The sequence below is a fragment of the Rousettus aegyptiacus genome, unplaced genomic scaffold (assembly GCF_014176215.1).
Source record: "Rousettus aegyptiacus isolate mRouAeg1 unplaced genomic scaffold, mRouAeg1.p scaffold_m13_p_2, whole genome shotgun sequence".
In the NCBI taxonomy this organism is placed as follows: Eukaryota; Metazoa; Chordata; class Mammalia; order Chiroptera; family Pteropodidae; genus Rousettus; species Rousettus aegyptiacus.
Window position 1 is genome coordinate 15,732,730 of NW_023416295.1, and position 72,089 is coordinate 15,804,818.

Here is a 72,089-nt window from a genome sequence, read left to right on the forward strand (position 1 = left end):
AACAGAGGACAGAGCCAAAACTGTAAAAGAGATCTTTTGTTTTGATTCAATATGCCCATACGAGGATGTATACTCAGGAATAGGACTGTTTTTCTTTAATATTTGTGTCAGTTTATTCTGAGAGACAATAAAGAAGGTCTCTATTTAAGATACTTGAACATGGAAACTATAGAACATCTCAAACAGAGAGGACCCCAGCGATTGGCTAGTACAATCTCACTCTCTCCTTTCACTCCCTAGCGCCCATTTGCAGCTGAGGAAACAGAATCCCAGAAGGACCAAGTGGTCAGAGAGCATTAGGACTAGTCCTGGAATTGACGTCATTTTTTCATTCAACAAGTATTTACTGAGCATCTACTGTTCCAGCTCCAGGTCTGGTCCTTGAGAAATATCAATGAATGAAACATTCCAGGAACTGGGAGACATGAAATGTAAGCAATGCTGAGGCAGGGATGTTTCTATCTGAACCTCTTCTCTCCCAGGTGCTCTCTATTACTTTAAGGAGACTTCATTTTTCACTTATTTTATCTGCAGACTTCAGCATGAATCAAAACACAGTGTGTCTTTGAGGTTAAAGGGGAAAGTTTGGGGAGGCCACAGAACACAGATGTGATGGAAACCCTAGGACCCTCCCAATTTCAAACATCCTGCTCTCTGCGACTAGTATATCCTACGTACCTTGAGTCTTGATGGTTTGGCTATCATGTTTCTACCCACAGTCTGTTTGGAAGGGTTTTGGTGCTGGGGACTAGGCAGCCTAACAGCTCCCCTGGTGTTCTGGAGGAATAGCCTGTCTTAAACACTAGTAGTGGAGGACTGACAAGGGTTGGAAATTAGTTGTTTACCCAATTACTTCATGAAACTAACAAACTATCTCACTATCGAGAACTTTTAAAAGATCGAGTGGGAAAATTCAGAGAAAATGAAGAAGTCAGATTTTGTTTAGAGGGTGAGAATTCTTAGGTTCTGTTCTCCTTGTTTACAATAACACCTAGGCCCATTTTTGTTGGTGACAAAAAAAAAAAAAAAGCTTGAGTTTATAAGACAAGAAGCAAGGAGGTCAAACAGAAAGAGAGGAGGCAGTGGAAAATACAGATATGGCTATAATTCATTCTCCACCTGAGTTCTAATCAAGAAATATGGCCCAAGGGGTTGAACCAAAATTTGGATTATCTTAAACGTCGCTTTTTCTTTCTTTATCTTGATCTTATTTTTTGTCATTTTCTTTAATTATTCATTCAGTTCTTGGAAAACAGAAGAAACAGAAGAAAATCGAGTGCCTTCCTATTCTATTAATAGCTCAAGCCTTTCCTTTGTCGGACTTTCTTCAAAGCCATTGGTAATGTATATTTAAATTCCAAGAATCTTAACATTGATCTAGCTTATCCTTTTCCATGTAGTCATGGAAATTTGAACACAGAACCCTTGGTAATTCATGTATCATACGTATAAACAGAAAAAAAAAAAAAAGAGTGAACAAGTGATGGTAAATTCAGAACCTTTGAAAATGTAATTAAATATCTCTAGTTTGGAACTCTTTTCTAAGAATCTGCTCTATGTGTGTTATGCGTGCATACATGTGCACATGGGTGGGTATGTGCCCTTTATAGCTGATACTATAAAGAAGCATTTTCAGAATAGGAGACAAGGAATCATAATGAATGTCATTTACCCCTTATTTATTTAAATAGAAACCCCCCACACACACACACCTATTCTAAATAAATAGAAGCCTCCACTGTGCTAAAAGTCCTCTAAGCAATAAGATTTTACATCTCTTAGTCACCCACCCCCAGATCATTGCCAAAATTCACCCTGAATGCTCTCACACTGCACATAGGATGATAGGTCAATAAAACCTCTCTGAAAAACAATTTGGGGAAAGATGTATTAAGAGCGTTAAGGATGCCAAACTCTTTGATACTATAATTTCAATTCTATAGTTGTTGAATCCTAAGAATATATTAAAAAATTCTAACAATACTGTATAAATATATAGATCTTTATATATATTTGAATGAAAGCAAATAAGTGCAAATGCACTAAACATAAGATTTTGGTTAAATCGATTATGTAAATCCAAATAATAGAATAGTATGCAGATATTATCATGTAGACATATACAATGCAGAGATATATAGATCACATACACACAATGTTACATGTTAAAAAGGTAACATTTTCTGTCTTGTTTTTGGATGAGGTCCTAAAGAGCAGAGAGGAAAATAACAGGGAACAAGTATTTCCCAATACCTAGGCAACCCAAGAAGGGGGCAGTTAATATTCTCAAGGGAAACTTCCAAAGTAGTAGGGGATGGATATCAATGGATAAATATCCCAGCCTCCTAGCATCTAGAGGGACAGTTCTGAGGTGCATTACAACTCCTCTGGGGGTCTCCAGTGGGATTGAACTCTAGTTACCCACGGCAGTCATCAGCTCAGTAACACTCTCTTCGTACTCTTCTTCCCCTGTTTGCATACCCTCTCCCCTCACTCCTGCTACTTAGAATCAACTTCCCAATATAAAACCAGTACTCAGAGCCTTATCTCAGGCTCTATTGGTGGGCGAGTAAAATTAAGTCCCCTCCAAAATATAATACCCTCTTAAGCTCAAGTGTTTGGATATCGAAACTCAGAAAGTTATTTTCCAAGAGCTTCTGTTTCAGCCCGCACCTGAAGCAAAGGAACAGAATGAAAATGTGGACCTTGCTTCAAATGGGGCAGGAAAATGCTGAGGATACACACGAATCGATGATTCGGCAAATTGTTCTGTCACAACATTATCACCATCACTGACATTGTTGTCAAACACCAAAGACACAGAAATCAGAGTCCTGGCAGGTCAGGGATTTACAACAAGGAGAAAAGACTTGTGGGGCTTGGACTTGTATAAGGCAGTTCCACCGCCTAACACAATTATCTTGACACTCCAGAAGGGGACCATGTTTTAGAGACCACAGTGTGATAGCCACCAAAATATGCTGAGTTCCAGGGGTGAGAGGACGGTGATTTATCTTGAGTCTCTCATTCCCAATATGACACCTAAGTCTCATCTAGACAGCTGACTGACTCTCTTCTCCTGTTTTCTCATGGATTTTAAACCATGCTTTAGGAAAAAGAAAGGATTCTGAGGCTAGGAATCCTGGCCTATCAGTGGTCCTGGTAGTACGTGGTCCTAGGAATCTGAAACAAAATTTTAAAGAAAGAAGGCTGTTCTGCACACAATCTCAGATTCCTACCCTTGGCTTCCCTGTCTAGAACATCAGACTGGTGTCTAAAATGTTTGATAAATGTGGGCAAGAGAGTAGAACCAGCAGCATCAGTAGTGGTAGATCTCAAAGGTTTAGGACAGAAGTTACAAAGTCGATGTCTTCAGGATTTAGATTGATAATATAAGTGATACAAGCAATGATTATGGAGATGATGCAAATTGAAGAGTGCATGCTCCATCTGAAAGGTACTTCTGAACCCTAGTTAGTTGGGATCTAGTGTTACCAAATTTTTAAGAGCAACCAAGAAATCAAAATCTAGCAATTGCACTTCTGGGTATTTATCCAAAGAAAACCAAAACAATAATTCATAACAATCTTCGTGGCAGCACAGTTTACAATAGCCAAGATATGGAAGCAACCTAAATGTCCATCAACAGACGACTGGATAAAGAAGTTATGGTTCATACATACAATGGAATATTACTCAGCCATTAAAAAAATAAAATAAAATCCTGCCATTTGCGACAACATGAATGGACCTAGAGGTTATTATGCTGAATGAATTAAGTCAGACAGAGAAAGATAAATACCATATGATTTCGCTTATATGTAGAATCTAAGGAACAAAAAGTACAAACTAATCAAAAACAGACTCACAAATATAGTAGACAGTTTGGTGACAGATCAGGGGAGAGGGATGGGGGACTGGGAGAATGGGGTGAAGGGTTAAAGAAGTACAAATTAGTTGTTTGCTAGATGGTCACGGGGATGGGGAGCGCAAGCATAGGGAATGCAGTCAGCATTAATATGTTGGCTTGGTGGAAAACCAGACGAGAGAAGGAGCAATTAGGGGGCTCGTTTTATAAACTATGTAAATGTCTAACCAATGTATTGTATACTTGAAACTAATTAAAATAAACAAATTTTTTTTAAAAACCTAGACTTTTAATAAAAGCTGCTGACTTTAATCATGATAACTAGTTCAACTGTTTTTTGCCCACCTCACGTTGGCCTGCATAGTATGCCAAAGAAAACACATTTGTGGGCCATAGTCGGCTCCCGGACATCAAATATACCTGTACTAATGGAATAAAATAACCTACTATAATTGGATGATATAGTGAAACCCCATAGTAATGAGCAACTAAAATTTTGAAAAGCAGAAAGAATGGAGAAAGACTTTAGAGAATGAGTTGTAAAAGGAAAAGGGGACTGCACTCAAATTTATAAGTTTATGAACTTTAGTTTGGGGCCAGTTTTAATACTTGCTCTTATGAGATATAAGGATAACGGTGATTGCGGTATTACCGTCACACTGTATCACAGAAGGCCTTGACTTGATGCATAACCAGTTCGCTGCCTTCTTCCTGTTACTGGCTTAACTCCCTGAGGAACATCTGGTTTAAGACTAGTGTCCCAGCGCCAATTCCCTACTTTCACCTCCCCCCACATGACCCTTTTACAAGAAGTCTAAGACTTCAATCAAGACACATAGAAAGATGGACTACTTATTAGATATCTAGAAAGAGACAAAGGTCTTTGAATGGAAGGAACAGACTACCACAAGGGTTAGTGAACCTCTTCTTCAGAAGAGTAAGATTAACATTTAGACTAAACCCAAAGGTAGATCTTAGAACAGGAAGAGCCAGGACAATCTCTGCCCTGAGACTAGAAAGAACACTACAGAAAGAACATACTATTAACTCTATTTTTTTGTGATTTTTCGTTAGTCATTCAGCCTGTTTCAATTGTCAAACTGCGATAATGGTTACTTCAATGGTGCAATTGAGATAAATGAAATAATGGTTATCATAAGCTCCAGACATCTTTGTAGAGTCTTGCTGGAACATGGCCATGACCATTCACTTACTTTGGCTGCTTTCTCCTGCAAAGACTAAAACATGTACTATGCAGCCTTTCACTTCTAAGTGGCCCTCTCAAACAACCCTTTTACCTGACATAACTCACAAAGGCTGCTGTGAGGTACAACTTGGGTCAGGCTTTCCTACTTCTTACAGGGCTTTCATCAATAAAAACTGAATGGCTTACACATGACAACTCAAAGATCTCCATGCTTAATTTCAAGTTTTGGGCACCTGGTATGCAGGTTTACCTGTGTTTTAACTTTGACACTAGACTCTAAGCTCTCAGTATGCACATGTGAACAGAGCTGAGGTCTATGTAAATTGGGCAAAAATGGTGAATGTGGTATAGATAACTGGTGCCAGAATGAAGCAGAGAAGGCTACTGACCTTCTTTGCTATTGCCTTTTTCTCAAGGCTGTACCAGTATATGCCCAACATATTATTACAACACAAGATACAGTATAACATGTTACTACAATGTACTACTAGATATACTTGTTATATCTAGTGGTATAACTGTAACATACCACTATAATGTACTGCAAGATAAACATCTAATGATGTAACTAAATCTATTATTGCAAGATTCTTCTGCTCCTGAGCCCAGGGAAACCAGCCATAACATCTTCAAACTACCATCTCTCTCCAGCCCCACAGTAAGAAAACGTGACCACCCAAGAGCAAAAACGATCATCAAAGAAACCCATGTTCCATCAGGAACAAGAAGCTCATAGACATTTATGAAATATAACAAAACACTGAGGCCTACTTAAGTAGGCTGAACAATAAATAGGCATTCCATGTCTCTTTTCCAATATCTGCATCTTTCATGTCCCAAAGAAGACTGGAGAATTGAGTTTTGAAATCTCAACCTTATAGATTAGTTTTGGCTTTGCCGACCCATGATCATTAAAGATTACATGTATGATCCCAAGGGGGGGAGGCAGATTGTGCTTAGCAGAATTTTTGCAGCTTAATGATAATAATAATGGGTTGAGGGTACCAGATGACCTGGTAACTTTATGTGAATTATACAAGCTTCACGTTCAATGATACAAGGAGTTCCACACAACTATCAGAATTATTTGACCCCTAAGAGACCTAACACTGCACTATATCTTGAGTACTCTATCAGGAGAAGATTGAGGATGTTGTCCTTTAAAAAGTTCCAGATATTTTTATAGCTATACAGACTGGGTCCTCAGTGTTTCCCACTGTGTACAGTAAATGGGTTTGAATTAAAGATCTTTAATGTGTTATGATATCTCTATTATCAGAGTTAGAATGGTTACCTGGTCTGTTTTCTAATGTCTTTTTTATAATTTTTTTCAAAAATTAAATATTTTTTAAAATTTTTAATTAATTAATTAATTAACTAAAAGTTTCAAATACACAAATGCCATTCTAAGCCTATATTATGTTTTTGCCCTTATTTGTGTTTAAAATCCGTGGGCTTCATATTGACATGATCAAGGTTTGTTGCTAGAAATATAAGCATCTTTATTATTAATTATCAACAAATGAAGCCACAAGTGTGAGCTGATGATGATCTGACTATACGTTTTCTGACTGTTGTACCATAGAAAGTCTATCAAACCAGGTGAGCTCTTTTCATATCCAGAAAGCATCTCGACTTATCCTAAACCAAAACTCAACCATACATTTCATTAGCAAATCTACTAAATGGGAACAAAGGCGGAAACTACGTATTTCCCATGCCTCGCTTGATTATCCCCTCTACCTATTGCACCCCACTTATTTTATTACATGAAGAACGGCCGGGGTGCTCCAGGGTAACACAAGTCAATCTCCAGTTAAATAAAAACACCCATAGCATCATTTGTCAGTGAAAGGAGAGAAATTTTACTTAAAGACCTGGAGCCAAGGGAGAAAAATCGATGATGACTATGGTGGACTTGGGCTTCTCCTCAAAAAGGCTTTTCTTTTCGTTGGTCATGGGAGAAAACACGACACGGACAACTGTGGATTCAAGCAGTTTCTTCAGCCAGAGCAACGGCGTGTTCTCCTGACTAAGGAGACAAGAATGAGAAAATATAAGATTTACACTCAAGAAACCCATATACTTTTTTGCATAGACATCTCCCCAGCTCAGTTTCCCAGAGACTCCAGTAGACATAAGGTTTCAGAAGAAGGGAGGTCCAGGGGTTATGTCAACCTCTCTACTGAATGGGAAAGTTAGAGGAAGGCTGTATAGCATAAAGAAGGCAAACGATTAACACAGTGAGTCTGGTTCTTTGCAGGATTCATGGGGACATGGGGGAAATAATTGGTTTTGGGAGCGGAAGGGCAAGTGCTAAGAAAGAGCTGGAGACAGTCTCTGGGAAGTGAATGGAGCACTATGCTTCGACAGAGATAAGACATTTTAGAACACCTGCCAGGCTAGGGTGACCATTCCTCAGGCCCGAGAGTTCCCTTTTGTAATCAGAAAAATGTCGTCAATACCTTGTCTTCTTGATTTTTTCCTGGCACAACTTCTTTGCTTTTGGTCGCTGTGGTACCTCCTTCAGATGGCATGCCGAGCACTTACATCTACGCGATTGCACCATCTTCTTACGTTCCCTAAATTTGGCCATCAGTGGGGTTCTTGTTGAAAGAGCAGCCCCTGTTTTTATCCCTCCCCCACCCCAAGTCTATTTGTCCAAAGCAGCCTATTCATCAATTCCTTTATATATGGGGAGTGGCCATGACATAGACCCTGTTGGTGAAAGGACCATCATGATGATGGATGATGCCTTGTCACAATGGCTGAAAGTCAACATGAGAGTTGGGTTGGGTGGTTGGAAAGCACTGAGACATTTGGATAAAATTTGAGATATTTGGTTATAACTAATAAAGTCCCTATTAGGACTGCTAGAATCTGCTGGCTGCCCCTTGGTAGAGCCTATAAGAACCACACTAAATGACACAAACCAAGTAAAATTCTCCTGGCCTTTCAGACACAAGTTCAGCCTCTTTAAAGCCTTTATCTGCTGGAATATTTAGGTACACATTCCTGGTTCTATCATCTTATTTCTAGAAAAAGCTCTTTAGGAAGGACTTGAACAATACAGAATTTTTAAAATGAATTTATTGAGATATAATTTACATACAATAAATTGCAGATATTTTAAATGTACAATTTGATGTTTTGACATAAATATGCACCCATGACCTTATTACCACAAATAAAGATAATAAGCATATCTTCTCCACTCCCAAAGTTTCCCTATTACCCCTTTGTAATCTCTTCCTCCTGGCCCTTCCCAGTCCTCACTCCAATTCCCAAAAATGTGGACTTCAAAGCTCTGACACATCTTTTTAATCGTCCAGCCCGCCCACCAGAACCTCACAGAGCTAGAGCTTCAACCTCAAGAAGCTCAAGGTCTGGGAAGAGAAAACATGAATACAAATAAAAAATACTGGATGAAATCTGGTAAATGATATAAAATGTGCCCAAAAGATGAATAATGGAAGTTCATTGAAGAAGTAGTCATAAGACTTGAGGCCTTTGTTTTGAGTTTTGAATAACATATAAGAATTTATTAGGTAAAAGTGCTAAAAATAAATAACTACAAGTAAGAATGAACTTTCTATGAATGTTTGTACTTTTTCTGCCTTTAAATAACTCAGTTTGACTAAAATATCATACGTTGCCTGAGGGAGAGAATAAAGGACAAGACTAGAAAGTGAGTTTGGGGTTGGGAGAATGAGTATGAAAAGTGAAATGTTATGGAAAAACGAACTACCTCTTGTAGACAGTGTGAAGTTTCCCAAATTTTTGAACCAAGCTTGGAGAGGATGGTTGCTAGAGAGAGACTTCCTTCCCATCCTCTGGTCAAAACCACCTCCACCCTCCACTACTTCAACTCTCGTCTCTCTTTACCCACTATACTTCTGACCACACCCCGTACTCTGTCTCTGTAGAGCATAATCATCAAGTATTCTACCAGGTCAAGTAAGATAAAGAATGAAAGTCAAGGTGAGGTTCCCAAAGTGTTCTGCACAATCCTGGACATTTAGTAGGTCCCCCAATAAGTGTTACAACTACCCCAAGTTTGGCAGCTTCTGTCTTTAAACTCCATACTGTTAATTTGCAACCCTACTCTTCCTGAGTTTTCTCTGTGTTCTCAGTTTTCGTTGGTTTTCTCTGAGAAAAAAAAAAAAAAAACAAAGGCTGATAAATCTAATAATTTTGTCTCTAGACCCTCTCATCTACTCCCATAGATTCGCCTGCACAAAATTCTGCTTTGTCAATGATCAAACTTACATCACCAGTGCCAACTGATCTTCTCAGCTACATTTACTTATATCCAGTTTGTCCACTGGGCATCTAAGTGAACATTGGATCTGCCCAGTAGACATCTCAACTGGTACAAATCTGAAACTAATACTTTCTGTCCAAATGTAGTTCTTGCTCCGGTATCCACCTAGTAGTCATTTACTCAGCGTGGAAGTCTAGGTTTCAAACTTCCCTTTTTCAGCTCTTATAAATCATCCCAATGTTTTATAATCCTCCCCCTCTTCTCCATCCCCATCACTAACTTGGATCAGTTTCCTCTGGGTTTTGATACTCAAGTCTTTTATTCATATCTCTCTTCACAGAAAATAGTAAGTGAAAGATGTCACCCCCTAGGTGATTAACCATCTCCATCTCCCTCCCTCCATGTCAGCAAATGCATTGGGAGACACTGTGTGCAAGCACTAAAATTAAGTAGATGCAGATTTATATCCCAGTTTTTTCGTGTCCTTGAGCAATTTCCTGAAGCCTGTAAAAAAAAACAATCTCCAACTGGGCATCTAGTTTCCTCATTAGTAAAATAATAGGGTTGCCATTAAGTTCATGTCCTTCTGGCTTCAACTAAAAGAAGAGTTTTAAGACTGAGAGAAATAAAATAATTTGTCCAAGTTTAGTAGGTTAAGAGGTTTGGATCCAGAAAATCAGTCTTACTAAATGTTGAAGAAAATCATTGCGGGTCCCACTGTTCAGCCCTTCTCCTGTAGATTTTGTTGCTGACCTCACATGGACTTTGTGACATCCCAGAATAGTAACGTCTAAGTCACAGTGGCCCAGTTTCTTTACAGATGCCCCCCTACCTGCCCCCATCTAAAGGCTCAGACCATCTTTAGGCAAATGGCTAGAAAGCCCACATCAGGATTCTAACATCTACCATGACTAAGTGCAACCACCTAGCATGCAGCAGCACTGCACATTCTCCTAGGACTCGGCGGACTTCCTGTGGGAGCATTAGAAGAAAGCAACACCAAGGAGGGCATGGGGGAGGAGGAAGAAGAGGGCAGCGATGGCAAGGCTCTTGAATAAGTGGTCCTGAGGTGGTGCAGGGGGGGTGTAGAGAATGGTAGGATAATGTGTGCGAGGAGGGAAAAGAGGAAGTGATGATGGAACTATCATTGAAGAGACTTCCTCCATCCTCAGGCACACAACATGGACTCAGTCAGATGCAAGCCATTCGTAAGTACTCATCAAGCCCCCATAATGAATCAGTCATTGACCAGCTTCCCTGGATTATAAGAATGAGAACGAGATAGAGATCTTTCAATGTAGTTATCTAGATGTTTACCATAAGAAATACCTGAAGTCAGGAGGGACAGGGCGGGCTTCAAAGGCACAGGACCTGTGAAGTCACAAATGGCCCTGTGCTCAGGGAACCTCAGGCTTGGTCTATGCTCTGACGGTATTTTTTTTTTTTTTTTTTTTACAAGAGTCCAGCTTATTCATCTTTCCCTGGGACCTACAATAATGTTGCTGGTTCTGGGGATACATGACTTTTCTGAAGCAGGCAATGCAGGACGTTCCAAGTAAACCAGGCCAAACCACAGCTAAAAAGGTAACAAAATCATAAGGGAAAACCTGGAAAATGTCAAGTTGGCCTCGTGTGCTCACGTAAAGAACCTTTTTAGATTTTCACCCTAACCGGGGACCTTTATAACTTCAATTTTGTCTTTGCTTTTTCGCAGCATGAAGAAAGGGCCACTCTGTTGCAGGACAGCGGTGTACTAAGGAAACCCATATTTCTGCATGGCAACACAGTCTTCGTGAGAACACCAAAGCATTTTGGAGGTATTAACTTTCACATTTCATCCCAGAACAACAATAAGCCCGCTCAGCATTGGGAAACTCTTGACCAATAAAATCTGATGATTTTGACACTCAAAGAATCTGGGTCTTTCTTTGGTCCTTACTGAAAATGAAGGCTTTGTTTTGAAAATTTCATTAGATAACTCATCCGTGCTGTCCCAGCATAGGGTGTGTAAAGGGCAAAGTGTCACTAAACCTTTGTGCTTTGGATCACAGAATTCTAGGATGAGAAAGAACGGTGAAGGAGTTCCTTTGTTCCTTTTCTTTAATATAAATACAACTATATCTTCTTTTCCAAATATGAGAACTCTGCCCAAGAGAAAAATGAGGAAACCAAATAGGCAGTGGTATTGTCAAGTAAGCCTTCTTTGTCATTTCCATTTTTCTAGATCTTCAAGAGGCAAAGTGAAATTATGTTTCTAACCTATCTCCTCCTCTTCTTCAAACTTCATCGATCACCACTAAGAGTAGGGAGTAGAGTTTCATCCAGTCAAGTCAGAGAGATATGACTGAATTGTGATGTTTTCTCTTGACCCGACGTTGATCAGTAGAGTTGTAACAGACACTTATGTTTGAAATACTCTGGCAGTATTAAGTGTCTCCTCTGGCCACTGTACCCTACCAGCATGTTGATAACAATGCTCTGAAAGCTTCAATTATGCAGAGATTGAACTTCATGTGTAGTGATTTCAGTCCGTCTCTCAGGTCCTTTTCCTCTTTTGGTGGCAATTCATCCCACTTTCACAAGGCCAGATGTTCTCAAACTCAGTGACATGATAGCCATCGGTGAGAGGGGTGATTTCAAGTGGGCAAGGGTCCCTAGCATGTGGCATGTGGCTCTTAGAACATGAAGGGAGATGACTGAAGCAGAGAAAAGAAAAACGGAAATCTCAACAGTAGTGCCTGGTGGCACAGTTACAAGAAGCCAGGACTGAGGATTAGGAGCTCTGGGCTTGAGATCCAACTTTGCCTATAATTTGTGACTTTGGCCAAGTTACCCTTCATCTCCAGACATATTTATTATGAAATTGTTCTCTAGCAACCCCTCACAACTCAAACTTCCTTATTGCAGTTGGGAGATGGATTAAAGCACATTTTTCCTAAAGACCATATGAGGCTAAATGATTGAATATGTGTGGTATTTTCATGCCATAATACTCCCTTTCTAATACCCTAAGGTGCAGCCCTATTTTTGTCTTATGGCTGAAGGGCCCTTTATTCCCAGTGTATTTTGGGAAGGGAAAGCTTCTTCATTAAGTTATAGATGGGGATTAAGGTCAGGGGAAGCAGGGGAGTGTCAATGTTGAAAACATTATTTGGATCCTTCTGAAGCATAAATTTTGGATTTTCTTTGTGTACTACCATTCCATGTGACCTTATCATTAGTGGTGACAAAAGAAATGGAAATAGTCAAATAAATTACCATAAGTCCAAAACTAACAACAACAACAAAGAAAACTAATGAAAGTTTGAATTCTCTCTAAATGAGATTTGTTAATTTGTCCAGAGGACCTCTAGGTTCACATCCTGCCTCTAAGAATTCATGAGTTTTATAGTTCTGTCCATTTCTTCAACATTAAATGTCTTTACTCCAATCCTAGTAGCATATGTAAGAGAAGAGTGAAGAGTCAAGGCCAGATCTATTTTTAAGTCAAGTAGGAAAGGCAGTATGGAGAGGTGGGCAGTCTTTGGCCTGGGGATCAACAATTCTGGGTCTGATCAGGGCCCTTGAGCTGTGTGGGTGCAGCCCTCAGACAAGCCTCTTGGCCTCCCAAAGGAGGGGATCCAATGGGCTCCCGAGGAACCTCCCAGGGCCACTGCTCTTGTGATGAGTCTCCCACCTTTGATCAGCCCCATCTCTCTATTTCTGGAAAACAGAAATTGGTTATGGAAAGACAGTTTGGAAATGCAGTCGAAAAGAATGTGAAAGAAGCCTGGAGGGAAAATCGGAAAGAACTCTTACAAGTCTTCAGGCAGAACCCAGGCTGTTCTCAGAACCGAAATGCTCTTTTGTTTCCCAGAAGTGGAGGGGAAGAGGCAAATTGAGTTCTGCCTTCCTTTTTCTCTAAAAACTACCCTTTGGCCTTGGGCTCTGGTTCTTTGTATTTCCAACTAGAGACACCAGATGAGTCCTGAGCTCAGAGAACTCTGTCTCTTGAGGGACCCCTCTCTAGGCAGCTTTCCCCTCCTCCAGTCTGCCCTTGAGCCCCCTTTTCCTGCCTCAATAGCAGCGGCAAGAGCAAAGAAGATGGAGTGTGCATGTGAACAGGGTAGAAGGTCCCCATTTCCTAGCTGAGGTCAACATCTGGAGAGACTTAGGTTTCAGAGGCTCCAGACTGAGTCATCGACATACGTAAGGACTGTCAGCAACTCTTCCATGTTCACTCTTAATGAACTTCAATTCCTGGCCTGCAGGGAGGATCCAACCCCAGGAAGAAGACATCCATTTGACTCCCCAGAAAAATTAATGGAGTGAGCTTAAATTGGAGAGGTGAGATGGCACCCAACTAGAGATCCAAAACAGTGACGCCCAAAGTCTGCCCCTTTCTAACCTAAGGGACAAGGGATTTAGTTCTCTCCCCATGTCTCAATAGCTATTTCTATTAAAATAGAAAAATATCCATTTCCTTTCATCAAGAGAAACAAAAACTAAGACCCACCAGAAAGTCAAAGTATGGAAGGAAGGAAGGAAGGAAGGAAGGAAGGAAGGAAGGAAGGAAGGAAGGAAGGAAGGAAGGAAGGAAGGGGGAAGTGAGGAGAGAGAGAGAGAGAGAGGAGGGAGGGAGGGGGAGAGAGAGAGAGAGAGGAAGGAAGGAAGGAAGGAAGGAAGGAAGGAAGGAAGGAAGGAAGGAAGGAAGGAAGGAAGGAAAGGAAAGAAAGAAGAGAAACAGAGAGCAGAAGAAAAGGGGAAGATACAGTCAGCAGACTGGATTAATAAGAGGTTCGCTAAAAGAGGTGCACTCTGGGCCCAGGAGGGTCAGGCGTGACGTTGCTGTGCTCTATCTAAACTACCATCGGCTTAAGCAACACTGGGGCAGAAATGGAAAGAGAAACAGACAGACAGACAGAGGTGCCCAATGCTCAACCCTGTTCTGTCCTCACTCCAGGAGGTCTGACGCAGAAGCCAACCCAAACACCCCACAGACCCACCCCCAACTGGCCAGCAAATTGCCTCCCCCAAAGTTGGACTTTCTGTTGCTGGAGTTTCTCAACATGGGTGTCCAAAACAGGAACTACTTCTTAACCCTATGTAAGGGGCTTTTTGTTTGTTTCTTCATCAGTTCTCAAGTCTGGCTGCCTTCTTTTCTGTGATCTCAGCTTCTCCTTGGCAGAGTGGGTCTTTTGAGGATGGGAAAGACTGGAGGAGAGAGAGATTACCCAGTCTTTAAAACCATCCTGAAAATGCCTCTCAGACTAAAGAGGCCAGCAGAACCAGGCATGAGAGACCAGCATGGAGCACCAGAGGGTCTGTTACGGAGACAATGTCTTTTTCCCATCCTTGTTTAGAAATGATCCCACTTGGTATACAATGTCACTCTGTGTTGTACCATCTGTCCTCATAACACCAAAGTGGCTAGAACGAGCAAATATTTATTGACCACCTACTGTGGACTGTGTCATTACCTGTGAGAAATGCAGAAGAAACATAAAAACAATACAGTCCCTAACTACAAGAAGCCTGCCACAAAAGTCATATCATCTCAGAGATTATCTAACCCAGAGATTATTTTACAAAATAAGAGAGCTGAAGCGAGAGAAGTGATATTTGTGGCCAGTCAGGACCAAAACCAAGACGCACTGCCTCCTGTTGAGATCAGACTCACACACGTGACATGGCAATATGGCACAAAATATGGGCACAAAACAGGGTTTTACACAATTAGCATTGGTTGTTCAGACTTGAAAGACAATGTTACAGGATCATGGATGGACTTGGAACAAATTTCAAAGGACAATGAAAATTGAAGTCAAGGAAAACTTCCTTGGAGAGATGGGACAAAATGGGGAGAAATAGGGTAGTCAGAAACAGGAGTATTTTTTATTTATTCAACAAATATTCCATAAACACTTATTGGGCTCCTACTCTATGGCAGGACTACACCATGCCTGGGACTATATAGCAGTAAACACAATTTTTTAATTCCTGCTTTCATTAAACTTGCTTGTAGGAGGAATGTTTAGTCTGGAATACACAAAAAAGTTTCCAAGATACAAAGACATAGGCAGCAGCCTGTTTCGTGTAGCAGTTCGCTCTTTGGGTGAAAAAAATACTCTAACAGAAGGGCCCCAGAAACACCTGCCTGGACACAGGAATATGGAAAATGTCACTCAAGATGGCTCTTCCAGGAATCTGGGTTTCAAAGCATGACTTGTCATCTTATCTATAGACATCAAAAATACAGGGAGTGGTGCTTAAACTACATTCTCGCTCTTTGATTCAACCAATTTTTGCTAAGAACCTACTGCATGCAAGGCACTTGGTTCTTGAATAAGGATAATGGCAGAGGAGAGAAAAGGAGGGACAGAAAAAAGAAATAGTTATCAAGTTCCACTGAAATTTTTTTCAATAGGACATAACATGAAATACAAAGGAGGAAGAAGAAAAAATTGGATGATGAGTCCATTATTAGGGAAGTTGGAGATGGTGGCTATCTCAGGCCCAGGCTTCTACTCTGAGCTCCAGGCCCATATATCCAACAAGCATTTAGTATCTCTATTTGGAAATCTCAAGAACACCACAAACCCAAAATGTCTTAGACTACAGTACATGATCCTCACTGCCCCTATGCCCGGCCTTTATCTCAGCGAGTAGCACCAGCATCTAGATAGCTGCATTAGAAACAAAAGATACATCTATGACACCCTCTGCCCTTAATTCAAGCCATAACCAAATTTCTGTCTCTTGTCTATATCTCTTCATCTAATCAATACCCTCCCTAGCTTGGCCTAAACCATTACAAAATATTTCTCTCTACTGAACCTCTCCCTTTATTCCCCATTAGTTCATCCCCTGCCCAGCAACCTCTAATCTCCTCCTGTCATTATCTAAATTATTATTTTCCCTTCGCTTCCCAATGTACTTGAGCCTGGTCTGGTACCTGCCTGGCTCTCCAATCCCATCCTACACCATGCCGCAAAAGTAATTATTCATAATTTGTGTTAAGTGTCAGATTAACAGCTGTCTCTCCTACCAGGTTGAAAGCTCCATGAACACAGAGTCTCCGTCTGCTTTTGTCTATTTTCTTAACATCTATGTACATGGCCCATACTACATGATCAATAAATATTTGTTGATTGAATTTTTTTGGAAGGGTTAAACCAATGGTTCTCAGCCTGGGTGATCTTACTCCTCCCCCCAAGGTAATGTTTGGGAACATTTTGGTTGTCACAGCTGTGGAGACTTCGCTGACATCTGATGGGTAGAGTCCGGGGATGCCGCCAAACATCCTACAAAGCACAAGACAGCCCCGCAAAATTACTCAGCCCATAATGTCAGCAGAGCTGACACCAAGAAATCTTGATTTAGATGAAAAAGAAGAAATATGTTTTGATCATACTGACTTGGATTCCTAGAGTCAAGTCCATATAGAAACATATTTATCTCTCAATGCTGTAGAGAGACTTAAACACTCGTGCATACGGGCAGTCAACAACAGTTAAATTTCCTACAGGCAAGAGATACCTATTTTAATGGCTCTCGGACTCCCCAGAAGCCCAGCACAGGACTGGAATTGAGTTGCTCGGTAACACCTGTCTGGAAAGCCTCATTTAACATAAAAAGGACCTCAAACCTGAGCCGCCTTAGAGGGGCCACCTCATTTCACATATATGACCAAAGTGCAACAAAGGCTAGTGACAGCACAATGGAGCCCCACCCTCCGGCTAAGCCACACCCCTTCACAGTCACAATGGCTAAGGCCTTAAATACCCAGACTCGTGGCCTCCGGGCCCTGCAAAGCCCCTCATTTTTGCAGAAATTACGATGTCGACCAGCCGCAAACTAAAGAGTCATGGCATGAGGAGGGGCAAGAACCGATCTCCTCACAAGGGAGTCAAGAGAAGTGGCACCAAAAGAAAATACCGAAAGGGTAGCCTGAAGAGTAGAAAACGGAGCGATGATGGTGAGTGAGGGACCAGTAGGACCACAGTCAGACATGGGGAGATCTGTTGCCCCGGGGGCCCTCCCTCTTGGAGTCAGGAGTTAGCTCTCCTAGGACCTGAAATCTCAGCCTGAGGATTTCATTTCCATTTAAATCCACATGTGGGTAGGAAGAATATGAAAGGATATATTCTAACTGGTGTCCCTGTCGCACACATGTCCTTCCCCCACAGCCAATCGCAATTATCGCTCCCACTTGTGACCCCATCAGCGGGCTCTGCCCTGGTGGACTTCAAACACCACCAGGCAGCAACGAGAGGACTACCGAAGGGGGAATGCTAAGGAGACCTGAAGTTAGATCAAAGCCAGAGAAGAGCCTATCGTGTGGGTAAAATGCCAACCGTGATGAAATGAGGAATGTATATGTTGGCTGTTTCTCCCCAACGTCTCAATAAAATTTTGAAAACTGAAAAGCATGTTTATTTTGATCTTTTGGTTGAAACAGGGGTCCCTGAACTAGGCAGACTTGGAAAAGTTGGCATGTATGAAACCATTAAACGTGACTTGGAAAACAGCCTGACTCTACCCTCCCCATGTCCCCCAACTCTGGCCGTGCACCATCACCATATCTGGGTCTTGGTCAATAGACAACATAGAGAGGAGCTAAACAAGGAAGAAATGGGAGAAATGCCATTTATCAGTGTCAATGAGCCAAAAGATTTAAGCTGGTTTAGCCAAAGGTCACATGTTAACACTTAAGAGGTGCTCCTGATTCATTTAGGCAGGTTTAGCGGGCTGTTAGAGATGGGATTCGATACTATTATGGACGTGGTAAGTGTAGCTATGTTGAGTTTCAGATGGACAAGGCTCGAGGCAGAGATATTGCCTTGAGGGGTTCAATTTAAGCCAGATGGTGTGACGCCATCATAAATTAAATAGGAATCACTGTCCTCAGCTGTATGCCTCACTTTACCTTGACCTTGGATCCTGATATGGTCCAGCCAGGGATCTGACACCGCCTCTCAGCATCCACCCACTCAGTGTTTCCTGTTGCCTCAGCAGCACTACCAGGGTGGCACAGGGTGGAATTGAGACATATTTAAACCAAGCCACCCACTTGGTTGCTTACAACCAGGAAAGAATGAGAGGAGCATGAGGTTAGACATGAAGTTTCCAGCCACATGGAACAAAGCGACCAAAGTGAGGGTAGGGGAGCGTCTTGAGTCCCATGGGGAGCTGCGAAGGTATCAAAATATTACAGAAGACTGTGGGATGAGAAAAATCCAGGTCATTTCACTTGTTGGAGTAAAGATATTTCAGGCTGCTTTGTCCCAGGATGCTTTGTCCTGTCTCCATTCCTGAGCTCTTTTTCATGTGATAAGACCCTGAAATGAACTCATATATAATTTTAGCTTCTACTTTTATAAAAAGGCAATAAAGAGAAAATATTCAACCTTCATCCTCCGTGGTTATGCCTGTTTTACCTCCTGCTAATGTTTGTTCCTCAAATAATCCTCTACGTATTTGTCCACTGTAATCAGAAATGGTCATCTCATATTCTCTCATGCCCTCTGGGAGCTCCTCTGCTTCCAAGAAAGCCTGAAAGCCCCTTGCAACACAAGCTCTGGCTATAAATTTTAAACGTAGAGATAAGAGACTAAGATGGAGTTTAGACCAGTACTTGTGAAGGGAAGAGAGGGGAGGAAGGACTTGAACATTCCTGCACCGGCTGAGATAGCCCAGTCAGGCTGCTTTGATAAGGGATGACCCTGGTCAAGGCATTTCTGTGCTAAGGCAGACCCTGAAATTAGTGTCAGCTTGAGGCTGTTTACTAGACATCACATCTCTGTGCCTCTTACACTTGCTTTCTGATTTCCTTCATTCCTTCGCACACTCCCTTTCCCACCTTTGCCCCTACCACTCCTTACTGACTGTGCGCCAGGAGCTTTCAAATGCTTTCATGCACAGCCTCCTCCACACACTGTGCTCACTGCTTCACCTTTTCTCTGCCATCTCTCGGATTGCCAGTATGCACAGACAACCTCTCCCATAGGGCAAAGGCAAGAGCCAGGAACAAACTAGAAGACAGTATGACATTTACTTCCCTTGAGTAACTTATTCTGACCAGGATCCTCCAGGAAAGCAGGTCTGCAGAGTGCTTAAATGAAGAGACTTTACTCTTTGTCCCTCAGACCCACTTAGCAATAGTCACACTGTTACGGGAGCCCCATGAGAACCCAGTGTTTGGCAAAGCAGGATTGAGGCAGGTGGACCTTTCTGTAAAGACTATAGTACAATCACAGCAGCTCACAGCTGCTGCCAGAGTCTCAGAAGCAGAACAAAACACCCTGGTATTTCTCTTCTCCAACCCTCCAATCTCGTCTCGGTGCTTCCATTGGTCAAACTGATGCTTCCATTGGCCAAACTGAACTGGAAGTCAGCAGCTTGTAAAGGCCCCCAGCTGATACAAGGGCCAGCCTCTAGAGCTTGAGGCATCAAAGAGCATAGAACCAAGGGTAATAACCAACACAACTTTGTAGGCAAAATTTCTACTCTCGAGTAGAAGTCTCTTCAAATGTGAAGACTAGTAGAGGGCTCCTGAATCCTCGGCTTAAAAAAGCATGTTTTCAAGTCCTTTTCAAGTCATTTGCAGGAGAGTGTTATCCCCACAAATGAGTGTTATCCCCAGACAAAATGTTCTAATGTCCTGATACAATGTTATTGAAACAATCTAATGATTAGGGTGGGCGTGTGGTAAATGGCTGATGGCTAGTCAGGACAGGCAGGCTCTTGCTTGGTGACTTCAGCCTTTGCCCTCAGAGTCAGGTAGGGGAAGGAATGGCAGCCGCCCGGAAAACTCTGTTTTGCAGTAAGAACATTTTCCAGGCCCACATGCTGGAAGTTTTCCAACGCTGGTGTTGACTTAGTCCCTGCCCTCCAGGAACATTTATTCTGTCTCTCTGTTGACAGCTCCCGCAGGCCCAGCACCCACCAGGCAGATGGCAGGCGCGCCCACATCGATAGCACAGGGGTCTTTTCACAGTGACGCTGCTCGAAGACCTCACCCTCTGTGCGCTTTTGCTCCATCTCCCCAACCAAGGGGACTTTGTTCCTCTTTCCAGTTTTCTCTGGAACGCTATGTCCTGAAGTCATCACTTACTCTGCCTTTTTGGAAAGGCAAAAAAAATAAAAAATAAAAAATAAAAAAGTTTTTAAAGATCTTGGCCACAAGCCCTTCTGGGTCACCTTGACCTTATGAGCTGACTTGGATACAGGGCCTCCACTCCACTGGCTTCAGGGTCTGGTGGGAGTGGTCCCAGAGCACCCAGGGGTGGGTGGAGAGAACCCAGGGGAGCTCTAGGGAGAACAGAGCTGACTTCCACCTCTTGCCCTAGGCCTCACTAGATGAACCCGGGTGAGACCGGCCATGTCTGCACAGCCACAGGCAAACAGGAAGTTCTGGAGAAACGCTCAGGGCTGTGCAGAGGCTGTGAAGGCCCAGAAATGGCAACTGGGAGGGGACTCTATGTGCCTTGGGAGCAGTTGGTGCAAGTCAGTCATGGCCTGGGGCTCGGCCGTTGGGGTCACCCAGAGGTTCCATCCTTTGAGACCAGAGGACAGCGTCAGCCTGGCTCTGCAATCAGCACTCACTCACCAGGCCCACTCTGGGGAAGGAACCAAACAGGGCGGGGTCTTAATTTCTTACCTCTGTGAGCACCAGGTCTTAGTCACCAGACTGGTCTACCTCACCAGGCTGATGAGTGAGAAGGCGGGTTGATTTGCTTCCAGAGAGCCTCTCCTCACTTCTGAAGCCCCCATGCCTCCCTCCCTCTTCAGCCTTTCATCAATCCAAATGTGAGATATCTCCCTGATCTGGGCCTTGCAGCCATTCCAGCCATCTTAGCACAGTGTCCCAGAAGTGGTGCAGATGACAAATTCTCTCCTCACACCACAGTACCAGGGAAAGGCTTCAGAAAGGAAACCCGAGGGTTTGGATTCCATCAGAGCCAATTCCTCCTGCACTGTGACCTTGATCCATCCATGAGTCCTTTATGCCAAGCCTTTGCATACTTCTTCTTCTGCAACTGGGGCCATTTCATCTCCTCCTATGGTCCCATTCCACCACCTCTGTAACCAAGCCCGACTCAGGCAAAAGGGAGCGAGGCATCTCTGGGCACTGGTCTACGAGCCATGTGATCTTAGGCGAACTTTCCCACATTCATGAGTCTCATCTTTGTTATCTAAATTGTCAGTTGTAATATCGACCTTACCAAGAGCTTATAAGAATATCGCATGGGTATGAGACTTATTGGGGTGATCGCTTTGTAAGTTACATAAATGTTTAATCACTATGCTGTACATCTGAGACTAATATATGTCAACTGTAATTGAACTTTTTAAATTTTTATTTAAAAAAATAGTATCAAATGTTGTAAATCACAGGCCCTAATCCCTCTAAGTTCACTGCCCTCTCCTCTGTTTTCCTGTACTGGCCTTTTAAATATCATTGTGCCTATCTGGCCCTTACTCATGACCCTGAGTGCCACTTTAATCTCAGGATGCCACATGACCTAAAGCTGTTATGGACACCATTGGCACTGCCTACTTGCTCAGTAGAAAGCTCCTATTGTGACCTAGAGCCCCTCGATCTGCCCTGACCCTTTCGCTTAGGCAGAAGGGAGTGAGGCATCTCTGGGCACTGCACTCTGGGTCCCACCCCTCCCTGTGGCTTGTTTTACTCTCCCATAAGATGCAGGACTTGAGGATGATTTTATCCCTCCAACTAGGCGGTAAACTCCTGGGCACAGGAGCCAAGCCATCCATGATCGAGGGGAAGAAGGATGACATCAGGACATAAAAACAGCCATTGTTTCTTGGGAAACAAATCACTGAATCCACCTCTTAACCTAATATGTTGTAAAAGACAAAAGTTCGAGTATGTCTATCAGTAAAAAGGACCAAAAATGGATTAATAAAGTCACTGATTAGGATCATGTTTATTTCTTCCATTAACAGCAGGCATGTGTCTCTAATGCATTAGTTATGAAGTCGTTGGGTCTAACATGCAGGTGGTTTCTACTGAAAAGATATAAAAAATATGAATTTCACAATTTTCAGGGATCACCAAAAGTGCCTCAAATGAAGCTCTAAAGAAAGGAGAGCTTCTCAACAAAACTAAAAACTGGACTTTGATTTATTGACTTACTGTTTCTCTCAGGGACACAAAAGACTATCACACGAGGTGTGAAAAATTGCTTCTGAAACTTCCATGTGCATAGACTCGCCATAGGTCCAGGTGGGCCCAAGATTCCGCATTTCTAAGAAGCTTCCATGTGGCACTGATGATACTGGCTCAGGGGACACAGAACACTGGACCGAAAGCCCAAAGAGCAGGCCCCAACTGGACTCTGCCCAGATTTCTGCAGCAATTCATCATCCCTCTCTTGGGCTCTAAGATCCCTCCTACATCTTAAAAAATAAAATAAAATAAAAGCCCTAAGGCTTTAAAGGATGAGATTTTAAAATGGAGCCTGGCAGCAACCATCTCTCTGACTTGCATCCTAGGAATAGAAGGCAGCAGCATTGCAGGGTATGGACAAAAGGCTTTCTCTGCTTCCTCTGAACCATGGACAGGCCATATCACTTCAGAGAATGGAGATCCATCACACTTCCCAAGGATAGCATAAGAAAGAAATGAGAGGGTAAGAAAAGCTCTGCAAAGGGCGAGGCCTCTCCCACCCTTGGCACCACAAGAGACTAGAAAGGGAATCTTTGGCTAACGTCTTAATTCTTCCCCTTTTCCCGTTCTATTTGCTCCCCTCCAGCTAATCAGGAGCCAGCTCACAGCCAACGTGTTCTTCAAAGAATGTATCCATTTGCATTGGGTTGAGAGTAACAGAAACAAATTCTAGCTAACTTAACAGAGGAGGACACGGAATCTGTTGGGAGGTATGGAGTTGCTTGGAAATTAGAAGGAAAAGCTGGGTGACTGGGCCCCACGATGAGAGACAGGCAGGAAGCAGACAGGACACCTTCCTCACATTGAAATATCTCCAATTGTTCTCCATTCTTACATCACTCTCCTAAAAATTCAGGGCCCCCAGAGAGAAAATAATGGTCAAGCTGTGTTGCAGTAGGGCGGGTTGGCTCTGAAGGGAAAATTGAGAGATTACTACCAAAAAAGAGAAGGTGGATACTGGGCAGCCAGGCACACTGCCCACAGCAGAACGTAAAAAACGGCTTCCCTGCAGTGCAGCTGGCTACGCAGGGAAAAAAACGTCCTACCCTGAGCACACAACAGCCACCTTCTTCAAACCCTAAACCTGTGAGCACCCTTATAACATGCAGTTTTTCCCGTAAAACTGCCATCGTTCAAAGGAATTTGCTGAGAACACATAACACACATTTTACTTTCCCTGCCAGTACCAGAAGTTGGCTTCATTCTCGACTCCCACTTTTTTCCCCCTTATAGAACATTTCATCACATTGAAAGCGTTAATAACAAATGGAAAAGCAAGGAGAGAGACCCAGAGCTGTGTGCAGGGCTATGGCTGGAGGCCATGGACTGCCCCATGCACGGGCGCCCAAGTTTTATATTCACGCCTCAGAAAAAGTAGACATGCCTGGGAATCACAGATTCTCAGGAAAGGGCAGGACGGAGACTGTAATCTCTGTACAAGTCAAGAGTACGGTGAGGTATGACATATGGAATACAGTCAGCATTAATGTCATAGCCAGGTGGAGAGCCAGAGGAGAGAAAGAGCGATTAGGGAGATCATCTTATAATCTATATAAATGTCTAACCAATGTACTGTACACTAATGAAATGAACGAAACTAATAAAATTAAATTTAAAAGTTAATTAATTAATTGTTTTAAAAAAAGGAGAACAGTGATGCAAACTTGAGGTGCGGACTCCATCATCCCTTTCCTGAGTCCTGAGAAGACTGATCTCCCTCTTTACCTCCTCCTGCTCTAATATCCAGGAAGCAAGACATGTTTTGGCTGATGTAGCAGATAAAAGCTCCCGGGTCTCTGCCGTACAGCGTGGGAGCCACTGACCACGTGTAGCTGTTGAGCACTGGAAATGGGGCTGCCTTGAATTGAGATGTGCTCTCACTATAACATACGTACTGGCCTCCAAAGACTTACTATGAACAAACGAATGCAAAATACCTCATTGATAATTTTTATGCATTGACTGTAGGCTGATATAACACTTTAGACATAATTGATTAAATAAAACAAATTTTACATGCTTCCTTTTTCCTTTTAACATGCGGCTGCTAGAAAATTGGAAATCACGAAGGCGACTCGCATTATCTTTCTCTCAGACAAAGCCGGCCCAGGGGCCCTGGATGCTCTCAGCCCAGTTACCCCCATCCACATACTTTCTGTTCTTTTCATTTAGAATGGCGAGCACCGCAGAGAGACAAATAAAACTCATCCCCTACCTTCACCTTTCCCAACACTCCCTCACACGCAGGTACATCCCTCCCGGTCTTGATTAATTTAATCCTTTGGGTCTAAAGTTTCGGGAGGTGGTTTTTGTATTCCTTTGAGTTATTCTTGTTATTCTCATGGTCATCCTTGTTGTCCCTGCTAAGCCTAAGTAATGACTTCTATGGGACGTCTGGGGCCAAAATTTCCCACCTCTGTATAGCTATTTTCTACCCAACTTGTGGCTCCTAACGAATGAGCTTAAATTTGGTTGGTTTAAAAACATGTAACATACAAAATTTCGTAATTTTTTTCTTTCTGTCATAGCAAAAAGTTCTATATGTCTCACACACACACACACACACACACACACACACACACATAGGAAAGGGAATAACTCGACACCTAATTATCACTATGATCTGCTCACTTCTCCACCTACTCACTCACACATACAGTCACACTCAGAAAGGCAAGAAGTAGAGAAGAAAAATTCAAGGCGGTAGCACTTAGCTTTAAATTCTCTGTTGTTTTACACATACGTAATTGAAATTAATAGAATTTTAGAAATTTCTGCATCTAGGAATAATAATAATAATGGGAAGGCCCTTATGCTACATACTCTGCTAAGAGTCATGGATACATTAACTTCTTTCATACTCATCACAATCCCATGAAGTAGAGACCATTATGACCTCTGTTTTAGAGATAAGAAGCTGAGGCACAGAAAGATCAAGTAATTTATCCAAGGTCACATGGCTAGTAAGCAGCTAGGCTGAGATTTGAACCGGGCCATCAGCTCTGCCTCTGTGTGCTTGCTTAACCCCTAAACTGTGGCCTTTGCTGTACGGGTGGAGAAATTGAGGCCTAGAGATTGGAACAGGTACCCTTAAAATGGCCCCGTTAGTAACAGAGGCAGAAATAGAACTCTGCCCTCTGCTGCCCCCCAACATTGCTCCAGCTTTCCTATCCCCAAAACCAGATCACATAAGTGTCCGAAGTGCAGGGGGATTTTGATAGGAAGAGATAGGATGCTTGGGGGTGGGAGACAGGCAGGAACAGACCACATTTCTCACCTCTCTGGGCCTGGCGAAGGCAAGGTCAGTTGATTCAAACCCTAAGCAATGAACTATAACAGAAAAAGCAAAGGCTTTGGCACCAGCCAGTTCTAGACTCAAATCTTCCCACAACCACTTAACAGTCACACGACCTTGAACAAGTTACACGACTTCCCTGAACCTCTGTCACTTGCTGTGTAAAATTGGGTTAAAAACGCCTCCTTCAGAGTCACCATGAGGATCTGCAAAAGATTCACATGCGAAACAACTCATGTCATACCCAGTACTGTGGTGAGTATGTTAAAAATATCAGTTCCTCTCCAGACCACCCTGCCCTCAAATTCAGGGCCCAAACAGGGGCTCCTGGAATCTGCAAAAGGGTCTAACTGGAGTCGAATAAGCACGTAGATCTGGGGATGAGGCTCTGAGGGCAGAGCTGTGGAAACCTCTGTGCTGTTCGTGACATAGCGCGTCAGGCAAGGGTTGCCGCCACGAGATGAGCCCCACTCTGGATTGCTAGAAAGAAAGAGAAGGATTGTGAACTCCAGTTTAGTCACAGAAGGCCTTTGTGTCTCCCAGGAGAGGGAAGGGTGGGGCCCGGGAGGGGGGACAGTGGAGGGAGGGTGGTCTAGCAGCCTGGATTTCATCTAAGCAAGGCTGGCCAGATGCCCGGCCTGCTGTTGCAAGGGCCGGGGGTGGCACCTGTGAGGTGGGGACAGCTGTAGACAAAGAACAGAGACTTGCAAAAAGAGGGAGGTCTCTTTCTTTTTATCTTTTAGCTGGTAGCTTAATTAATTAAAATTCATTTTTAAAGCTGGTTGAGCTCAAAGAGGTTCCACGTTCCATGCCTCAGTTTCCTCATCTAAAAGATGTTCCAAATGTCACAGGGCCCTCAGAGCACCCTCTGGGGGCTGCCATCTCCATTTTCCTGCCCACAACACAGATTGCACCTCCTGGCACCTGCCGAACTGATGGAAAACAAATGAGTGAGACCCAAAGACTCCCAGAGACGAGAGAGCATTTTCTCCTCTGGGTCTACTTGATTTTCCATGGTTTCGGCTGCAAGGTAATTAACCTGGAGACTAAGAGGAGGCTTACCGCATTCGCTAACATTCCTCCTGTATTTTAAAGCACAGTTTCAAGAATCTCTTCCTAATCAACCCAGCCAGAAAGGATGGGCTTTATCACCTGTCAGTCTCCACCTCACTGGGTTTGCCCTTCTAGAAGTCCCGATGGGATACAATAATATTATAGCTACTGGGGTGTGGCCCCGTGGCCCTAATGGGGCATAATTTCCCTGAAGACAGAACCAACATCATCAGCTCTGTCTCATCCACATTGCTCACTACAGGGCCTCTCAGGTTGGGACAATATCCTCCCCACTAAATCAATGGGGGTTTATTAAATGTCTTCTCTTTACCCGGAACTGTACTTATACTTTGTCACGTCTGCCCAGGACAGCAGCCAGTGCTGCACATACATCATGGAGCAAAAGGCCATTACGCAACAGCTAGTCCTTATGTCGAAAGCATGGTCCCCGGTATCGTTCGCGTCCTCAGGTTATATGCCCCTAAAGTGAGCAAGGCATCAACACTAAAGAGGCAGATGCTCATTAAGGGTGTGTTAAGTTCCTAGAAGGTGCAAACTACTGTCCTGGGCCTTGCAGGGTATACACCAGAAGTTCCCAGTTTTGCTGGGTCCACAACACCAAATTCTAAATGCATCGATTTGGTCAAAGAGGGAAGGAAAGGGCTCCACCAAGCCACACTGGTACCCAAGGCCTAGACACTCCTGCAAGGCAAGCAGTATGAGGTTTTGTACTCCACTGTGTCTCCAGCCCCTAGTACAGTGCCTGGCACATAATAGTTGCTTAACAAACATGAGGTAAATGGGTAGCTGGAAGTGATGCTGCTGGCCAGTGGCCGCGTACCTCTCCCAGAAGCAGAAGGAAGAGAATAAACATTGCCGTTAGAAGGGACTTTAAGAGCTCTTCTGGACTAGCCTCTTAGGTGTAGATATGAAAATAAGGGCCAATGTCCCAAGGTGGAAAGGAAAGGGGTAGTGAACCAGAGTTTGGGAGTCCTGAATATCCTGGTTCCGACAAAAACTCCAAAAAAAAAAAAAAAAACCTAGTAAGGGGTGCTGTTAGGGCACTCCCCACCTCCATCTAGACCAGATCCTCTCTTACACTCTTAACACACTTGTATGTTCTTTAATACCACTCTGCACATTTGTGATTCTATCCTTTTGTACTTCTCTGATTGCAAGCTTCGTAAAGCATTAGGTCATGGTTTTAGTTTTGTTTTGTTTTGTTTTTCTCACTGACCCAAATCGTATAATAAATATTTTTAGACACATGAATTTATTAATGATATATTCTTTCACGATTACATGCTAAATCTTTCATAGAGGCTACAGTGGCTTTCACTGCAAATACAGCCACCTTATAACTATAAATATTTGATAAAGCTTATCAGAAAAGTAGAGGATTGAGTTTTGATTAGGAATGCTGGCGGGACCCAGAAAATGTATGGCTATTAGAGAAAAACAAGAAGATTCTGGCTTAGGAAAAGATGGGGTAGAGGAAGGGGTGTCTTTCAAACCTCAGACTAACACTGATTTGAGCTGAGAGTAAACGTGAGGGACTTGCTCGGGTCTGGGGGAGGCAGGGCGCAGAAGATCCTGCTAGCGGAACTAAGACAACAAGCAACCAGCTCATGGTGGCCAAGGGGCAGCTGGAAGAAAAGTTTGGGCCTGCATTTGGGAATGTTCGTACCTAGAATGTGACTGGAAAGAACCTGGCATCTTCCAGACTCAAGGCTAAGAAAGGCGGCAGCCCTAGCCAGAGAGTGAAACATAAGCCTGATATATTTTTTTTTTTCTGGTCCATGTTAAGTTGTACCAACTATGTGTCTATAAATTATCCTCCAATATATAGACCGTGTCCTGAGATTTTGAGCTTTAATTAGAAAAAAATAAAATAAAATAAAACAGAGCAGTATCATGAAGCTAATCCATCATTAAAAAGACTTTAGATTTTGAACATAAGTGAGGAGCCAGGTCTTGGTTCTAAGGTTTTGTCTGACACGGATAAATTGTGAGAAGGAACATGGGCTGTGTCTGGTTGTCCAAGTGGAAACTCAGGACCGGAGACTTTTGAAACCTTGAAGAGTAGAAGTTAAAACAGGCAAACAAAAAGTTTAAAAGCTGATCTACTAAAAATGCAAATAGGAAAATTCTTGGACTCAGAAATTTCACCTCCTAGACATTTTAAAGAAATGTTTACAGCTCTACACAAGAAGTATTCAATAATATTCACGGCAGCATTTAAAGTTAACAAAACTCTTTTACATAGAGTGACTTAACAACAAAAATGGGCCTGCTATAAAGTCTAATGCAGGTCTCCACTCTTATAGTACACCTTAGAGGACTAGAATAAAGTAAAGTACATCTATAGCACGATATAGCCTAAGTAGTTAAAAAGTAGATATATTTGAAAAAAAAAAAGTAGATGTGTGTGTATGTGCATAGACACACACACATATATATGTCCTGATATGAATTGAGATCTCCAGGATGTATTATGAGGTGGGGGAGGAAATAGCAAGACAATACATACAGTATGACCCCCTTTAAATTTAAGAGGATAGAATTTTTTATATATAAAAATAGTATGTGTACATAAACACACATACATATAAGTTTGTATATATTTAAATATACTTACAAGTGCACAAATACACACATGCACATAACTTTGTACATTTTTTAAATATTTGTACCAAGCTTTTGACAGTGATCACCTCCGGGGAGAATAAGGTAAAGTGGTGAACAAAGATACTTTTTAATTATTTATATCATTTGAATTTTATTGCATAATACCTCTGTAATTAACTTTTCTTTTTTAATTTCTTCAAGCTGTAAGTAACATCTATCTGGCATGAAATAGAAACATCAACAGTCCTTTAGTATAGAAAGTCTCTTTGTTCTGAGGAAATCATCCCAAATGAGGGTTTTTTTAATGATATAAATAGAAGGTAAAGACTAGCTTCTATGCAAAAGGTGTGGTTGCCTTGAGAAAAACTTCTTTGGAGGGCTAATAGTCCCTGTGTCAACAGGCCCCTGTGTCAGAGCAGAGCTGATTAGACTAGGAGGTTTTAGAGGACATGTATCCTAGCTGAGAAAGGAATGAGGAGCCAGACCGAGGATGGGCAAGCTCTGGGTTTAAGTTCTTACGGTTAGAAGTTTGAGGACAAGAGGCTTGGAATATTTTTATAAGACCTTTCACGAGACTCAGGCTACAAGCCGTGTTCTTTCTATGCTCAGGTGACCAAATGAAGCTCTGAATCATAAGACGCCCTTCCTCTCTGCCTCATGTGAAAACATTCCTGGACTAAAGATAGGCGGCTGTTGTGAATGGTGTCTTTTTCCCATTGTATTTATCAGTAGGTCATTACTGATAGGCAATAAAGCTTTAGATTTTTATATATTTTGTATCTGGCTACTTTACTGATCTCTTATTAGTTCTCATAGATTTTTATTTTGTTCTCTCAATCTTTTTTAGTTATGTCATCATTATGAGCTGAATTGTATATCCCCAAAATTCATATGTTGAAGCCCTACCCCCTAGTACTTCAAAATGTGAGTGTATTTGGAGACGAGGCCTTTAAAGAGGTGACAAAGTTAAAATGAAGCCATGTGGCAGGCCTTAATCCAGTCTTACTGGTACCCTTATAAGCAGAGGAAATTTGGACACATGTTGTGTTTGCACAGAGGGACAATCATGCAAAAAAGGCAGCAAGAGGATGGCCATCTGCAAGCCAACAAGAAAAGTCTCAGAAGTAAACAAACCTGCTGACACCTTGATCTTGGACTTCTATTTTCTGGAACTGTGAGAAAAATCAATTTGTGGTGTTAAGCTACCCAGTCTGTAGTATTTCATGATGCCAGCCCTAGCAAACTAATGCATCACCTTGCAATCGGAAAATAACAAGAATTTTTGGCTGCTCTTCCTCCATATTTCTACCACTTATTTTTGTTTCCTGCCTTATCACATTGGCTATCATATCATACTTGTTCTTTAAAGTTCTTTTAAACTTTCTAAGAGGCCCATTTTTATTCAGTTGCCCTGGATGAAAGCATCTCGTTGACTTTGAAGAGTATTACATATGACTCACTTAATTTTGTGCAGTTAGCTCTGTTATCCCAGTGATTAGATGGATGAGCAGATCAGGCTTCATGAGTGATTAGTCTGGGGTTATAGGTCACAATCAGCCTCAGGTTTTCAGGTTCTAAATCAAATCCCTTGTTTTTCTATCATATCTACCAAACAACTATGAAAAAAGTAAATTTTATATTAGGTAAAACTAGATGTTTATTAACTATAACTGTGAGGTTTAAAGTGTCTTTTCTACCTCTAACTCTTATTTTTCCTTCCTTGAATGGAAGGGCATTTTCTCCAATTCAAAAGCAGGGCAGGATAGCTATGTAACAGAACACCCACCTACTGAGTTTCTGCCTTCCTAGCCCTTTCTATTATATTGCTGAAGGAGGCAGTAAACAATAGAAAGTATTCAGTATGGCAAGCAGCTTCTGAGATGGCTCCTAAGGATTCTTGTCTCCTGATATTCATAAGTGTGTGTTGTACATAGTGACTTGCCTCAATGAATGCTATACACAAAAGTGATGATATGTCACTGGCATGGCTAACTAGGTTAGAAAAAGACTTGATGGCTGTCTTGCTCACTCTCTCTTGCTCTCTTACACCGATGGAAGATAGTTGCCATGTTGTGAACTGCCATGTGGAAAACAGCATACACCAAGGAAATTAGGGAGACTTCAGGCCAATAGCCAATAGAGAACTAAAGTTCCTGATCCATCAGCCTGTAAGGACAGAAACCTGACAACAATTCTGCTTGTTGAGTGAGCTTGGAAGCAGACCCTCCCCAATCAAGGCTTCCGATGAGAATACAGCTTTTCCCAACATTTTGATTGCAGCGTCATAAGATACTCTGAGCCGGAGGACCCAGCTCAAACACACTCATTTTTCTAACCCACAGAAACGATGAAATAATGATTATAGTTTTAAGTTTAGGGGTAGAAAGCAATAAATAACTAATACATTGAGACTAGAAGTAAAGAGACTTGCATCCTACCCTTAGCCCTACCAGCAAGTTAAAACAAACCCCTAGGCAAATACTTCTTCCTCTCTGGGAATCAATCAGCCTCCTGTCCTGTGGAATGAGGAGATGATCCCTGAAAATCCTTTCCAGCTCTCAAACTAATGAGTCTATGATTATTCCTGGCATAATCTCCCACATTTTTTCTATGACCCCACCACCACCACTCTACACCCCTTTCCTGCCCCACTCACTTTCATGCCCCCAGCTCACTCTTAAGGCTCTGTCATTCATGCTCTTTCCAATCCCAGAGTAAAACAGAGAAGATCCTACTGGGGCAAAGAGGCCCAGCCCTGGGGCATAGCCAAGACCTGCCCCGGAACTCCAGGAGCTGAAGGTAAGCAGGGACAGTGCTGCTGCACATCATTAATTGCTCCCACCTTTTGGACTCTTACTGACTGCTGCTAACAGCCATGCCTCAGCCCTCATTTCCCTCTTCCACTTTTATGAGACTCATGTCACATGTGTTTCCGTGTTCCTCTGAAGGGACCTCCTAGAGACCCTAAAAGCCTGTCACCTGACTTTAGAAAACACCTGGGCCCAGAGTCAGCCCAGCACAGAGTCTGGCAAATGGCACCTCAGGGGACCAGGCTCTTCCGCCTACAATGCTGACCTAGCGCTTTCTCCAGAACATCTGGTTTGGTTCCAGGGGAAGCAATTCACAGAATCAGGAGAAGGCAAAGAGGTCATCCAGAGGGAGAGGCCTTGTTTGGGAGTTAAGACTCTGGAGTTCAAACCTCTGGAATGCTGTCGGATTTTCCAGGTGATGTGGAACAGGATCTGACTGCAAGCCTCAATTTATCTGCCTATAAAATAGAAATGGAAGAGATTTCTACCTCTCTTAACCTGTCTCTAGCATCGTCACAAAAATCCTTCCTCTTACCTTCACTCTACAACCCTTTCTTCACATTCTGCCCTTTAAACCTTCCCCAAAAACCTAGAAGGTTCTCAATTCCCAAGAGAAAGTATGAAGAAATGGGAGTTTGCTTTCTTAAAGACAGTGAGCATGGAAAGGAAAGCTGCTAGTGAAATTTAAATACAGAATCTCTCCCTCTACTGCCTTCTGTTTTATTCCATGGGAACGCTTGTCCATGCAATCCAGTAAATAACCAGCAGGCTCTGGCAACCATAATAATGGTATTTGTGTTTTCCAGAGGTAGAAAATAAAATACAAAAAAAAAAAATAGAAGAAGAAAAATTAACTGTTTTAAATGCATTTTAATTATTTTTTTACTCCACCTACATCCATGTAAATAACCAAAAAGGCTTAGTAATTTATTCATGTTCAGAAGAGCGTGTGCCAGAGAGGTAGTTCACCGACCTACCTGCTGTCTTTTTAAATTGCATATAAAAGAAAATCTGACTCAAATAGCTTAAACTTTAAAAGGACTTTATTGGCTCCCCTAATTAAAAAAAATGAAAGGTACAGTGGCTACAGTAGTTTCGCCTAGAACCTATTCTCTTTCTCTCTGTCCTAATTTCAACCTTATCTTAACATTGCTTCCCCTACTGTTCTTCATATGGCTACCAGCAGCTCCTAAAGTCATGAACTTTCTCATTTACATTTAGAAGGACAGCAGAAGCATCTTTGTTCCAGCATTCACAAAACAAACAAACAAACAAACAAAGTCCCGATACTCACTTGGACTTCACTAGCTTAAGCCACATGCTGCACCAGAAGTAATGAGTTCCAGCAGGAAGTAGGCTATTTTATTTGACTATGCTCCCCTGAACTGACGGCAAAACAGCTTCCCATGAATCACTTTAATTTCCAAATAAAATTGGAGGCCTTTGAGAAAGAGTAAGGAAAAATGGATGCTGAGAAGATAACTAACTAGTATTTGCTATCGATACAAAATGATTGATTTATCAAGTTCAGGGCCCCAAGACCGGTTGGCTAGTTGGTTGATTGGTTGGTTTTTAAGGCTTTTGTTTATAGGAGTTTCAGGTTCATGGGAAAATTAAGAAGATACAAAGATTTCTCATATAATTTCTACTCCACATACATCTCCCCATTACCAGCATCCCCCACCAGAGTGGTACATTCATTAGAATTGATGAACCTACATTGACTAAACATAATCACTCTAAGTCCTTGATTTACGTTACAGGCCACTCTTGGTATTGTACATTCTATGGGTCTGGACAAATGTGTAATTAAATGTACCCATCATTCATCATTACGGATTCATACAGAATATTTTCACTCCCCTTAATGTCCCTCTGTGCTTTATCTATTCATTCCTTTCCCAACCCCCATCCCCTGGCAACCACTGATCTTTTTACTGTTTTTATAAATTTTCCTTTTCCAGACTGTTATATAATTGTAATCATATAGTGTGTAGCCTTTTAGTTGGCTTCTTTTACTTAGTAATATGCATTTAAGATTCCTCTATCCTTTCCATGGCTTGATAGCTCATTTCTTTTTAGCTCTGAATAACACTCCTCTCTCTCTGGACGTACCACAGTTTATTTATTCATTTGCCTACTGAAGGACATTTTGGTTGCTTTCAAATTTGGGCAATTATGCATAAAGCTGCTACAAACCTGCACATGCAAGTTTTTGTGTGGACATAAGTTTTCAGCTTCTTTTGGTAAATACCAAGGAGTGTGATTCCTGGTTTGTATGCTAAGTAGGTTTACTTTAATAAGAAACTGCCAAATTGCCTTCCAAAGTGTCTGCACCATTTTGCATTGGCACCAGCAAGAAATGAGAGTCTCATTATTCCACATCCTCGCCAGCATTTGGTGTTGTAAGTAGCTAGATTTGGGCCATTCGTATGCTAATTTGCCAAAGTGTATCTTCTTTAGTGAGGTATCTATTAAAGTCTTTGGCCCATGTGTGAATGTTCGTTTTCTTATTGTTGAGCTTCAGGTGTTCTTGGCATAATAGTCCTTTATTAGATGTGTCTTTTGCAAATATTTTCTCCCGGCCTATGACTCTTCTCTTTTTTTATTTATTATTTTCTTAACTCAACTGAATAGAGTGTTGTGCACAGCCTGGGCCAAGAATCTACCATCACTATTCTCTCTACTTTGGACAGCTTGAAGATCCATTGGCCTGTAAGAGCATCTATGCCCCAGTGGGTTTCCTTTTAAAAGCCTACTTTGTTGGACATGGTTCCATAGTGTAGTGGTTAGCATGTCTGCTTTACACACAGAAGGCCCTGGGTTCGTGCCCCAGTGGAGCCATGGTCTATGGCCTATGGCCATGCCACTTTGAACAAGCTTAATGTGTTATCTCAGAAGCTAAGCAGGGTTGGGCCTGGTTAGTACTTGGATGGGAGACTATCTAGGAAGACCAGGTGCTATAGGCATAAATAATAATAAAAAAGAAAACCCTACTTGGTTGACTCCAGGGAACCAAGGGAATACATTGCATTTAGCACTTTATAGAATACTAAACAACTCAAAAGAGTAAATAGACAGATACATTTGAATTCTCAGGTTTACTTGTAAGTGTACAACTATTTATACACTTATAGCTCAAAGAAAGAGACTACATCCATTTCATTTAGTTTTCCTTTTTTCCTCTCTTCCTTTGCATGACTGTATGGCGTCTTGCATACACACAACATAGGATCAGAGTTTGATGAATAAACAAAGGAAAGAAAAATAATTTAATTCATTATTTAGTGAATGCCCAGGCCAGCAGTTTGATCCAAGAGAAGTGGGTTGCTCTTGGATACATCAGAAAATTACTTTGTTAATCTACCTTTCCAAATATCATAAAACACTAGACTGCGAATCATAAGTCTGTGGGGAAGTCAGAATTTGAACCCAATTGAATTGCTTGTGCTGAGAACTGGTTTAGACCTGTCCGCATTCTTGCCCACAACCCTCAGACACACCATGGTTTTCAGTGCACTTGGGTATGTAAGAAGGACTAAGAAATCCTGTTAGGTTATTTAATCATGTTAATTTGATGAGCAATTAAAGCGGCATTATAAGTGGTTAAAGACACAAAGTCCGGAACCAGCATTCCTGGATGTGCCACTGACCATCGTTCTAACCTTAGCTTAAGTGGCTTTACCTCTTTCTGCCTTCCATTCCCTTGTCTGTAAAATGGAGATAATAATAGTACTACTTCACAGAGTTATTGAAAGGCTGACATGAGTTACTATTTAAAAACTTCAAACAGTGGCTGGCCTAGAGGAAGCACACATAAATGTTTGCTGTTATTGTTCCTTTCTTTGTGTACAAGTGTAGCTTGACTAATGGACAAATCCAGAACCCACAGAGCTTGACTCTTGGCCACAGAGTCCTTTGATATCAGAAGAACTCAAGGACTGTGTAGACATAGACTCAAGACAGGGAGCCTTGCCCATTTTCTGTCTAGATAACAAGAGTGTTTGCCAAATTTACTGCCCATAGCCTGGCCTCCCTTTCACTCATAATAACCCATCAATAAAATTTGAGGAGCTAATGATACAGGCTGGGGCAGAGATGAGAGAACAGTAGAGGCAGGAAGAGCATCTTCCATCCTTCGATGTGGGCAGAAATATTGCAGGAAGCCCCGAAGGCTTTATATCAAATGCCTCCCTTGCTTTGCATGGCCCTCAACTCTTTTCCTCTCCTTTTCAAAGCTGAGAACACTGTCATTTTCTGAAAAGAATAACAAAGATGCATATATGCCCATAAATGGAAGATGAAGTGGTGACCGAGAGCTTCCTCCTGCCAAAGAAAACAAGCACAAGGCAGCTGGAATAGAGGAGCCAGGGGGCCTGCAGAATCAGAAGCTCTCCATCTCCTTGGGAGCCGGCTCTGAACTGTGCAATCCTGGCTGTCTGGGAACAGCAGCTCCATGGTCCTACGGGGAAGGCCTGCCAGGAACTTTGGGCCATGGACCAGAGGTTGCTGGGAGCTGAACGCTGAAATTGCCATGGGAAATGAAGAGACACTGAAGGCCGGTGTCCCAGAGAAACCACTATTTAATTCTACAAGCATCACTGAATAATTGCTACTCTCAAGGCATGGGGCTGTGGGACAGAAGAAGCCAGAAGTTGTGTTGTCTGTCCTCAGAGACCTAGAGTCAAAGGGGATGGACCTGTGAGAAAGATGGTTAGGGAAATATAGATATAGCTGCACCTTCCAATCAGCAAGAACTAGGAATTTCCCAGGAGTGAGGGTTCACACTCAATTCGAGAAAGTGACAGCAGAGTTTAGTTTTAAAGGAAGGGTAGATTTTTGACAGACGGAGATGGGGTCATGGGAGGGTATTATGAGCAAAGCGACTCCTGTGGCCAAGCCTGAAAGCAAAGAGGCAAAAGTCCCCTCTAAAGGGAAACAAGGGGTCCAATATGAGAGATTGGCACAAATGTGAGAGAAATGTGTAAGCGTACAACTTGATGGAGGACCTTGAAAGCCAGGATGGAAAGTCAGTGCCTGGTCAAGGAGGAGACGGGAACTCCCTAAAAGTTTGCGATCTACAGGAGCAGATGACCAGTACCAGGCTATATAATAACCTGCTGGAAGAAAGTGAGATGGATTGGAAGGAGAAAAAAAGGTGATGCTTTATGATTATCAGCCCTTGGAAAGCAGGACACTTAAGGTTTTCATGACATCTTTAAAAAATCTAAATTCTCTACCACAGCTCAGCTACAAAACTCCACTCTGCCTATCACGTCTACCTCTTCCTGTGTCACTGTCAGTACACTCTAGCAATAGTGGCTGTCCTTCTGGTGCACCAACAAACCCAGCCTTTTATACCTCAAAGCCTTAGCTTGTCTCCAAGAGGGCCACCACCAATCTCTTTCTTCCTCAAATGCACCAGCCATTCTCCCTTGGAGTGGTAGAGTCTAATCTTCCATGTCCTAGATTCTAAGCTGGCCTGTGACTGCTCTGATCAGCATAATACTGCAGAAGTGACACTAGACCAGATCCAGGTTTAGTCTCTACCAAGTTGCTCAGTTTCTTCCTTCCTGCTCACTCTGGAGAAATCCAGCCTCCATCTAAGAGGTCCAATATCCTGAGTCCTTCATGCTATGAGAAAGCCTAAGCTAGCCATGTGGAGAAGCCTATGAAGAGAGAGCGCTGACAGTCAACTTCTAGCTATCCCAGAAAGCCCAATCCTTGCACCAGATATAAAAGTGAAGAAACTATCTTAAAGATCCAGTTCTGTCAAGCCTTTAGATAACTACAGTCCCAATTGCTACCTGACTACAATTGCAAGAGAGACCCCCAGTGAGAATACCCATCAAAGCCCAATCAACCACCAGAGTTGTAAGAGATGATAACACATTATTGTTTCAGACCATTGTTGTTTCTCTTCCACTTCTACCCTCATATGCCTCATGGTTGATCACTGTCAAACATCAGTCCCCACCCTCACTCAGAGCCTTCCTTTTCCACTCCCTCTAAATTTCCCAGGTTCCACCCTATCTCACACCTTCTGTGGTCCCTTCCCAACATTTCTCATAATTGAGTTATTATTCTTGGCTTTTGCTTCTTTCCTTTCACTAAACATGGGCTCTCTGAAGTTAGAGACCAATAACAGTTTGACAACTATTTCGTCCCTATATCTAGCAGATAGCCTATGCTCAATAAATATTTGTCAAATGTGTGGAAAAGTCATAATCTTTCCACACAACGCAAAGCCCTTGACAGGGTGATAATGGGTAGCCGGTGAATTTCCACAGCCCTAAAAGTCTACCAAGCAAATAAGTGAATGATTATATATAGTCTTGACATTATATACAGTCTTGATTTAAGGGGCTCATAAGCTACTTGAAAAGTCTCAAAAGTATGTTCTTTCCATATTCCCTAAATCAGTTGATCAAAGAATGACTGCACAGAAGCTCTCATTACGTGTTCATTGGTTAGTTAAAGAACTACTAGCAGTGTCAGTTCAGGAACTCCTGAGGCCACAAGTAGCCTCAAAAGCTTAGGAGAAATCATTTAAAAGACAATTGGGAGAGCCTGAGTTTCTCTCCTTCTCCTCTACCAACCCTCTTCAATGTAGGACTCCGCCTGCACAAACAGAATTCTAGGAGCATGTCACATACCCACTGTTTCTAGTTCCCAGTGGGAGAGGAAGTGGTGAGGAGGTATCTGACCAGAAGGCAGGAACTCAAAGGTGAGGTTAGGTAGTCCACCACTCTGGATCACCAGATAATCAAATCATTGACAGGTTTTATAACTCCCATAACTATTAGTGGTTCGAGCCACATTGTGTGTCCCATCACCTCCTTACCATGACACCTGTTTTGATCCATTCGAGGTATGTCCATTTTTATGCTGGAAGCTGTTAAAATTATTGACAAGGTCCATTCTCCCTGACCTCGCCTGTCTTATGCTTCTTTCTTCTGTAATCTCGCCAGTACTTCTCACCTCTCAGTGTGCTCCCTTTTTTCCCTAAATTTTCGCTGCCCCTCCCTAATTGTCTCTGAGTTCCTGCCACTTTCTTGCATTCTGACAATACTGCAGCATACTGCTGAGATGGCTGGTTCTTCTCACTCTTCTTTGACCCGGGGTTGATACGGAGCCATGGAAGAGAGAAGAGGGTGGGTGGCTGCTGCAAGTGGGAATATTTGTGTCGCAGGCGATCAGAACCCAAGTTCTTCCTGCAGCTCTGCCTCCTCTAACCACCTGAATTTCATTCAAATACTTAACTTGCTTAGCCTCAGTTCATTCATCTACAAAAAAATGAATAACCATACGGAGGCTGTTCATAATTATACAAATAATAATTATGTTTGCCTCCTCTCACGATGAAGATGAAGACAAGACATCCTCTATACATTTCGAATGCTAAGCAAATGTATGGAAACGCAATTTCTGCTGTCTGGCTATGAGGAAGTCTAGTCTTGCTTAGGTTAACAGGCCTGTGTTCCTGTAATTTCTCTGCCCTTGACTCGTTTTAGATAAGTCACAGTCCCACTTTGAGCATCAAAATCCTCAACCACAAAATGAAGGTGTTAGAGAGCTGACCTTCTAACATAGAAGGCGCTCTCTAGGAGTATTCTGGGTCTACTCGACCCACTCCTCTGTCCCTGACATTGTGCTTGGTGGTCGTAGGCACACAACAAATTACTGATTGAGTGAATGTGTAACATGTAGTATATATTCTCAAGCCTTAAAAATAACTACCCATCTACATTCAGAGTTGTATGGAGACATCTGGCTGGGGACAGAGCAGTAGACAGAGGAGGAGGATTCTAACGAAAACCTAGCAGGCCAGGGGCCATGCCCCTCCTGTCCCTCCTTATTTCGTGTCTTCTACCCCAGTTTCCTGGGAACGTGGCCTAGTATGGGACTCCCAGGTGAGCTTTAGGCAAATATTGAAGATCTCTAAGTCAGATTGGAGTAGAGAGGCAGAGGAATAGAAGAGAAATGGGATGGATGCAGAAAAGATAGGAGAGCCTGTGGGGGGCGGAGGGGAAAGAAGGCAGAATGTTTCAAACCTTAGACTCTGACAATAGGAAAAATCCTTTTGCAATCATGTAATCTTGTAATGAAGTCACTCACCGTCTACACAAGGGACATGGGGAACATCAAAGTCACATAGCTCATGGCTAATGAAGTCAGTTTGGGTTTTAGGAAGGAACAAAGGGGTCGCTCCCTGGGATTTCCTATTCCACATAAGTTCCCACCTAGCCAGGTTATACAGAATTTAGAAGCAAAAACCATACTGTATCCCTTATCTTCCTGCTGTATTCTCTCCAGGCTCATTCCCCAAGCCCTCCTCACAGCGGGCAGCAAATGGGGCTGAAGGCGGAGCAGACGCCCTGCAAATCATGAGGGCCCATGGGCCGGGAGCAATTTCCTACCCACTGTATAGCACCTCTTCCGTCTTATTACAGCCGTCTGTGTTCCCCTGAATCACGGAGGGAATTTTTTAGTTTTAGAGGAGGAATTCACAAAGTTTCTCAATCACCTGCCTGGAATAAGCGAGAGCTGGGGGACGAGGGCCATTACCAACGCCCACGTGAGCGCTGACCTCGCAGCCCTGGCAGCAGTGTTAGCTGCCGTTGCGAAGGCCTTCGCCATGACCCGGTCCTGGGGGAACATCTGCAGAGCAGTGGTTGTCTTGAAATAGGCCATGGGAAAGTCCAAGAGAAGCCACGGCTCTTGAACGCCATCCCAGAACCCCACTGGAATGCTTTGCCAGAGTACACTGAGCCCGAAAGGTCTTAGGTTTTAAGCTATTTTATTCGTTTTTGTTTTTTTGGCCGGACTTTTTCGTCAGAAATTTAGAACACTAAAGCTTTCCTCAGGCATTGGATCCAAGCACGCCACGTGGCTCCCTGCCGCTGATCGCTAGAGCACCCGTGCTTGGGCTCCTCGGCCCTGCAAATGCACCTACCCCGAGACTGTGGCTAAAATAGTCAAGTCCGGGGAAACGATGGCTGAGACCAAAACCCAAATTCTTGCCTCCAGACCCTAAAACTTCTCGCCATGGCCAGGGAAATGCAAGCCAGCTGGAGGCAGGCACTTGGACTTGTTCATTTCTGAATCTCCAGTAGCCAGAACAGCCCTGATACTTAGTAGGTACTTAATAAGTATTTGACTGAATAAATGGATGAATTGCCAGACTATACGAAGAGACTTTCTAAGCAGAGTAATCTCACTCAGGCATAGTACATCTCATCTGAAGTCATGACAGGTAATGAATTAGCTCATGGGCTAAATTCTGTTTTGAGTACAACCCATGAGCTGAGATTTTTTTTTTTTTTTTTTACATTTTTAAGTGGTTGAAAAAGTTGCAAAGGAAAATAATATTTTATTATATGTAAAACTTATGTAAAATTCAAATTTTGATGTCCACAAATAAAGTTTTATTAGTCACAGCCATTCCCAATCACTGTTGTTATTTGTGGCTACTTTTTCAGAACAAAGGCAAAGCTGTATAGTTGTAACAGAGACTGTATGACCCTCAAGGCTGAAAATATTCACTATCCGGACCTTTACAGATATTTGCCAACCTTTGACCTAATGAATCCCTCCCCCCCCCCCCCGCCACCATGTCTAAATCTCCAACATTCATCATTTTGGATTAAGCTCTTCTTTTTAAATAGAAATCTTTCTAGAAGTGCTTTCAGTTATCTTGAGTACAATTTATTTGTCTAACAGTTTAATTTTTTTTCTCTGAAAAAGGGACTTGTTCAAAGACAAAGGAGCCCCAGAGGAAGAATCTCTAAAAGGGTTAAAGTGTTCAGACTAGGGGAACCCCCAAGAAAAACTCAGTCCACTTTATGTATTGCTAAGGCCCAGGACTATCACCAGGGCTCTGATGAAAAGAAAAAGGAGAAACTTCTCTAAGCTTACATAAGGGCCAATTGCCCCTGAAATGGCCCTGACTTCTGTCCAGGTTTGCTTCCCACATCTTGTTTCCCTGGACACCTCATCCATCTTGGGGCAAAATGAACAGCACTATCTTTGGAGGTTTTCCCTGGGCCAGGCCGCAGGGCACACACAGCTCCCTGGGGCAGCACTATTGTGGTAGGTTTATCTAGATTCAGACATAGCAAGCGGCATCTGTCCCTCCAAACACACCCACCCATGGCAGACACAGTCTATCACAATGATCCAGCAGCAAACAAAATCACAACTCCTCACCTCCTCTGGTGATAAGCTTCCTTTAGGCAACCAACTCCTCGCATGTAGAAATTCTGTCTTCGTGTTTTTATTTCTCTGTCCCTCATACGATGCCGATGTTGTGGTTGGTATTCGACTGACACAAGTCCTCTCCCCCTTTCTTTTCATTGACTCACCATGCAACAACAGGGTGCTGCTAACCACCTCCCAGAATCCCTGTAATGGAAGCAAGTCTTTTCCAGGTGAAAACATGCATCTAGAATTTCACTCAGCCCAGAAGTTCAGAGCGGCTTGATGTCAATCCCCATCCAGGGTCTCCCAGGGGCAGAATTTAGCTTCAGCTTGCTAAAGAAAGAGCCTTAGTTGGTTGTTTCTCTCTAGTCTTCTGAAATGAGCTAGGAAAGTCCCCCTGAGTCCCCCTGAGTCCCCTGTCTTCACCTTGGGCAAGAAGAGAAAACAATAGTCATCTCTCTACCCAACTCAAAGCTCTGACTCTTTCAAAGCTGAGGAAAATAACTTTACAAGCTCTTCTTAAATAAGAAACTCTCCTCTTTCAATAGGTTTTGCCAGCTGCTGGCGAGGGTGTTTCAAGAAATTTAAATACAATGGGGTGTCTCCTCACAGTTGCAGTTACTCTGGGAACCTCTAACCTTTACAGACTGTGTGGGATACACAGGGCCTGGGTGACAGACTTCTTCATTGACCAATTTCCTCAGAACTGGCACCTGTAGGGACTTAAACCTGTTCTTGCAGAACGGAAATTTTCTCAGCTTCAATTTAAAGGGAAAACTTGAAATCCTTGTTTTAAAAGACAACAAAAATGCTAAGTGTTTTTATCACATCAACCCACATTGCTATGGACATGGACAACTTAAAATTTTAATTTCACGAATGAAAAAACTTGCGCACTCATGAGAGTTGAGAATGGGAGATGGAAATTAAGTGCACCGCAAATGAAAGCATATGGGGGGTGGTCGTTCCAAACCTGGACCAGAGAGACTTGCCGGGGAAACATGTTGCAACAGAGTCCCTGGCTCTGTCCCCAGAGATTCTGGTTCTGTGGGTTTGGGATAAAACCTGAGTCATTTTTAAGAGTTCTCCCAGTGATTCTGATAAACCAACAATCTGAAAAATATTCCTTCCCCCTCCCCATATGCTCCAATGGTCTCCTAGATCTTAGTTTCCTCAACCCCTGCCAGCCCTAAACTCTAGATCCAGAGTGATAGAAACTCATCTCCTTTATAATAGAAGGAAGAAGCAGCAACCGCTAAGTGCCAAGCTTGGCACTGTGCCAAGGGAACCTGGGAGTTTGAAGCCGCTTCTGGCCTTGGGCAGTTGGAAGGCTGTGTGGTTTCTTTTGGGCCTGTTGCCTGGTTTATTTTAGGTGCTGGGTTTGCAGGCTAGTAGGCTGACCTTCCTTGGCTATTCCTCAGGGAGCGAGCTACAGGTCTCCTGCTGCCTCTGCGGCTACAAGGTACAATTTCCAATGTACCCAGGTAACGGGAGATGACTGGCAGCTATGTCTGGGACCAGCACTAAACCTGGAGAGGCAGCCTATTGCGGAGAAAAGTTTCCTGGCATGGAGGCTTTACAGGTGGTCCAAGCACTGTCACAAGCTGTGTGATTTGGGGTTAGTCCCTTCTCCTTTTTGACCTCACTTCCCCCAACTAGGGGTTGAACTAGGTAGAGGCAGCACAGAGTAGTATAAGGAATGGGGGTCCTGAGATCTGGCTTCATCACTTTGGGCAAGTGACGGAACTTCACCACATGTCAGTTTTCCTCATCGATAAAATGAGTCTAACAGTATCTTCCTCATAAATTTGATGTGCCAGTCTAAGGAGGTGATATATGTCAAGTGCAATCTGATAAAGTGGGTGCCAAATTCCAGCAGAGATGGTGACTTTGAAGGGAGTTTAGGAGAGGGAGAGATTACTACACACAGGGCAGGTAGGGAAGAAGAGACATGGCCTTCTGAAGGAAGCAGGGTTTGAGTTGGGATTATGAGAAATGCCCAGGATTTAAAGGAGCAACTGAAGGAAGAAACCCTAAAGTATAGAAGGAAAATCAGGAAATCTGAACTGGGAAATTTAGGTTTAAATGTCAGCCCTCTCACTGTCCACCTGTGTCTTGCTGATTCTCCACTTCTTTATCTACAAAATGGGGTTGTGGTGAGAATGGATAATGAGACATGAAAAAGATCACATTGCATCATGCCTGGAACCTGGTAGGTGTTCAATAGATGGAAGGATGGATAGATGGATGGATGGATGGATGGATGGATGGATGGATAAACTTTAGATGAGGAAAGTAGGGATGGAAAGAAGAATGCTGAACCATCAGTGAGCATATTAGTACAGCTCATCAATTTCTAGAATGTTCATGAAACTCTAGACCCCTAAGATACTCCCAGAGAGAAAAAGTGTCCCCTGGTCAATTAAATTTAGAAATGGCAGCATGATATATCCCTCTCTTGAAGATTTGGAATCGATCAACCCATTAATAATTCTAACTTTACTGATACCCAGTAGTTCCTAAATTTGGTTCACATCTAAACCAATTCCCTACATTAAACCTATTAACTTCCCACCAAAGCTGGCAGGTATCTTTCTGGTGTGAACTAAGAGAAGGGTGGCAGAGAAATTTAGAAAAATTACTTGGGCTTTCTTTTGTGTTTCTACTGTGCAGTTGTGTGGAGGTGGGTGGCCCAGATGAGCCAGCACCAGTATTTGGAAATAGAGAGATCTGTGCTTAAATGCAGTCCCTCCACTTATGAGCCATGTTGCTTTGGGCAAGTTCCTTAACTTTTCTTTACCTGCAATTCTTTATCTATAAAGCCACAACTCTTACCTCATAAGCTCACACGAGCTACTATACCTGGAGAGGTTAACATCATGTCTGGTACACGGCAAGCAAACGGTGTCTTTATTTTTATGTCACCATCCAAACATTCTCTATCAGTCATTTTGCAACTTCCAGCGTGACTTGGACATTGAGCCACAAGCGTAGGAATCATATTAACGTCTGCCTTCCTCTTCCTTTCGTGGCTTCACCTGAAACCCCATTAAGAAGAGGTGACCAAGTAAGGCATTTCCAAAGAAGGCAGTGACGGTGATGTCTGCTTCGTGCTTTTTCTGAACACAGAGCAAAGGAAGGGGACTCTTTTATAAGAAAGACCTGTCCTCCCAAACTGGTCTGAGCTGGCAGTATCAGCTCTCGCGGGCTGGCAGCTGGCCACTGGGAGGTAAAAAATCCGCTTAGTCATTTCTCAACAGCAAGAACAAGTGGCTTGAAGAAGCCAAATATACCCCCTAAGAGGCCAGCCAAATGCCTTCTAAAAAAGAGAAAAGAAGGGTCAGCACAGAGTTAGGAGAGCCAGGATCTGACCAGAGCCAAGGGGCAGAGACAGCTGGCCTTCCATGTCAGAGACCTGTGCCCTGTGCCCCACTCAAGTGCCACTATCCTAGGCTGGGGAGGTTGGCTCAGGTTCACCCCTGATCATCAATTCAAGTCCCCAGCTCTCCCCCCCGTGCTGAAAAATGTTGGCCACTGGCAGCAGCTGTCTCTGCAGAGGTCCTAGGGTCAGTTTCTCTTCATCGATTGATTCATTCATTCAGTTAATATTTATTGAATGCTTACTATATATGCCATGAGGAACACAGTTCTACAAAAAACAAAAACGACAAAACAAAACAAAACAAAACAAAACAAAACAAAACAAAAAACAACAACCAGAAACATTTCTCCACTTATGGAGTTAACATTCTAATAGAGACAGAAAATACATAAGCAAGTCAAGAAAATAATTTCAGGAAGCATTAAGTGCTTTAGGGGAAATAGTATAATAAGCATGAGGGGAATAAGAATCAGGACCTAGAAAAGGATGGGGAAGGTGGGCACTGGGGCCCCCTCAAAGAAGAGACGTTTGAGCGAAGACCTTAATGGAGCAAGGGGGGAAGTTGAGAAGATTCGAAAAGAAGAGACAGAAGACATCACTGTCCTGGGGCAGAAATGAGCCCAGGGTGCTGAAGACTGGCCCAGAGAGCTACAGCTGAGTCGGGAAGTGAACAGGAACACAGCAGACGGTTAGAGATTAGATCCGAAATCTCAGCAGGCCAAGACGAGAGGTTAGAGACGTTATTTGAAAGGTGATGGGAAGTCACTGGAAGATTTAGAACTGAAGAAGGAAGAAAGAGCTCACTCTGACTATTGTGTGAAAACTAGATGGTAGGAGGGCAAGAGTGTGATCAGGGAGACCAGTTGGCCCACTACGGGTGAGCGGTGATGGAGGCTCATGCTAAGGTGTTGGCAGGTAGGGGTGAGACTTGGAGTGTACTTTGAAGAAAGAGCGATAGGTCAGCAGGATACAAGTTGTGTGTAAAAGTGAGGGATCCAAGGGGTTCCCCAGATTAGCTGCCTTTCTCTTGAGATGTGGAAGGCTACAGGAGGAGAAGTTCAGGGAGGGAAGACAACCGTAATGCTTTGGACAGACGTGGGAGGTCCGAGATGTCTACTGGACTTCCACGTTGAAATGTTCACCTGGCAACTAGATGTGTTTGGAGCCCATGTGTCAGCACCGCAGCCATCAGCATAGGGGCTTCAAGCCCTTCAAATCCCTGCCCTCCGACAAGATTGAACGTAATCGGAAGTATAACCACTTGGGAATGGGGCTTTAGCAAAATTTAATTAGTTCAATCCCTTTGCCATACAGGAGGGACATTGGAGACCAGAGAGGGGAAGTAACTCACTCGCTCAAGATCAAACAGCAATGTGCTTATGGAGCCAAGACTTACATCCATGTCTCATGTCCTCCCTTCCCCCTACAAATCATTCCCCAAGTCCGAGGGATTTTTTCCCACTGTTCTCAAAATTGTTTCACATAGATTTTTTAAAATTTACTTACACATTCCCTAAAAACTTCCCTTGTCCCTCTATGCGGGGAGTTTAGGGGTTTTTTCTTATCTAACTTAATTTTCTCTACGTGCAGTTTAAGCTCACTCTCTACTCCCATCATTCTTTTATCTTTTTTCAAAATGCGCATGATGTTGCTATACCTGACCCTTATAAGACAATCATGCCTAATAATCAGGTTAAGAATTTTGGTTACCACTTACAGATGAGGAAAGTGAATCATAATAGTCAAGTAAATTATCTTCGGTCTTAGCTCAGGGCTCTTCCCCGTGGGCCAGGAGATCTCATAAAGGCCAGGTTCATGAGCTGAGGACTCCTCCAAGCTCTTTAAAAGCAAGGAGATAATTAACTTCACCCCCACCTTACTCTTCTCTACTCAATACAATCTTTTCTCTTTCTAACTCTCTTCTCTATGGCGTAGATTGGTTTCTATTGGACAAACCCATTTCTTCTTTTTCCGGGGTACATGGCTAAACTGCATTTCCCAGTCTCCCTTGTAATTAAGCATTTCCCCGTGACTGATTTCTAGTCAATAGCTTTTGAGCAGAATTTATACATATGCTTCCCAGTATAACTCACAAAAATTTTCCAGGCTCACTTGTCCATGTTATTCTCCTTCTATCAGCTAAGTATAGTTGAGCATGGCCAACTTGGAGCCATGTATGGAAGATGGCAGAGCCTCAAAATGAAAAACTCCTGGATCCATTTATCTCCTTTTGGAAGAAAATGACCTTTCAATCAGGAAAACATATTTTATGCATTTTGTGAACAACAAATACATTTCTACTATGTCTGAGCTATTATACATCTTAGGATTTGTTTGCTACATCAGCCAGTACATCAACCTGGGTTAGAGACGACTTTCTCTGACCTAGGAAGACACTTGCCAACACCTAGTGTCCACTTTCCAACACTTAGACTCTGAGCGTGAGACTAACAGTAGATGTAGAAGGAAAAGGCTCACAGACTGTAGACCATGTCCTTCTTTGTTCAAGAGAGGAAAATGATATTCAGAAAAGGACGAATCTGGCATTGTCCAAGGTCACGGAGATCAAAAGTTCTCTGCAGGACCAGAGCGCTCATTTCCCGGCTCCTTGTTCAAGGCTCTTTTTGGGATGTCACGTTGCCACTCTACTGACAGATGGTGAGCACAACGTCCAAGCCAGGCTTTAGAACAGCACTCAGACAAAGCTCACTGTCAGAAATGTCTTCTGTAATAGTAATCCAAATCCCCTATTAGCAGTTTACATCAACCTGCTCATGTTCTGTCCTCAGGAAAGTTGAAGACTGTCTGATCACCTGCCTTCTTGTAACAACCTTCCTGACACTTAAGGGTGAAGATTACCTTAGCCCTCCGTCGTCACTTTGCCAGCACAGCTATAGTCACAGAACATCTCATTATAAGAAATACAAACAATCATGACCATAACAGCCCCAATGGCTTGGCTGGGGTATTTGAAATGTTGGTCTACCCTGAACTGGCCCCATAATCCAGTTGTTCCTTCCATCACTCAGCAGTGCTGTAGTTTTCACTCATAGACTGGGCTCTGGCAGAGAAAGCAGGGGAATGGTTTGGGCTGAGCCACTCTTGCTGCAGATTCTCTGCCCACTTTCACTCCCATCTTCCTTGAAGACCTCTGAGCTCTAACTTGGAGACACAGCTTTAGCCATATTTCAGGCAGGGGGTATATAAACATCTACTTTTTAAGGACTATCCTCAGTGGTTTTAAACCTTTTCCGATCCACATCCCTATCAACAAAAGTACCTTAATCATGTTTCTCAACATAGCAATTGAAATATTTAATATCTATTATATTTTTATATGTAATAGATTAATAGATATTTAAATATTGAAATATTAAAATAACAACAGATATTACTTTAATCTCTATTGAAATGTTTAGAAATATCTATTTAAATACTTCAATATCTTTTTAAATATTCATTAGATATTAAGGTAATATCTATTATTATTTTAATAGAAGTAATATTTATTGAAATATTTATAAGGATATATAGGTACTATATATGAATCAGTTATATATATGATATACCATTCACAAGATAAGAATTATTAAAGGATGAGATTTTTAAAAAATATGAGTAAAAATGCTAATAGTTTCTTCTCTGGCCCTAGTGGGACATTTCTTTAGAGTACCCTCTTTGTAGAACACATGGTTCACCAAAGTCTTTGAACTGAAGTCACAGACTGGCAGCCTACAGGCCAAACAGAGCCCACAGATGTGTTTTGTTTGGCCCGAATAATGTTTTCTAAATTTTCTATTAGTTCCCAACACTTAAAAATTGGACAAGTTCACATAAAAATGTAGACACTTTGTGTCCATTTTATTCACTGCTTTATCCCTGGTACCTGATTCATAGTAGGCACTCAGTAAATATTTGTTTCATTAAATGTTTGGCTTTTCTCAAAAATAATCACGCTGGCACTTCTTCCTGGCAATAATCACCTGGAGCCACGTAATGATTATCTTTTTTAGCAGGGTGTGGTCTCACCAGTTTTGAGCCACAGTCCCCGCCATTCCCTAATGTCCTATATCTAAGCAGCTTCACTCATGCCTGTTACCTGCCTGATCCCCATGAGTATCTGAACAATCGTTTTTTCCTTAAGAGTTCCTGGTTAGATGATGGTCTTAATCACTCTGCAAGAGAGCAAGCAAAACCAATATTCCATTTGAAATTTAAAGACACAGATTTGAGCCTGATTCCACCAACTACCATTCTTGGGGAATTTGCTCTCTGAGCCATAATTCCCTGATCTGAAAAATAACAATTGCAATACCTTTTTAACAGGTTGTTTGAAAATCAAAATATATGAGAAACTATCTGGGGGTTGTTTTATAAATTGTAAAGTATTTGGGAAATTAGAATACTTATTATTACAACTGTATTTACCCTCCAAAAGGACTAGCTGAGGTGAAGGGAATGGAGACTCTTAATGTCATCCCTCAGAACTGCGCACACTCCCATGTGTTAACTGTGTCTCTCTATATATCTCCCTCCCAGTCCCACCCTACCAACCACCACTTTGGATTTTAGAGATAATGAGAAGACAAATGGAAAACGCCAAAGAGTGAGGAAGAAACCACCACCCAAGAGACTGAGTTCAATTTCTCCTAATAATATTGACTCTTATATTTGACTCTTTCCCATGTCTAAGTTACTTAATGCTTGTGACTTCATTCACTATCAGACCCAGGTTCCAATGCCTTGCTTGCAGCGATTAACAGCGCACCCAGTATTTTCCACACCTAATCTTAAGAGCCTGTCCCCACAACCTCCACCTTTATCTCCCTGAGTCTAGACCTCTCACAGATTTGTAATCTTGTTGTTCGCCCCCTGGAAATTTGCCCAAGAGAGCTTTGCTCTTCTACTTTTTTATCAGCAGAGAGACTATTTCTGTTACAAGCAAGACTAGCTTCCTAGCAACACCCCCACAATTCCTTTTCATTTTCTTTCATTCTCTCTCTCCCCTCTACACTTTTCTCCCTGGCTCTCTCATAAATATTTGCCAGCTATAGGCTGACCTATATAAAATTGCTAATATTCAACCATTTCTGACCTAGGAAAAGGGACAATTTTATATGGTTCAACTTAATACATTTAATCATAAGACCCAGTTTTGGGGGTTTCTGTGATCTCTGAATCTTCTTATTTTTAAGCCAAAGCCAATTGTTCTTGTCCATTTCTCATGGTGATTGCACTGATGCCCTGAGAAAAATACTCCAGCATTTCAAATACACTGAGGGGTTTCCTTCTTCACGGACTTGAGCTAGAGTTTGCCAGACAATTCTGAGTTAGAAACCCTAATAAATAAATAAATAAATATTTAAATATTATATATATATATATATATATATATTCTAGATACAACAGATCCTTGTTTCTTCAGCCTCTCTCCTGCTCCCTGGGAGGGAATGGGGGATTATAAAACATGCACTGTGGGCTGGGTGCTGGAAAAGTGAAACTTCTCACCTTCTCAGGATCTCCCAAATCCCACCGTCTTGGAAGCCCCACATTTCCCCCTGCCCTTGTTCTTTCGGTCCTTTATGCAAGAAATTCCAAAATCTCTTATTCTGGCTTATTTTTTTCTGTCCATCAGCAGGAACTCTCCCTGCTACCTGCTCCCTCATCTAAAGCTCTCTCTCAACATCACCCACTCCTGAGTCCAGTGAAGAAAAGAGGAAATTCCACGAATGATGGGAGAATTCCACCACTTGCCCACTGATATCTGAAATGTTATGTATTAGAAGAAATCCTGTAGCATCAAACATCATTCTTTCTCATGGGGTCCCCTTTTAAAAGGCAAATTCCCCACATTTTAAGCATTTCTGAAACTATTCCTCAGAATGCCAGAATTCTAAGAGGTACTCTTGGATATTCATTTTAAAAAGGGGGTTCTTCGGTCAAATAAGTTTGGGAATTGCTGTATGTAATCAGATTTTAGGAATAATGAGAAAACAAATGGAAAAAGCCAAAGAGTAATGAAGAAACCACCACCCAAGAGGTTGAATTCAATAGCCCCTTATAGGAATTTCATAATAGACAGTATATTAACAACTCTGAGATACCTTGCAGTGAAGAACCTTCCTTAACTTTATTTAATCTAATATTTCCTAAATTTATTCAGTAAAGGAAACTTATTTCATGGAATATTCTTTTATCTCTTTCTGGACTTTTGTGTCCCAACAGAACACACTTATGAAACTCTGCTCTAACTCTTGAGGGTGAATGGGTGAGCTTAACACTTCAATTTCCCCTTAGCTGTGTAGAGTGAGCAGGGCTGGTGAAGACACTGGACCTCTTACCCACCCTCACCATCCCCAGAAAGAAACACCACTGACATAGGCTTGCAAGTGGCTTTCCTCCTCTGCTGCAAACACATGCAATATCTACAAAAAGCAAAGGACCTCCAAATGTCTGTTCTAGCTTATCACCCCTCATCACATCTCAGAATTTGGACTTTGAGAAACCCAACATAAGCCTACAACAGATACGGTTTTAAAGACAAGGAAATCCAAGAGGACTCCACCCAAAAAGAAGGAAATTGGAAGTCCAAGTATGATATATTCTCTTTAGTCCCATTGCCCAATTTTGATTAGACACACCCTGGTCTGCAAACTCACACATAAGGGATTTAATCTAGTCCCGCCCAGATGGGAGCCTCCTAAGTACCCTACAGAAACCACAGACTTGGATGTGGTGCCTCCTTAGTCAAACTCCTTGTGGTTCGTCTGGATCCCATATGTTAGCACTGCAATTTTTTCCACTTTTTATTATTCTGTTTTATGTATGGAATCTATCTCCCAACCTAGAATGTAAACTACAGGAGACTTGAGACCATATCTCATCCTTCCTCTGCTTTTCCTTATAGCATTTAGTTCTGAGTAATAGATACAGAAGAAGTGCTTAATAAACAATATTAAATTGTATTTAACAGAAACTCTTCTGCTTTTTATCTACCCCAGGAAGGAAGGAGGCAAAATAGAAAAACCTGCCTTCTTTAATTGACATCCACACTCAACCAATGCCTTTCATTTTCACTAAAAAGTAAACCAGAAAAGCCCACGACACACTGACTGCTCATGGCCACTGGGCCAGGGTCTCATGCCCTAAAGCACTTCTGTTCTCACTAACTGAGTCATTTGCGTATCAAGAGTGAGTTGTGTTCCCAAATTGGTCCATGTCAGCTGTGTGTGTTACTATAGCTATGTGTTTTAAATGAAGTTACTGGGTGGATGCTTGTTTCCCACTAGACTAGATACTCTCCTTTTGCTCATCTAGGTCCATTCTCCACCCTTTTCCAGCATGCTCTGTGTCCCAGGAGGCTGACCTATATGGACTGGATAATTCAGATGTCCTTGTCCTCTGGCTTCCGGTTGCACTCAGCCAATGGAAGGTATTAGTAGGAAAAGGAAGGTAGTCATCCCCATGACTCCCTCCTTTTCAGGCTTCGGGTGTAATAGTGGCTGAATTCCTCTAGCAAAACCATAGCACCTGTCAGGTGACTATCTCTGATAGCTCCTTGACAATATCACACCTAGAGATGGGAGTAGCCTCCCACTGCTGCTATTCACATCTTGGTTTTCCTCAACCTTGTCTGTCCACACTGTGCAGTTCTTTCACTAAACTCTTTTTAACCATTCCTTCTGAGTGTATCATCTCTTCCATACCCTGAGGACCCTGGCTGATCCACCTAGTAATAACCATTTCACCCTCTCTTCTTTGCTAATAGAGCCCTATTTGGTTCTCACTTCAGGATTCGAACTGCTTCAGGGAATATTATGCGCAGGTGTTGGGGGTGGGGGGGGGGGACTTAAAGAGATTAAGTAACTGATCTAAAAACCTGGGAATCTTTCTTAGCCTGGGTTTCCCAGAGAAAGCAGAGCCCTAGATGAAGACTTATACGTGAGTCATTTATTAAGGCATGTGACCTCAGGATCAGGAGTAAGGAACAGGGGGGTTAAAACAGGGAAGAAGGGAGATACAGTACTAGGATGTGTTATCGATTTGGCCACTGCTAAGAGAACTGCATGCTTGATCCCGCATCCATCTGAAACCCTTATGAACTGTTCCGATCGTATCCATTGGGATTGTCTGAGGGAAGAGAAGGGAAGAGTTTTCATCTATCAGCTCCCATTCCCCATTGGTTGAAGGGCTGCCCCAACCCAGGGATGTTAATTGCTTTGCACTTCCGGGTTGCGTATGTGGGAGCACCTAGAGGTTTCCCGAGTATGTTCCATATTGTGCCATCAGAAAAATCAAGTTATCGAGAGATATACAGTGGGCATGAGGTAAGGCATTGACAGGTTACATCTTTGTGAAATGAATCAGTCTGTGGGAGTGGCCACTACAGCAGAAGCTGGAAGGATTGAGCCCAGGAGGATACGAAGTGATGTTCAAGAAGTGACTAATATAGTCTCCCCCTTTCGCCATTCAGTTCTGCACATGTCCTCCCTCTCTTAAGATGACTCAGTTACAGAGTCTCCTTCAGATTGGTGGTCAGCCACAATCTTCCCAAAGACGTAATTGAAGAGGGTTAGTGAAACCAGCTATAGACTCTAGTGCTATAGATATCTCAAATCCATAATTAATATTCATCACCTCCTTTCTCCACTGCCCTTTCTAGATTTCCTCCCTCTCACCCAGCACCTCAATAGTCTGCGTTGTTTTCTTGGTGGGACATCAAAGGAGCCTCAGAGAAAAACCTGCGTCTTTAGTTGCCTTGCCCTGGTTTGGCCTTGAATGGTGAAATTGCTCATTCACTAGTATCACTGAGCAAGGAAGTGGGAAGTGATGCCCAATGAATTCAGTAAATTCTAAATCTACTCTTCCCTTCCCTTCTTTGTACGGAAACCACCATAGTTTCTCACATCATTCAGGGTCTATTACCCCCACCAGCAATAGTAACTCCTTTCTTTGGCTGCCAGACCATTGGCATGAAAAGCCCAAAGTGAGCTGGCAGTAGTGGTAAGTGGTAGAGGGTCCAGATGCAACGACTTGTCATTTACCTCAGCGGGGGTATTTGGTAGGCTCCAAACCACCGGACCCCTACGAATGTATTGGATGTAGTAGGTCTTTGAATCCTTGTGGAACTTATCTCCCATTCTCTGGAATGTTTGTGTCTTAGGCTGATTTCTGTTAACATGTCAAATTGTATGACTTCATCAATATCATAAATAGAGAGCAGGAGAGAGTGGTCCAAGGACCACTTTCCCTGTCACAGAGAAAGCATTTAACATACATGAACCGTTTTCTTTCTCTCCTGTCATTTTTCTGTTCTTTTCTCCCTGAGGTAGGTACTTTGCTAAAGGTTATGGGGTACCCACCTTAAGAGTTTAGATTAATGAATTTGGTCCAGGCCTCCCTTCTCAGGAAACCTGCCTTTATAATACACATGACAATGAGCTCCCTGGACCATAGAGCAGTCACAATAGTTATTATGAACTCTTCAGACCTAGGTAGTTCCTGGTGCAAACATCTACAGAATTGAACTCAATCACTTGAAGTGGGTTGACCCACAGAGGCTCTAAGCCACTCCCAGTGGGCACTGGCTGCCTTTGCCCAAATTCTCTGCCTCTGGAGAAGAAATGGAAAAACAAGGTTTCCACTGAAATTTTTTGCTTGGTCCCTCTTCCCAAGGGCTGCCTTTCTGGGGATGTCTTTAATCATTTGGAGTTCCCTTGATACCATCTGTGCAAATAAAACCCAGAGGAACAGCAACAGGTGAAGAAGGCAGGGACTTGTCACAGAGACATATGGAAACATTTTGTTCACTCTCACGGAGGACTTGTATCCGCTCCCTTCTCCGCGTCATTTCATTTTTACATTTACCATGCACCTGCTGTGTTAAGCACTGTGTTTTTATTTGGATTAGTTCACCTCATGAAGAGCAGAATTCCAGATTATCCCTGGACTCATAGGGTCAGGGATGGTCTTGGGTAAGTCTCTGGCCTGTTTCCAGATCTGTAAAATGAGTGGATGGATGTGCAGCTATACGATCTCTCAGGATCTTCCAGCCAAAAGCCGCTAAAATTCTATGCAGTGCTGAGATCTGGTTTCTTCTTCCAGCTGAAGCTCCGGTGGAGTTTCCAACCCTCTCTTAACCTCTGAGAGAAGAGTCTGAGCCACAGGCTTGAGCACAGGGAGCTTAGATTTGAAATGATCCCAGGAAACAGGAGTAGGGCAAGAAGAGGAAGGAGGGAAGGAAGGAAGGAAGGAAGGAAGGAAGGAAGGAAGGAAGGAAGGAAGGAAGGAAGGGAAGGGAAGGGAAGGGAAGGGAAGGGAAGGGAAGGGAAGGGAAGGGAAGGGAAGGGAAGGGAAGGGAAGGGAAGGGAAGGGAAGGGAAGGGAAGGGAGGGAGGGAGGGAGGGAGGGAGGGAGGAAGGAAGGAAGGAAGAAGGAAGGAAAGGAAGGGAAGGGAGGGAGGGAGGGAGGGAGGGAGGGAGGGAGGAAGGAAGGAAGGAAAGGAAGGGAAGGGAGGGAGGGAGGGAGGGAGGAGGGAGGAGGAAGGAAGGAAGGAAGGAAGGAAGGAAGGAAGGAAAGGAAGGAAGGAAAGGAAGGAAGGAAAGAAGAAAGGAAAAGAGGTGGAGAGGGAGAGAGAAAGAAAAGGAAGAAGGAAGGTCACATAATCTTCCAGAACCTCAGCTTGCCTAAAAAAAAAAGGAGCAGATGACCTCTGCTCAACTCATAGAATTGTCATGAGGAGCACATGGCTTCCCGGATGTTACAGTGCTCAGAGGTGTATATGCAAGTTATCATTGTGGTAGAAGCATGCTGTGAAAAAATGCTGACTATATTATTTTGAATGACCTTATACGCTGTACTAGACTAGTTATTGGTTATATGCTTGTCACCACATCCACCACATTCCCATACTGGTCCCTATTTTCCCCATTTAAACAGCTTTCCATTGTCTAGGGATACTTTGTCCCATAAAGTAGCCACTAGCTACACGTGGCTATTTAAGTTGAAATAAAAAAAAAATAGGGTAAAAAAAAAAAATCAATTTCTTAGCCACACAAGCCGCATTTCAAGTGCTCAATCATCGCATGTGGCTAGCGGCTATCATACTGGACAGTGCAGATACAGAACATTTGCACCATTGCAGAAAATTCTATTGCGCAATGTTTCAAGAGATACGTAAAACTCTCATAAGCCGCAGGGTCCTTCATAGTTCAGTCCCAAGCTACCTGTGCGGGGTTCACTTGCTGCCACACCCGCCCATCCGCTCCCCTGTACTCTGCGCCAAACCACATGTTCTTACTGGCTACTGCGTCTCACCGTTTGTGACTGCCTTCGTGTAGTTTCCCTTTGCCGAGAAGGCCCTCTCCACCCTGCACACCACCCCTAGCCTCGGCTCCTGTCTGCCTAGAAAACCCTGCTCACCATTCCAGGCCCAGTGCAAAAGTTCCTTCTTCAGGGCAGTGCTCCATGACACTCCCAGAAAGACTCAATCAGTCCCTTTTCTCTGGTCCGAACACAGGTGTGCCAATTACAAATGTACCCCTGAACATCTCAGGGCGTGTGCATGCAGCTTTTTCTTGCTGGTCTCTGCTACCTAGTCCTTGAAGGCCAGGACTAGGTAGCAGTCATCTTTGTACCCCGGGCTTCGCCCAGTGCTTGGCAGAGTGGAGACCTTGATCCATGGCAAGGCCATAGATCTTATCCCATGCCACCACCTCTTTTCTATGTCACAGTGGTTCCCAGCTCTGGCTCAGTCACAGTCATTCAGCCTTGAGAGGTGGGTTTACCCACACGGGCCACTGGTTTCTCACAAGCCAGAGAAGACACAGCGAGAACTCGAGTTAGAAACAGGAGCTTGGGCCTTGTCGATGACCCTAGAAAGGAGGTCAGTTGAAAACAGCAGGCCCTGACGGGGAGAGCTGGCTTCTAGGAGGGAGGGGACGAGAAAGGGCAGTCACGGAACACACACACACACTGACCATTCTTTCCCAGTGGAACACTCTCTGCCTGACCTCGCTGGTGGCCAGGGCTGGCGGCAGTCCCAGCCTCCCACGCGGGCATTCTCCTCAGGGCGCTGCCCCACACGCCTGCCCAGCAGAGCCTTCTGAGGCTGAGTGTCCCCCATGCCCGCCCCCTGAGCCCCTCCCAAATGAGCACATCCACACCAGATTCCTCACGGCCTCCTGCCTACGTTCGACCTCTCCTCCTGTGTGCTGAGAACCATTAGCAGGCCCACCATCTTTCCTGCTTTCTCACTAGAAACCTCCCTGTCAAACCTGGTCTCTCCCTTTCTTCTCTCCCAAGGCCACCTCCCGCATCAGTCAGAAAGCCTTGCTCACTGAACCCCCGCAGTGGCCTCAACCTTCTGCCACTGGACTTATCAAGGCCCCATCCCTCTCACACAAACCACATCATTATAATAGCTTCCTAAGCAGGCTTTCCTTCTCTTATCTCTGACCCTTTCTATCCATCCTATCAGAATAATCTTTCTAAATACAAATCATTCTCCTCCTCCAGACTTCTGCTCTCCCGAGTGCCCATAGGGAAAAACAGAAGCCAAACTCCCCAAACAGGCATTCAAGTCATTCCCAGATCTGACCCCCGCTCACCCTGGCTGCCTTCCCTTCGTTGAAACATGCCATCCACGTCTCCCTCTGCGCCTTTTCTCCTCCTCCCAAGTCCCCACCCTCACACACACAGGCTTCAAAATTCAGCACAAACATCACCCTCTCTGTGTGACCCTGGGAGCAGGCCTCCATCCTCACCCAGGCCGCCGGGGTTCACACCCAGCGCCTCCGCCTACAAACTGAGGCACCTCTAGAAAGTTATTGAACTTCACTAAGCCTCAGTTTCTTTATCTGTAAAATGAGATCATAGTTGTTGCCTACTAGTTGTTGAGCAAATTGAATGAGATACTTCATTAAAAGTACGAGGCACATAGCTATTTCTACCATCGGTGCTGGTTGCCTTGTCTACCAGGCAGATTCTACCTCCATCTACATTTTGCCTGCATCCCTGGCACAGGCTCAGTTCTTTGGCTCTGTATCAGGACTGTTTTTTCCCCATGGTTGCCTCACTCAGAAAACACAGGAATCACGTTCGGTTTGCCCGTCACCTCCTCGGGCCTTGCACAGAGTAGGTCCATAAAGTTTGTTGAACTCCTCCTGCTCCTCCCTCCTGCCGCCCCCATCCCTTCCAATAAAGGCCTCTTTAATCCTGACTCCAGAGAAGTCGTGCGTGTGCGTGTGTGTGAGAATGTGTGAGCACTTCTATGTGAAAATGTGTGTGAGCACGTGACAAACGTGTGTGAGAGGGCGGAGGTATTTGAGAGCATGTGAGTGTGAAGATGTGCGCGAGGGCGTGTGTGCCAAAGTGGGTATGCGTGAGCATGTCTGTGTGAGAGTGTGCACGTGTGTGAGTGCAAGAATGTTTATGCGTGTGTGCATATTGTGTGTGTGCATGTGTGTAACAATGTGTATGTGTGTGTGTCTCTGTGTGCGCGTGTGTGTCCTTACAGTCAGAATTTCTATGTGTCTGTCAACGGTCAAAACAGAATCAAGCAAAGCTGCAAAACGTTTGCTCGACTCGTTTCCACCCACTTCTCCCCTCCCCACTCACTTCCCCAATGCCATCCTGCAGAGCGCACGCAGGGCTAACGAGAAGTAAGACAGCGTCTCAAGGGCCCTTGAGTGACTCGCCCTCACCGCACTGAGGGTGCAAATACCATTCTGCAATCTCCTGGCCACTTGTCTCGTTGGAAATTGGGGGAGTTTGTTCTTTCTGCGTAATAAATTAATGTTTAATGAACACTCACTATGTGCCAGGCATTTCGTGTATTAGCAACAAATAAACTCTTACAGGTACTTGCTCCTATCATTTCCATTTTTCAAATGGAAAAACGTAAGGCGCCGAGCAGTTAAAGAACTTGCCCCAAAACACACAGCTAGTAAGTGATAGAGCTCAGATTCAACCCAGGAAGTGTGCCGATAATACTGGCATGTGTGACTACTAGATCGCCTGCCAAAAATGGCTGTTTCAGTGTTCTGTCCCACCCTATGCCACTGAGATCTGAGATAAAGAGTGTGTGTGTGTGTGTGTGTGTGTGTGTGTGTGTGTGTGTGTGTGAGACTCAGTAACCAGGAAATGATTACTGGGCAACTTGGGCAAGTGCCAGAAAGAAGAACAGAAGAATGGGAGCCAAAGAGAGGTCTCACGGTTTGCAGATGTTCGACCATGTGGGTCTCTCCAAAAAGTGCCCGGGCTGAACTGGAGCTGAGCGTAAGTGCCCCGGGCCCAGAGGATCTGCCTGACACCAGGGGAGTGCCAGTTGGACTGCAGGCAGCAGCAATTTGTTCCTAGTTGAAGCCAAGCCACTTGGAGTTGTGGGGTCAGCAGATGTCAGGGCCGGGCGGGGCTGCAGGAGCCAGAGCTGGCCGTCAACCTGTTTCTGGTGGAACGAGCGTCTCCAGAGGGTCTGCAGCCACGGTTCTCAAAATGAGGCACAAGGGCCACGGACAGCAGGAATTCCAGAGAGCTTGCTAAACTGCAGGCTCCAGGGCCCGACCCTACTGATCCACAGTCCCCAGGATGTGACCTTGAAATCTGCATTTTCACAAGCTCCTCTGGTGATGTGGATTTGCCTTCAGATCTGAGAACAACCCACCTGCAGAAATGCATAGCTATGGGGGGGGGGGACCAGGTGCCCCAGAAGCAGACCCTGAGAAAAGGGTTCTTAGGAAGTGATTTATTATGAAAGTGCCCCCCAGAAGGACCAGTATGGAAACGGGGGAGCAGAACAGGAAGGGAAGAACAGAGTAAGCGGTGGGCTCAGAGGAAGTCTTACAGAGGGTGGCTTCTGCTTTGTCCCCCAGGGACTCAGGAGTCATAATTCCAGGGTCAGGCACACCAAGACCTTCAAGTATCAAGACCTTGCGCACATCTAAAACTTAATATTCTGATCAAAACTGAGTTTTTACTGTTAAAACGAGTGACTTCTTTATTACCATGAAGGGTGATGGAAAAAGGTTCCTTTTGTGAACTTAGAAATTCACAATATATAGATTGTCTAATTTAGAAAGAGTCCCCACCTTGCATGAGAAAGTGTGAGCACCCAGGGAGACTGGGCCTGCACCCAGAAGGTCTTCTGGGTCGAGAGGATTTCCAATGGCCCGATGCTGACTATCAGCATATCCTGCCTTTGGAACTGTGTGGTTTCTGCCTCGAGTAAACTTTCCATGGGAGGCCAGAGCATCTGTAAGAACTTATTTAAGCCAACAGAGCAGAAGTTCAGTCATGCCTGTTTGGCTGTGAATGCTTGTTTGAGAACTGTAGGTGTGAATCGGGTCTGAGACTCGCTTTCTTTAGAACTCGGTGTCAAGAATGAGAAGGAACAGCTAACCTCACCCAACTCGAGCTTGTTTGGTCCTGTCATTAACCATCAAAAAATACTTAAGTGTTGTGTTCGAGCAGATTGACTCAGATTGACTGCGATGACGACCTGGAGAGACACAGTTACCACAGGACAAGCAAAAGATATTCTGAGGTGTTTACAATGGTGAGTGGGGCTCCCAAGCCACCTACCTCAGGTGCCCGTTAAAGTGTAAATTCCTGAGCCCCTCCTACGACCTATTGAATCATCACCAATGCAGGGAGGGAGCTAACATGTGGCACTTTTTACAAAGCACCCTAGTGATTTTCTGCACACTAAAATTTGAGAACCACTACGGAAATTTCTTCTCATTTCCGCCTCCCCGGAACCAGGGTCAAAGCTCATGGCTCGTGTGGTGCATCTCACAAGTTTTTCCTTGATCGCATCTCTGGGGCTACTTTTGATAAAGGGAAAGCCATCCAGGAGATGGAAATTGTCAGAACGAGGGGGGCTGGAGTTTTGTGAACTCCACTATTAAGAATTCAAGCGAGAGGGGACACCCTCCATTGGCCTCCTGGGGTCCACTCCCTGAGCTAGACCCTGCTCAGCCCACACTGAAAGCCTGTATCCGTCATGGTCGCCATTCAGCACCTGGGAGAAAGGTGGCTGCTGGCAGAGAGCATAGGCTTTGCTGAACACATGAAGGCAGTAGAAGTGGAGGTGGCTCGCTGAGAAATGGGTGTGGTTTCCAAACTCGCTTGTGCCATCTCTGCTGAGGACGGAGGCCTTGCCATAGAAACTGAAAGCATTTCAGAAACAATATGGCTTTCCCGTGGGTGAGAAATTTTGAAGAAACTACAGCTGAGGGCAGAAACACTCAGATCTGCGACCTTATAAACGAGTGCTTTGGTTCAGCTTCAGGAACGGGATGGGAAAGGGAAATACAGTAACAAGAAAAGTGGGAGATGGAAAATTGATGGTGAAGTGTATGATGGAAATGTTACCCGTACTCAGATTTATGAAAAAGCAGAAGAAAAATTCCATCGTCACTTTTGATGGCACTTAGCTGTGAGAATAAACAAGCTCAGTTCAAACCTCCATACTCTCTCTCTCTCTTTTTTTTTTTTTTTTGGTTTTTATTATTGTGTTCAATTATCTTTATCACAAATGTTTTATAGGCGACTATTTCGAAGTATCGGTTTAAATAAGATCAACCCTTTGGTTAGTAAATAAACGTGCTTTTGCTTTAAAAAAAAAAAAAAAAAGAAGAAGAAGAAGAAGAATTTAAGCAGGAGGTAAGAACCCAACAGAGCTTCTAGCTATTATCACAGCAGAGAAGTTATTATGCAGGTATGTGCTTGTAGAACTTTGCAAAATCCTAAAATCTATTTAACTTTTCCCATCTTTAGTAAAACAAATACGCAGGCAGGTAGGGTGAAAGGTGATGATGGGCTTATCTTTGGTGACAGGGAGGGAATTGGTTAAAGCCAGTCTTTGTTGGAGCAAAAAATAAAACAGAGGGTGACAGCTCCTCAACACAGAGAGACGACGGAGCTATTCTAATTAACAAAAATAACAGAAGTTGCCACCACCTGTGCGAGAACTCTGACCCAGGCCTTGGGCTCAGTGCTTCCCTTACCTGATCCCATTTAGATGACCCAAGAAGCCAAAGGTCGCGTCTCGTTTCTCTTTTAACAGATAAAGAAACTGAAACTCAGCGGGGTTCCGTGACCTACCTGGGTCACTCAGCCGGGAAGTAGCAGAGTGCTTGAGGAGACCTGCATCAGAAAGTGTTCCAGGCACAGGGAGACATTACAAATGCCTCGAAAAGGGAGCGGGCAGGAAAGCTCCAGAATGGAGGGAAAACAATGAGATGGGAGCAGAGAGAGAGGAGGGCAGTGGGGAGCAGCAAGACGTGGCAGGAGGGGCAGCCGGCCCCTGCCGGAAAGTCCTCTGGAAGGTAAACCAACAGGCGTTAATAGGTGCTCTCTCTGCTCCCTTCGATTTCACACAGGGGAAGGAAGAAGAAAAAGAAGAAAAATCCTTGTCAGTGAGTGCCCAGTTGCGGAGTTGAGATGCAACAAATCTTGGGGCCAGAACCTACATGCTCTGCATGCTCTAAGTCCAGTTTGCTTCAGATTTCAATACTTGGACAAGTAGGAATCCCAGAAAGCTTTACCCTCCCTCCCTCCCTTCCTTCCTTCCTTTAGAGAGTTTTTATTGAACTATAACTGACATAAAACATTGTATATGTTTGAGGCATGCAACATGTTGATTTGATACACACAACTCGCATTATGATTACCACCATAGAATAACAGCTCTATCATGTCACATAATCATTATGCCTTTTTTAGAGTGAGAATATTTAAGATGTACTCTCTTAGCAGCTTTGAAGTACATGATACGGGATTTTTTACTATAATCACCATGCTGTGCATTAGAGCTCCAGAAGTTATTCATCTCTCATTCATCTCCCATTGTACACTTTAAAAACATCCCACCTTTACCTCACCTGCCAGCCCCTGGGAACCACCATTCTACTCTCTGTTTCTACCGGTTCAGCTTTTTTAGATTCCACACATAAGTGATATTGCACAATATTTGTCTTTCTCTGTCTGTCTTATCTCACTAAGCATAATGCCCTCTAGGCCCATTCATACTGTCACCGATGGCAAGATTTCCTTCTTTCTCATGGCTGAATAATATTTTAATAGATACACACTGTATGTCTTCATTTGTTGACATCACTTGGGTTGTTTTCATATCTTGAATATTGTGAATGATGCTGCAATTAACATAGGAGTGTAGATATCCCTTTAATATCCTCTTTTTATTTCCTTTAGCTATATTACCTGAGTGGGATTGCTGGATCTATGTTCTATTTTTAAATTTTTTGAGGAACCTCCATACTATTTTCCGTAGTGGCTGTTCAAATTTACATTCCCACAAACAGTGACCTTTCTCCAGATCTTCGTCAGTACTTACCGCCTGTCCTTCTGATGACAGCCATTCTAACAGATGTCAGCTGATATCTCCTTGTGGTTTTGATTTGCATTTTCCTGATGATCGGTGATGTTGAGCATCATTTCATGTAGCCGTTGGCCATTTGTTGTGTGTCTCCTTTGGAAAACTGTCTATTCAGCTCTTCTGCCCATTTTTAATTTAATTATTTTGGCGGGAAGTTGTTGTTATTATTCTTGGGTTTTTGAGTTCTTTACATTTTTTTTTGGATATTAACCCCTCATCCAACATATGATTTTCAAATACTTTCTTTCATGTCATAGGTTGTCTTTTCATTTTGTTGATGGTTTCTTTTGCTATGCAGAAGCTTTATATTTTGATGCATCTTTTTCTTTCTTTTATTCACTCATGCAGACAATATTGCTGACACCAACTATGAGCCAGACACTAAGGAAACAATTTCCCAAGCATCTTCCCTTCCATAATCTCCTATGATCCTGACATCTACCCCAAGAAGTGTGAAGTATCACCATCCCCAATTCAAATGACTAGCAAACTATCTGAGGTTCCACGGCTGGTCACTGGCCATGTGTGTACCTGAACTTAGATCCCTTTAAGTCTAAATGCCCTGGTTTTTTTTGTTGTTTTTCCCATACCCTAAAGTCTTACTCTCACCTTTCACTTTCTGAGGTAGCCATTGAACAAACTCAGCCAACCTCGTGAGCTCCAACACCACCCCTGCCAATGTAGCTAGCAGAGGAGGGACAGGCCAGGACAGTAGAGAGCCTTTTGGTAGGCAGCCCAAATGTCCCAGGTCATAGCCATGCCAGTGGCTGAGCTCCAAGGTGAGCTCAATCTGCTTCCCCCTCTCTCCACCCTCTCCATACCACCACCAAAGCGGCAAGGAAGCAGGAGACCAAAGCGCAGAACATGTTCACCATCTGAAAATCTCACACTTGACAAGTGTGAACACTGAGAACCAGAACATAGAGTGCTTTAACTGGGCACAGTCAGAGGAAGCTCCTAAAAGGGCAGCTAATGGGAGAGAAGACAGGAAGGCTGGAGGGCGGAGGGAGGATATGGGGGTCAGGACACAGCTCAGTGAGAGACCAGTGTGATGAGCGTGGTTTGAAGAGTTTTCAGCATCACCAGACCCTGGCATGGGGGGCTCACTACCCCAGCCTTCTAGACTGGGCTGTGGGGAGGGAGGTCCCCGCCATGGCCTCACAGAGCTGAGGGGACCGAGATGGGAAGAAAGACGAGGCTGACCTCTGAGGAGAGGTCCAGATGGGGCAGAGGCAAGACGTGCTCTGGCCTGAAAAATGCGTTTGGCAAAAGAATCTAGAATTCAGCCTGACCCAGAACTTCACTACGTGTTCTTTTCTGTTTCTCTGATGACCAAGATAAAGAGGGAAGAAAACAAACTAATGAAACACGCAGGACTCCTCTCTCACCTCCCGTGACCCTGTAGAAAGCAACTCCATTGGGAGACAGGGGGTTTGGAGACAGCATGCAAGTCAGCTCAGCACAGGACTCTGAGCTTCGCCCTGGAGTGGGGAAGATCACCCCCTCCCTCACCCCTGCCACTGAGCAGTAGCTGGTAGCCAGCTCCACCTCTTCCCACTCTCACCCCCAGGCTTGGGAAAACGATCAGGATAAGCTGCCCCCGAGATGGACGCCAGCACAAGTCATCCAATATCTGGAAGCGAAGGCCCATCCCCTTATCTCCGCAGCTGTTAGGCAGCCACGGCAGAACAGGCTCTGGTTACAGGGTATAAACAGGCCACAGAGGCAGCTGGCTCTGGTCTGCCCCATGCCCTTGGCTCTTCTGATATGGGGTGTGGGAAGGCCAGGAGGGGGCGTGGATGTGAGATTTGCAAGGTGGGCCACTCCTTCTCTGCTCTTTACCATCTTCTCTCCTCCTGCACTCATCTGGATTTTCTCCAGAGACTACAGATCTTTCTTTCCCAGGGTAGTCATGTGTACAGGTCCCCGTGACCTTGGCATAGGCTGGGATACACGTGAGCAGCCCATCTTACAAGTCCGTCAGGTCGGAACTGTGTTGCTTTTGGCTAAAGGCCATCACATCATCCATGTGCATACACACAGTCCCTTTCGCTTGAGCAACAGATACTCACGTGTGTTTGTCTTTCTCCCAACTCTAACCCATGAACCAGAAGGTCGCTACATTTTTGTCTCTATGAGTCTGCTGTTGCGCTCAAAATGGTGTCCTTTTCTTTGGTGTGTTTCACCAAGAACTGCAGGTGCTCAGAGTGAGTGTGTGCAACGAGAGCTTCCAGGATCAACTTTACAAACGCAACAGAAGTGGATTCTCTCTCTCTCTCTCTCTCTCTCTCTCTCTCTCTCTCTCTCTCTCTCTCTTTCTCTTTCTCTTGATTTCTGAAAAAGAAACTGTAAGTCCAAGTCTCGTCTTCTTATCAAAAGGTCCTCATGTCCTTCAGAAGCAAGACTGCCAGGCTGAGACTCATCTGTCTAGTGGCTAAGAATTTCAGAGAGCAGATGACGTCGGGGGATCCAGCCAGGTCTACGAATTCTGAACACAGTGTGTGTTTCCCAGATGGAGTAGAAGAAACCACTGGAAGCAAAACCAAACAATATTGATCCAAGTAGAGTGACCAGCTATCGAAAGGGCAGAAAGATGGTCCTGATTCGTCCTCAGGGCCACCTCAGGTTTCCTAATTGGCAGGCCGTGGAATTTTTCCTGTAGCTCTTATTCAACAATTATTATAGATCAATTCTCAATCAGTATAAGGGGTTAGGTTGCTGCTGTTCAATAGCTGTATGATCCTGGGAGTCTCTCCACCATTCGTCTATTTCCTTCCCATAAAATGCAGAGGTCTAATCAATTTACATGTGTCTAATCAATCCATATGTGCTGATCAATCTATATGCGCCGATCAGTTTATATGTGCTGATCGATCCATGCGAATGAATGAATTGCAACAACCTTTCTCATTTTGATAATGTGAAAAGCAGGTGACTAAAAGAGCAGGGGGCTCTAATGTGAGTGGGAAGCAACTCCCGGACAAAAAGACAAGAAAGAAGAGGAGGCAGGGACAGAAGGCGGACTTCGAATGACTGAGCCACAGGGTCTGAGGGAAGCGCGTGAGTTTCCGGTGACGCCAGGCCAGAATTCTGCGCTTTCAGTTATGTAGTTTTCTATCATTTATGAAGTCGGTTTGTGTAGCTTTGGGTCGTCTGTGTGTGTGTGTGCATGTGTGTTTGTGTGTGTGTGTGTGTGTTTTGTGTGCTTTTAATTCGCTGAAAAAATTTCCTTCTTAGAAGAAATTTGCCTCTCTCTAAAAGGTATTTATTTATCATACACAAAAGAAAGAAAACCTTACTTATCGGAAATGCCCTATGTATAGCAATGAGTCCCTGGGGGCCTGGCCCAGTGCCTCTGCTGGACAATATAATTTAGCAATAAATCCTGCACTGGGCAGCAATGGGCACCAAGACCACTGCCCTGCCCAGAGGTCAAGCCTCTTGACCACCCTTTCGCTGAGGGGTTAGGGTGTCCTGGGCCTCACTTCATGTCCAAACCTCAGCTAGTTCCTTCTCACGTAGACCTTTAACAGCCCCCTTTGTGGACACACACTTGGAGAAGCACACACACACAGAGCCTTAGTACATGCATGTTGGATGAAGACAGTTATAGATTTAAGGAATTTGTTCATCTATTCAACAATTATTGAATACCTATAATGTGCAGGGACCTGTGTTATAATTAGGCCGATTGCACAAATTCATCTGCTAGAGCAGAGGAAACTTGATTCGGGGCTGTTTGGCAATTTAATCAAAGAGCTAAACTATTTTTAAAATAGCCCTGAATAATGTTTGTGTTTTGTTTTATTTCTTTTTTTTTTTTCTTTACGCTTGGACAGTCAGGCACATGGGCCTTGGCATAAAAAATGTTCTTGAGCTCCAAGCCAGGGTGAGGCATGAGGCTAAAAAGACCTCCAAGCCCTTCCAGTCCTTTCCACGCTCCTGGAAGGTTTTTAAGGGAAAAAGAATAAAAAAGAAACATCCTTTGGTTTTGATATGCACTCTCTGTACTAGCGTTTGTCTCTTTAGACGTGGTTGGCCAGAGAGTCTGCTAAAAATATAATGAAAGAAGAGGGGTTGGCAGTGTGGGGGAGACGATTAAAAACCAGCCCCGCTCATTCCGACCGCCTCCCACCGCGAATTTACCACAGCGTTTAAGCGTATCGGCCTCTCCCCCGCTTCTCCGTCCTCGTTTGGAGCTTGACTCGGGTAAATCATTTTTTAAAGGGAAAGGGAAAAGTATTCTTATTTCTAGCATCTCTGTGGGGCTTGAGAGTCTCTGAGAGCAACCTCTAGCTTTAAGCAGACTGGTGCTCTGAGCTGGCCGCCTCCCAAGGGCAAGCACGGTGGCTGGATGATGGGCAGAATTTGTGGGGAGCAGAACCCACCAGATCCCAGAGGTACCAGGGAATCAGCTTAATAGGTTTTCAAAGGGCCAGCCAGCTGGGAAGACCCCAGTGTCCTGTCTCTCAGCTTCCCAGCTCTGGTCATTCGCATTGTTTTTGGAGTTTGACCAAAAGAAGAGAGGAGGAAAGTACAGCAGGAACGGTCAGGTGGCCTGGTGGTTAGCTCACTGGGCTCCTTAGAGCAGGTTTAGCTCTTCCCTTTTAGCCGAACACAAAGGTTACTAGAGCAGGCTGGGCCTGCTGGGGCTAGGAGAGCTGAGTCATCCACAGGACAGGAGAGCAGTGGCTATAAATTATCTTGTGTTTAAGGATGGCTTTCTAAAACCCTGGCCTTGGGCTTGGAGTCTTTATTTATATCTCTCCCAGGGATATTTTATAAACTCATGACAGTGCACTCTGTATCACTTTGGGGATGCTCCAAGCACCTGGTCTCCTCTATAATGAGCCCTGCAGGTGACAGGCCCCCAGAGGCCTTGGGAATGGACTCTGGGTCAGGTCAGACTCACGCCCACACATATATCACCTCGCTGCCAGGCCAGGCCCCTGTGTTTGGAAGTATGTCCACCTAGGCTGGCCTAGCATCACATGCAAGCACACAGATACATACACACACACACACACACACACACACACACACACACACACACACACTACAAATGCAAATTACTGTGACTCCATGGCTGCTCTGTGCGTTGCTGAGACAGCCCCTGCTCAGGGTGAAACATGCAACACCCAAGAATGGCCCCTCAGGTTGCAAGGCCCTTCAGGAGTCAGATGCCCACCTCTGTGGCTCACGAGCATTTGGCAAGTGACTGACATATTTTTATGTCCTTTGGTAACTTGGTTTTATGTTATTATTGTTGCTTGTGCCTTAAGCTGTGCACAGAGAGGTCTCATAGACTAGGAGGTAGCAAGCAGTTCACACCCCTGAGAACAATTCCTCATCCACTTCTCACAAGTCAGTGTGAAGGAGCCACGTGGACAGATCCCTCCCCCCCCCCCCACACACACACACACACCTCTGCTTCGGTTACCTGGTAGGGAGAAGCAAACTTCTTTGAGAGCAGGGGAAAGGGGACAGAGGTGGTCTCTCTCTCCTGCTAACACATCTTGATTCCTTTCATCCCTCTGCCCCCCAACGCTTACATGTTTTCTGTATTGCCCACCTCCCTCGCCTTTTCTTTTTCTTTTCTGCTTCGGAATTAGATCACTTTGTGTGGTTTGGTAAATAACTAGTCGTTATTTATTTGTTATTTCTGATGGTTTATTTGTCATTATTTGTTCTTTTCAAAGTCTCTTCAAGATAGAGAGGCCTCATTCTTCCCATTGTACTGAGCACAGAAAAGACAAAATACGTGACCTGGGGTCCCAGAGGGCTGTGATGGCTCTGAGTCCAGCCCTGTCTCCAGACCCGGGACATGACCCCTCTAATTCGTCCAACCCCATATCTGTCTGCTGAGACCTGGGCCCCCTCATAAGTACAGAACAGACCCCAAGACTCACTCTGCCGCCTTTCAAGGAAGCAGAATTCCCCAAGGTTTTGAGGCTAGGTCTTATGGGGTTACCCTCACCTGTCAGTAGAAGGGATGGTTAGGGCCCTGCATGGGGCAGTAGTGACCATATTGTTGGTTGAACCAAAATACCAGAAATTTGCAAGCACGCCAACGTCCTAGATTAGGTAACACAATAGCTCCCCAATTCCTCCCTCCCCCCACCCTGTATCCGCACTCCCCTTAAGCACCTGCGGTTCACACACCTTCCACACTCGTATCTCACTATCATCTCTAGCGGTCCCCCAAGCACAGATATAAACAAGGAATCACCTCCTCACTCCGGAGCCCCAAAGCATCTACTCCCATTACCTAAACATGGCTGGGATTTCCACTTCTTCCAGTCAGTTTTTCCAGACAAATGTTATTGTAGTTGTTGTTGTTCTTTAAATTTCACACAGTACTAATTCTTGCCACATTTATCAATCAGTCCCAGAAGGATTTATAAAAACTACATTGATGGGCTTTGCCAAAAATGAAAGGAAAAAAAAAATGAGTGTATCGCCTTAGGTTTTATGTCTGTGAGAGAACTTATTGGTTGTTGTCTGTTCAGCAAACAGTCTCATCCTCTTTCTTCTGGTAAGAGAACATGAAGCTCTACTTAGTAGGATGGACACATGACCAAGGGACCACGAAGCTTAGTGGTCCATGTACTGTCAGCAGTGGCTCATAACCCAAGTAGGGAAACTCAGATTCCTCCCTTGGGGTCGAGCTAAAAATATCATAGAGGTTGCTAAGCAGGGACTGCTGGTGGCCATGTACCCAGGAGGAGATGAAAGTCTCTGGAAAATGGTCAAAATTAACTAGTAGGGAGAAGCACTGAGAAGCAGAGATGGGCAAATGGGGATGAGAAGGAGTTCTGATTCCTGTGGCTCTTCCTTTGTTTCTATGAGGAGGTGCCTCAGTGCCCTGCCCAGTTCTGGAATAAATGTGTCATTTGTCTACATTAATCAGAGTTATATTTCTGCTCTTTGCAACCAAAGATTTCAGACTTAGATGCTGCTTGTGTCGGGAGGAGCAGAGAGGAAGGAGGTCTGACATCCATGTGTGAGCGGAGGTAGCTGCGGCTGCCCGGCCCCCATCTCTCACACCCGTTCTTGGCCACATCGTCCAGAAGCCCCACCAAAGACCCCCATCCCACTCCATTATCAGCACTCAAGAAAAGCACAAGACCCTTGGGAAGTTCACAGGCAGAGCAGAGGCAGAGAAAAGACAAACCAGGATTCGAGGGCACCGCCCCTTTCTCTGCAGATCGAGCGCTTCTGGCCAAGGGCAGACTTCACCAGGGCAGGACCCACCCCAGGCTGAGGTTTTATTTTGTTTGGTTTGGTTTGGTTTTAGATTTTGTTTTGTTTTGTTTTGGTCTCAAGGGAAGGGAGTTCCCGAAGCATGTGCTAAAACAGAAAATAGCTTATTTATTTGTTTGTTTTTAATCATGGTACTGGTAAAGCATGCCAGCAAATTCTACTAAGACGGTAGGGGTCTGCTCATGTACTGTTGCCACCCCCACGGTCTCATTAGATACGATAGTTACAACAATTGCTACTACTCCTGCCGCCCCCACCCCACTGATTGGCCCACCTACACCATGCCCAGCACTGGGCTAAGTGCCGTCCATGGAATCCACACGCCAGTGCATGGGATCGTCTGCATGACCCCACCACAGAACGTGAGAAATGAATTTGTTTTTCACTGGCAATGGAATGAAAGCAATTTTTACTTATCTTTTTCCTTGCTGATGTCCAATGATCTGTACCCTTTAGGAATCGCCGTGGGAGAAAGATACAGAAATAGGGAATGATCTCAAGAAGAGAAGATAGGAGAGAAATGCCACACTTTGGCAAAAACATAAGACA

General features: G+C 43.7%; 1 protein-coding gene, 1 long non-coding RNA gene and 1 pseudogene across 2 annotated transcripts; 2 read left to right on the plus strand and 1 right to left on the minus strand.

Annotated features, from left to right (window-relative positions):
* Positions 1–6,493: 6,493 nt before the first annotated feature.
* Positions 6,494–42,881, minus strand: LOC107516763. Its single transcript, XR_001598371.2, has 3 exons — positions 42,509–42,881; positions 7,541–7,657; positions 6,494–7,107 (listed from the first exon to the last, which is right to left on the minus strand). It is a non-coding gene; the product is annotated as an uncharacterized LOC107516763 (long non-coding RNA).
* Positions 16,814–17,304, plus strand: TNP1 (transition protein 1). The gene has a single exon (XM_036237314.1). The coding sequence runs from the start codon at positions 17,158–17,160 to the stop codon at positions 17,302–17,304; it is 147 nt and encodes a 48-aa protein (XP_036093207.1). The 5' UTR covers positions 16,814–17,157.
* Positions 35,153–35,268, plus strand: LOC118614223 (annotated as a pseudogene).
* Positions 42,882–72,089: the final 29,208 nt, after the last annotated feature.

Excerpts from the sequence above, each read along its gene's own strand:
- TNP1 (XM_036237314.1), top strand. The coding sequence starts at position 17,158 with ATGTCGACCAGCCGCAAACTAAAGAGTCATGGCATGAGGAGGGGCAAG.